The sequence below is a fragment of the Mya arenaria genome, chromosome 9 (assembly GCF_026914265.1).
Source record: "Mya arenaria isolate MELC-2E11 chromosome 9, ASM2691426v1".
NCBI classification, from domain to species: Eukaryota; Metazoa; Mollusca; class Bivalvia; order Myida; family Myidae; genus Mya; species Mya arenaria.
Genome location: NC_069130.1, coordinates 15859475 through 15931563, shown reverse-complemented (window position 1 = coordinate 15931563; position 72089 = coordinate 15859475). Strand labels below are relative to the sequence as shown.

Sequence of the window (72089 nt, the reverse complement as noted above, 5' to 3'; positions counted from 1 at the left end):
TATATATATATATATATATATATATATATATATATATATATATATATATATATATATATATACGTATACAATCTACTATTACAAATGAGCACAAAAACATAAGTTTGTGTCAATAAACTATCTGAACCTCTGAATAACCCGTCACAGTATATCTACAATGAGAAATTAGGATTTAATTTCCCTTCCACACATATAATTGTTTGCTCTTATGTCAAAGCTATTAGATACTGCGTACTTTGATGCCGTGTACATGCCTTGCTATAACAATGTTTATATGTTTATGCAATTAACGGAGTTGAGATGAGTTGCATAATCAGGAGGTTGTGTTAGATTTTAGACTACAGGTAATGTCCTAGTAGTTTCTACTAATTTCTTGCCATGATTTGGTTTAAACAATATTTATTTCATAAAGTACATTTTGAGGAATACACAAGGTTAGAGCATAATCAATAATAAAAGGTTTTCTAACACAGTAGTACAGGCAAAGTGAGCAAGTGATATATGCACATAACAAAATATTCACGACAAAATTGAGAAGGAAGCTTATAAGCTTATACTGTGCCTCGTTTCTGTCACACTTTAAAGCTGCTTGTTGTTTATATTTTCGGTACCGTTATAATTTGATAGATAAGATGAAAGGTGAATGACAAATGAAGGAATCAGCAAAATGCGTTGGTAGTTGGATAGAAGAAAGAGAGAGAGCGAGAAGCGTCAAGAAGCGGGAAGACGGGACAGTGCATGTACAGGTCAGATCAGTTGTAGACATGATTTGCAACGAAGTCTAATTTTAATAATAATATATTAAAAAGACCGATATTTTTCTATCACTTCATAAACATACACTTATCGGCGTAGTATTTAATCGTTATTTTTCACTTGCTTATTTTAAGACTATCAAATTACTCCGGTACAGAAACTGGGCATGTGAAACAGTTTACGTTTTGTTTACTCGCGGTAAAATTGATACACGTGACGAATAAAGACATTTTGATTTATACTCTATCATAATTTGTATGGATTTGTTGATACATTAATATACAAACACTATGTAAAGTAAATTCAACTTTCTGTTGATAAGCAGCAATATCAACACGTAAGACCCATATATATATAAATAAATAATACTACATGTATTAAAGGTCAAAAAAGCAAAAAAAAAAAAAGTTTTATTTTTTTTCAAATAGGAAAATCTAATTTACTGTTCATTTACACGTACATATCGAAAGGATTTTAAATTTAAAAATATCGATGATGTGTGTCTTAACCCTGTATTGATTGTAACAATACTGCCAGTGCGTTTAATAACTAATGACTAATATAACCGAGTCAATGCTTATCTCCTGCGCATCAGCCAGTTTATAATTAATATTCGATCAGTGCTTTTATAGCATGATATATTGTCTTTGTTAAAAATTACTGTATTTCTAACTAAAAAAATCAATTTATGATATAGTGTCTTTATAATCATGTTGTGCATAAAAGTCCCTGTTTTTTGATATGCATAGAATGGTACAAAACGACTTGCTTCACTGGTGTTGTGATGAGGAATATCTTGGCGTACTCACTGACGTTAGACGCTTACACTTACGCGGTATTTGATGGGAGGTTTATTTTCAGGCACTCGATTTAAGTGCTGAAACTTTTTGAGCATCCACTCACTATGGCAATTAATCGACCTTAAAATGCCAAACAATTTCTGGCACTATTGATATGTGTTTTTTTCTGTCATTAATTACCGTTCAGAGCACACTGTGTATAGTTTAAGGCAATGCGTGAACACTTCATTGTGAAACATCAGAAACGATGCGTTAACAGCACATTGTGTATTGTGTGAGGCAATGCGTGAACGCTTCATTTTGAAACATCAGAAGCGATGCGTTAACAACACATTGTGTTTTGTTTGAGGCAATGCGTGAACGCTTTATTGTGAAACATCAGAAGCGATGCGTTAACAACACATTCTATGTCTATACAGTAAATTACACTTCATTTATGAAATTGCTGAATATTGTAATCCAGCATTTTCCTTCAGTTAAGGAATTATGGCTGTGAGTACGATGTATTTTAGTTGTTTAAAGTGAATTGTATGCTTGGTTTACTTTGTTTATCTTTCAAAATTAACTTCCGCTCAGTTTCACACTTTGAAAATAAAACGTTGATGATAAACATAGAGCAGTATTTATATTTGCAATAGTTCTGAATATAACAAAGAAACGAAACATTTCCATTGAAAATGCATGGAATTAAAAGTATTCTGGTCGGTTTTATGACCTTCAGCATGATTGGTTTCTCAGGTTTGTTTATGATTTCATAATTGTTTAACCTTGTTTAACTTTCAATTTAAAGTTATTTTATTATGTTTAGCTTTACGTTTTAACAATCAGATGATCCAGACATACAAAGCTATATAAAAACCTTTTTATTAATCATTTCTTAAAGTTAACATTGTTAAGTTTAAGGAATCAAAATGTATCATCGTTATCTTTATATTTCTTTCTTGTTTCATATTTTCTGAAAACGGTGTATTAAGGTCGTTATTTGATATGTTGAATCACTTGTTGTTTATTTACTGTAACCTTTAAGTATCACCATTGTGTAAAAGGCATGATCTAACAGGTAATACCCTAGACAATTAAAGGTTTCAGCCTGGTTCAATTTAAATCTAAAGCATAGGAACAAAGTACAAAATAAAAATAAAATGATAAAAGGACATCGTACACAAGTAAAAAAAATCGGGCAAAAGTACGTTAACCTTAAATACAAAGTAATAAAATATACACGGCATAATAACATAGGGAGATTGTACACAGACACATAGTTGAAAAGTACACATGACATTAATACATAAGTACACAATGCACAAACACATAGGGACAAAATACACAAGGCATCACACATAGGTACAAAATACACACTACACAAACACATAGGAACAAAATACAAAAGGTATAACACAAAGGGACAAATAACACATGGAACAAAAACATAGGGACAAAGTACACATGGAACAAACACATATGGACAAAATACACAAGGCATAACAAATAGGGACAAAGTAAACAAGACACAACATATAAGGACAAAGTACACAAAGCACAATAGATAGGGACAAAATACACATATCACAACACATAGGGACAACGTACACAAGGCGCAACACGTAGGGTCAAAGTACACATGGAACAAATACATAAGGACTAAAAAATCAAGACATTAACACATAGGGACAAACTACACAGTCAAGACATTACCACATAGAGGCACAGTACACAAGGCATAATACATAGGGACAAAGTACACAAGACATTAACGTATAGGGACAAAGTACACAAGACACAAATACATAGGGACAAAGTACACATGACGCAAATTCATAGGGACAAAGTACACATGGCACAACTACATAGGAACACGGTACACATGGCACAAATACATAGGGACAAAGTACCCAAGACATAAATACATAAGGACAAAGTACACAAGACACAAATACATAGGGACAAATTACACACGACGTAAATACATATGGACAAAGTACACATGGCACAAATACATAGGGACAAACTACACAATACACACTTACATAGGAACATAATACACAAGGACCAAATACAAGGGGACAAAGTACACTAGGATCAAAGACAAAAGAACATAGAACACAAGGCAAAACACACAAAGTACCTAAGACACAAATACATAGGAACAGTGTTCACAAGGCACAAATACATAGGAACAATGTACTCAAGGATCAAGGACAAGGGGACAAAAACACACAAGGAACAATAACATTGAGACAAAGTACACACGGCACAACATATAGGGACAATTTCCGCAAGGCACAACATATAGGGACAAAGTACACAAGACACAGACACATAGGGACAAAGAACACACGACGCAAATACAAGGTACAAAGTACACATAGGAATATGATTGTGATGTTCATATGCAAGTAATGAAAGTTCACATGCATACATATTTGGTAAAGTGTGTGAATGTATGTGCACATAATTTTGTATGTGTATGTATGTTTGTATGTATGTTTGTATGGGTGTATGTATGTATCTGTGTATGTTGGTGTATGTGTGTGTGTGTGATTGTATGCGTACGTGCGTGCATTGGTGTGTGCGTGAGTGCGTGCATTAGTTCATGTATGTATGTATGTGTGTTTGTGTGTGTGTGTGTGTGTGTGTGTGTGCGTGTGTGCGTGTGTGTTTCTTTAACATATTTAATGGAAAAATTGCCAATACACACAATAACATTCCGGACGACATTTCGTGAAAACATGTATTGAGTGAAATTTAATAATAAAATAAATATGGAATTGAAAATACCACATTCTGTTTTTAACCCCTAAAGCACACGTTTTACTTGTTACATAGCAATATATAAAACATCTGTTTGTAATATTTGCAAAATCTAAAATAGTTTGTATGTTTCACTTGCAATATTAAATGGCATACTTTTTTAATCGGCAACAAGATATTTTTAAAAAGTAATTGGCGATAAAAAGCAAACAGCAGTTAGCAAATACGAGTCAGCGAACAGAATGTCCCGTACGTCTTTCCATATATATCATACTTAGTTCGTCTCTACCTTATTAACAAACGTACTCTACTCATTAATTGTTCAATATTTGTCCCTTTGTATTTGTTCCATGTGTTCACAATTCTTTGTTGAGCAGATGAGATAAGTTGTGTGAATAAAACATTCATAAATAACTCGATTAGAAATGCATGGAGTTAAAATGTTTCTTTTATGTTTAATGGCCATGAGTATGATTAATTTTTCAGGTATGTTCAACGTTTCTATGATTTGTTAAACTTTATTCTTCTTTTAAGATAAAATATATTTGGTTCTGTTTAGTTTAACAGATTTGCAAACAACGTTTAAACCCTGTTTATGCTTTTTGATAGCACGGGGTATATCGCCTTTTGTTCATGTTTAAGATAAGCAAGCAGTTTATCGAGCATACGAATGCTCACTGTAGTGGAAGGACTATTGACTATTGTATACATGTATGCATACAACTTCATTTGTAGTTTAAAGCTGCACTTTCAAAGATATAACATTTTTACAACTTTTTTATTTTTTGTCTTTAAAAGAGCAAATGTTAGCATAAATTTCTACAAACCAATGATCGTAGATTTTAATATGTCCGTTCGAAAGTTAATGCTTTATGGCTTAAACCGTTACTAACGGGTTGAGAAATATGCATAAAACATTATTTTTTGAACTTAAATATAAAAATCTGCGATCTAATTCTTTGTCAGCAGTCTTATATGATTGATTTCCATGAATTGTTGCAAATATTGGCTCGGTCAAAGACAAAAAATAACAAAAAAGGTTGTCAAAATGTTCAATCTGTGAGAGTGCAGCTTTAAGTAATGTATTCACTGTCAAATGGTTAAAAGTGTAAACTTTCGATTGCTGTATTACGTGGCAATAAAGCATCGCTATTTATGATTTGATTTCTTTTCTAAAGTTGTAAGCGGGTAGTAAATGGATACATTTTAGACAAATGTTAAGTTCGAAAGCCATGACAAAGTGAACCCCTGTGTGTTTGTTTGTTTGTTGTGCTGACCGTTCCATGGCGGTGACCCGAGAGGCTGTGGTTGAATATGTATTAATGTGTGTGTGTTTTGTGTTGTTAGTTCATTGTGTGTTTCTTGTTTAGTGTCTTCCACAGTACAAAAGGAGTACAGGACTTTAAGGACGAAAACACGAAATCACCAAAAAGCCAAATTCTTTATCTTTTGAAAATACAATTGTTAACTAGCACGATATATGTGAAGGTATTTTGAAATCCAAGCAATTAATAAACACTTTTTTATCTGATTTTGGCCCAAACTATATATGTGTTTTTTTCTACGAAAACTTGTAACAAATTTAGAATTGCTTTTCCTACCAAACTACTCATGTTGCGTTTTGTTGATTGATTCAATTGGAAGACAGATATTTGCCCTTAATATTGTGAAAAGAAAATGAATTCAAGTCACCATTTTGCACTATTCTTTTGAATAAATTTCTCATTTTAAACCAATAGGTAGTCACAAAATATTGTGATGACAAAAAAACTGTCATAAAGACTTTTCGTAAATTTGAAACACCATTTCAAAAAATAACGTATATAAAGTTTATGTGTAAAAATGGTCTTACCCCATAAACACCAAAACATATTGGAAATCATTTTTCTCTCGAGCTAAGGTGTATCAAAACAAAATGTAAAACAAATCATTAATATTTGCCTTTTTCACACACTTTTGCACTATGGAATTCCTTAAACATTTTTGAAAGAACATCATGATACAATGTTTGTCAGTTATTCAGTCAGATTGTTATGCGTTTAAGTTAACATAAAAGCGACACTGAATGCTTCATAATTATATAATTATAGGAAGCCTAGCGCCTGATTATATTTGTTCCGATGTGTGTGAAATCGAAGATGCTTTTCAGAGGTCAGGCTGCGAGCCCATCGGATACATCAGAACGATTACAAACGACTCATGCACGTAAGTTGACGTCTTTCAAGAAATATTATTAATCAAGGTGTCCGGTTAGCACACTGGTTAGTGCTATCGCTTCTCACCTAGGCGGCCCGGGCTAGATTCTTGGCCTGGGTCATCATTCCGGACAAGTGGGTTTCCTCCGGTTCCCCCACAACACAAGAACACACTCCCTCACACCATTGTGCTTACGCCTGAGACTATGTTTAAGTAACCAATTTTTTCTTACAATCGTTGTTAAATATATACTGTTAAAATTAATCTCAGTCAATCCTTCAATCATTTCTAAGGAACTTTAAAGTTATCAAATGACTTACCACAGAGGTTAAGGATAGACTTACAAATATATTTTGGAATGTTGCATGTTGTGTATTCCGTAGTGGAATATGTTGTTAAAATTTAGTTATATACTTACAACTCTATTACCTTACCCAATGTTTTAAATACAGAATAATGGCATTGTACGATTTTCGTATTTTCCAGAACCGTAAACGAGTTGCTGCATTGCATTGCTGAATCCATTTATGGCTACAGAGAGCGAGAACATAGAGAGGCTTGTGTTCTGCACATGCGCACTGCCATCCAGGACAGACACATAGACTCTATGTTTCCAGCATGGCCTTTTAAATGGAAATTCTGTAGCAGTAAGCTTCTTATTGTCAGGGTGCCAATTTCTTATAAATGTTAATGTTATCTTTCAAGTCAATAGTCGTTTACAAATATACACATGTATTTCCGATTGTTCGATAACTGTTTTTATGCCCCCGAAGGTGGGCATATTAAAATCGCACCGTCCGTCCGTCCGTGTGCCCGGCTCAATAACTCGTGTCCGGGCTGTAACTTTCCCTTGTATAAACAGATTTTTAAATAACTTGCCACATGTGTTCCACATACCTAGACGAGGTGTCGCGTGCAAGACCCGTGTCCCTACCTCTTAGGTCAAGGTCACACTTAGTGTTTATTCACAATGGAGTGCTGCATATAAGGATATAGAGTATAGGTTGTCGTGTCCAGGCTTTAACTTTCCCTTGTATGGACATATTTTAAAATAACTTGCCACATGTGTTCCACATACAAAGACAACGTGTCGCGTGCAAGACCCGTGTCCCTACCTCTAAGGTCAAGGTCACACTTAGGTGTTTATTCATAATGAAGTGCTGCATATAATGACATAGATTATAGGTTGTCGTGTCCGGGCTGTAAGTTTCCCTTGTATGGACTAATTTTAAAATAACATGCCACATGTGTTCGACATACCAAGACGACGTGTCGCGTGAAAGACCCGTGTCCCTACCTCTTATGTCAAGGTCACACTTACGTGTTTATTCACAATGGAGTGCTGCATATAAGGACATAGAGTATAGGTTGTCGTGTCCGGGCTTTAACTCCCTCTTGTATGGACAGATTTTTAAATAACTTGCCACATGTGTTCGACATACCAAGACGACGTGTCGCGTGCAAGACCCGTGTCCCTACCTCTTAGGTCAAGGTCACAATTGTTTATTCACAATGGAGTGCTGCTTATAAGGACATAGAGTAAAGGTTGTCGTGTCCGGGCTGTAACTTCCCCTTGTATTGACATATCTTAAAATAACTTGCCACATGTGTTTGACATACCAAGAAGACGTGTCCCGAGCAAGACCCGTGTCCCTACCTTTAAGGTCAAGGTCACACTTGGGTTTTTATTCACAATGGAATGCTGCATATATCGACATAAAGTATAGGTTGTCATGTCCGGGCTGTAACTTTCTCTTGTATTGACAGCTTTTAAAATGAATTGCCACATGTGTTTGACATACGAAGACGACGTGGTGCATGCAAGGCCCGTGTCCTTACCTCTAAGGTCAAGGTCACACTTAGTGTTTATTCACAATGAAATACTGCATATAAGGACATAGACATAGGTTTCCGTGTCGGGCTGTTAACTTTTCTTGTATGGACAGATTTTAAAATAACATGAGTTCGATATACCAAGACGACGTGTCGCGTGCAAGACCCATGTCCCTACCTCTAAGGTGAAAGATACACTTAGTGTTTATTCACAATGGAATGCTGAATATAAGGACATATGAGTGTAGGTTGTCAAGTATAGGAAGTATTAATTGTTCAGAGGCAATTTAAAATAACTTGCTATATGTATTTGACACGTAAAGGCAAGATCAACTTTTTATGTACTGACCATGTTCATAGGTCAATGTCACATTCGGGGGCATTCGTCACATACTGTGACAGCTCTTGTTTATTATATATTTTGGGAAAAGGGGGCTATAAATTAGTTGCTTTCGTTGCATCGCGTCTCGATCTACCTCGTCCCATACATGTAAATATTGTTGCGTATTTAGCGCAATAAACATTAAACATCAACTAATGAAGCTTCAAAGGAATGATGGGCAGCATGAGTTTTTTGCACCTTCCATAGCGTCCCGTGCTGTTTCGTCCATATATATTTTGGCGTATATTACATTAAACATTCACTAATGAAGCTTCAAAGGAAATAATGGCAGCATGAGTTTTTTGCACCTTCCATAGCGTCCCGTGCTGTTTCGTCCATATATATTTTGGCGTATATTACATTAAACATTCACTAATGAAGCTTCAAAGGAATGATGGGCAGCATGAGTTTTTTGCACCTTCCATAGCGTCCCGTGCTGTTTCGTCCATATATATTTTGGCGTATATTACATTAAATATTCACTAATGAAGCTTCAAAGGTATGATTGGCAGCATGATCAATTTTGCATATACACTCGGGTATTCATAACGATTTTTGTAGCTATTTATCTTTACCTACAATGACTATTTTTATTCTTCCTCAAGAGCATTATTTACGGAAGACGATCAAGGACAAAACATACTGTTGTTGTAATTGTTCGTGGCGTACGTAATTGTCTTGAAACGTTCCAACGTCAGCTTAATTAATTAATATTACAATGGATTTATTTTAAAATATTTCAGGGGTATGGTGTGAAATCAGACACGAGTACACTGATGCTCAATTCAGTTGTATTTTCTGGTGCCTTGGGGGTCCTGCAGCTATAGGATTTACAGGAGTTCTAGCTCTCATAGGCCTTGTTACATTTGGTCTGCCAGCTTTGGGTTTTGGAGCTGCGGGAATAATGGCCAATTCAATTGCCGCCTCCCTCATGGCCTGGTGGGGCGGGGCAGTTCCTGCAGGAGGCATCATCGCCACCATGCAGTCGGTTGCTGTCTTAGGAATCGGCTACCAGGCAATTTTGGCCACGTTGTTCTCAGCAGCTGCTATCTCAAGAGCTGCGATGGATTGTAATTGCTGCGAAAAGTAATCAATAAATATAAAGAACTAAGGCAGTATACTGGCTTAACATCTGTAGCAAATAAATATTTACTCGGAAAGTCGTATTCAAATCATAACATGTAAATTGAATATAAGTTTACCAATTAGTGATAAACTTATAATAACTTTCAGTTTCATGTAGAAAGAAAATGCTTTACAGGAGTTCTAGCTTTTATAGGCCTTGTTACACTTTGTCTGCTAGCTTTGGGTTTTGGAGCTGCGGGGATAATGGCCAATTCCATCGCCGCCTCCCTCATGGCCTGGTGGGGCGGGGCAGTTCCTGCAGGAGGCATCATCGCCACCATGCATTCTTCTTAATATTATTATTATTATTATTATTATTTTTATCACCATCTCTACCGTGTTGTTTTCTGAAAAACGTCGTTTTAGTACATACTTTATAAAACATTAAATATACATGTATGTCCTCTTTTAACTTACGTTATCTTGGTCTCATAATAAAATGTACGAACCACATGATGAGTGTAAACAGTGATTAAAACATTTCGAAAATTATGGAATGCCCGGCTGACACGAAAGATGGCAAAAATACCACTGCGACCACGAAACTGCACTTGATGCGGATCTATTAATGTTTAATTGCGCTACGATAATGAGATTGCAGACTTATAAAACAATGTCATTTGCCCTATTGAATCTGTCGTTGAAACTGTTACACGCTTATTAATCTGTCATCTTGAAACTGAGTACAAGTATTGAGCAATAGTTGGGAATACCTCTGACAGTTAATACACATACATGTTTAAATCGTCCAATTTAATACTTTCTTACAAAATATGATTATATTATTTACCCAATTAAAACTTTTATATTTGTATGCAACAGTGCCTCAGTAATTTGGAGGCTTTCTCGATAAAGAAACAATGATGAACAGTAATAAAATGACGTGTGTACAACACAATTTCAAAATGTTAAATTCATTATCAACAATATTCTATCAATTTATAAAATTGGTTCCGATGAATAACTCTTCACTGATTTATGCGTCGCGTTATGCAGCAGTTTTCTCCCTTCACTACACATGATAAAAGCGTTATATACAACGATTTGTTTATTTTTGATGATATATCTTAAAGACCCAAAACATCATTAACTTTCCTTATATCTCGCTTTTGGCAACTGCACCATTGAGATAAAGTCGCACCTCTTCCAAGGGGAGATCTTGTAAAATGAGCAAATCTTCAAACACTGAGTAAATCATCGTAAAATCAGGTCCCCCTCCCATCGTTTTCCTTAAAAATATATCATGATGGTTAGTTATGATTATTAAAAAATAAAACCATTTGAGAGTCGATTAAAGCAGCTACACTGTGAGTTTGCTTCGTTCATTGACATAAGATTTCGCATATAACTGGAACCTGTTTTTAAACATTGTAAAATGTCTCGCAATAAAAGCAATCCGAATGGGGATATATTTTCCCCATTTTTCAAAAGTAGTTCTTCTTTCAAAAAAATGGCGCTCCCCTAGATCCGCGAATGATACTATTTGAAACAAGTGATATGGAGTTATGGGGAACTGAAATTGTGCATCGGAAATTTTAATATAATCTATTACAGTCGAACCCCGTTGACACTCGCTTTACTCGAATTCCATGTTTGCTCGAATTAGATGTAAAGGACAGATTTCTTTTTACTGAAGGTAAGCATTGTCGTTTGGTCCGAATTTTCCGAGACTCCACGTATTTTCGCCAATCCATTGAAGATCCAGCCAACGGGGTTCGATGTAATATTTCATTAATTTACTGCACTACATTAAGGGCTCATTCGGCTTATTCACGTCTCTCTGTTGAAAGACAGAACACATTTATTCCTGTGAAACGCATACAAAATGCTTGATACAATGGTAAGCATCGCATTTGTATTCTAATTATTTGTTGACATGTTACAAGAAGAAGCTTTCTTTCATGCTTCCCGATGAAATTTGTGGTATTATCAGTAAAAAAAACAACAGTGAAAATATCAATTTGATATTTTCACTGCACAAAAAGGGTTAAAATATCAACTTTCAGAACCACTTTTAAAATCCTTTGTAGTTACGTCCCCTTGAACAAAACAGAACACTTCACTTTGAACCAGAAAATGTTGGCAAAAAATGTTTAAAATTTAAAGAAATGTTTTGTAAATTTAAATAAATATATATTTAAAAATTAACAACTTACCGTTTATTACCGGTTATCCCGTTTTTTAAACGTTTCTTGATCTTGAAGCTATATGTTCGAATATCTGCTTTCATACCAAACAAATTACAGACAAAAACAACCGTTCAAACATAAAAAGAATCTTATATCATCGTTCAAATGAATTTTGAACTGTTTGTCGTTATTATGCTTAAAACGAGCTGCCCAGAAAATTCACACAACAATTTACAGATATTCTTATATTTTTTACCCCACCCACGCCTTAAAATTTGTCAACAAACTAGCGTGGAATTCGCTCTTTACCTGGAAAACAAACCTGTTTTCAAGCGGAACAGACTAGTCTTTGACAGTAAGATGACTGAATATTCGTGTATCATGAAATACAGTCTAAAACTAAGAAAAATGTTTGAAACCCAATGCTTACACATTGACCGTCCAAATTTCCACTCATTAATTGGCGGCACAGTATTTTGGTTATGTATTCTTGCCTCGCTTAAAATAAAAGTGTTTTCGTTATTTTTTGGAACATATGTTCACTTAATAAACTTCATTGATTACTGTTCATAAAAGCTTTACACTAAAGAACGAGCGAATAATAGCTATAAGTATGAATAGCAGAGAACGTTTTCTCAACCAACCGGATATGGAAAAGTGGACAGCTATAATTTTTGCATGAGGGGTGCCCCACGGAAAGGGGGTAATTAAAAAATAAATTAAAAACAACACATTAAAACTCCAAAAACAAGCATAAACGAAACACAAAATTTGTCTATTTCAGTGTAAGATCGAATTTAATTTCACTCGTGATCAGAAAAAAAAACTATATTTTTTATCGTGGCTTCGCCACTCGTGAAAATATGTTTTTCTATGACACACGTGAAATAAAATTCAATCTTTCAATCTGAAATAAACAAATATCATCTATATATTTGATCAATATAGCAATTATTATTAGCTTTGGTTTACGAAAGTATGTTCAAATGAATTTTAGCCAGTTGCAGATTGTGTTTATTCATGTAAGTACTTTGTTAGAAAAACAACTGAATTTTAACAAAAGTCAAGAAAATTAAACATGCACTATGTGTGTGAGTCGCTTTAAAACCGAACATACATTTTGTCTAAGTCGTTTGAATGTAACATTTGCTTAATACACGTAGTTAAATATGTATATATATATGAAATATATTCTTGCGCACGCATAAAACTGCATGTTTATTCGACGGTGAGTAAATACTTTACTGTATCGTTTATAGAATATATTGTTCTTTACCCAAAGAAGACAGTAACCATTTGAAGAAAAATGCATGTTTTGTCGTATTGGAATAAAATAAAATAATGAGTAGAACGAGTATAAAATACCTAAGGCTTAATGTTGCGGCGATTGATATTGGGACGGCATTTTTCTGGTTACGCCTACTCTTGGAGGAAGGATACCATAGCCAATGAATCAATTAAATTACATAAACATCTATCTATAAATGTCTTTATAACATGGTAATCTAAATGGGCTCAAATTGTTAAAAACCTTTAATCTGGTATGGTGTAGTTTAGCAGTGATCAGTATTACTCTGACATCTCATCTTTCTACTTTAACAATACAAGAAATACACACACAAATTGTACAGCACAATATATTTGTACAAACAATTTCTTTTCAAAGGTAAATATATAGGATCAATATTGCAACCAAAATGTACTCTTACCAAAATTTAACTTCATACTCATTTACAAAAATATGCTAGGCCAGAGTAAAAAACAGAGATAAAACTTAAGCCCTATTACGAATTGTAAAAAGCTCAGGAAATGTTTACCCACCACATCTTAGCAACAAGTATGAACACATAATGTAATTATGTTGTGTTTTAACGTTGTTTTGAACTATACCGACACATGGTCACCTTCCTCAGCCAATTTATCTGGTCTCCTACATATTAAAAAACACACATAGTAATGTATATTTATGCCAGTCGCAGTTGTTTTAACGGAACTTCTCCAAATTTGTCTGTAATATGAAAAACAACAACAAACAATTTATACATTATCAAGAAAAAAAACACAACAGTGGAGAGGGGTGGCTGGGAAATGTTGACTCAAAATGATTATTATCGCTGCCAATAAAAACCCCGAGTGGCTAATTACGCCTTGGAGCTTCTTATAATCCACAGCACGAGAACCTCATTAACTTCCACCAATATCCTTCCGCCAATCGTCTCAGTACACAAGCAGACGACAAATCATCATTTTTGAAACGGAAATATTTTATTTTACGCGCTAAGATCATGACACAGTTTGAATAAACAAAATTGTAACAGGTATTTAAATAAAGAAGCATATCAGTGATTAAAAAACTTAACTCGTCCATTGCTAACTCTGATTTTTTTCTTTACATTTTTACAATGTTCAATAAAACATGTATAAACATCCGTAAACAACTAAGTGATTTCACTGTTGTATTTAAAATGTTATTTGTAATAATTGGAATGTTCGAATACATTTAATCTGCAAAGGACTTAATTTCTACCTCAAAAAGGCAGCAATCAGCTGCTTTTCACTTGCAGAGCACAAACCGTGGTATTCCTCCATTTGCAGAGCAAATAACTTGGTATTCCACCAATTAGAGCACAGAAGGTGGTATCCCTCCGCTTGCAAAGCAAATAATGTGGTAGTCCACCTATTAGAGCACAAACGTGGTATCCCATCACTTGCAGAGCAAATAACGTGGTATTTCACCATTTATAGCACAAAACGTTGTACACCCACTCTTGCAGAGCACAAAACGTGATAGTCCACATCTTGCACCCTTGTAGATTCGATTTACACGCCATCATTAGTAAAGCAAGTAAACTATACATATATGATCTTCTTCAATGAGTAAGCAATTATATAAGGTATTGAAATCATAATCTTCAAGGGTTTATTTTACTATCAAAACATTCACGCGTTCCATACCCGATGATTTATGTCTTGTTCATTTTTAACAAAGGATTATCTCAAAGGAGTTTTACCTGTCAAACGTAAAGTTTTCATTACATGTAAAGGTAGCATGAAGTATAAATAAAGCAAGTAAATGGAACTTCTCTACAAGTACCGTACATATATGACAAGTTATTTACTTCAGAAGAGTTCTATTTTATCTACCGAGTCCTATGTTTAATATTATTTTAATGCAATTTAAATAAGCCTTTATTATAAGGTTGGACATTAATACAAATCTAGATAATATTTAAGATACTGATCGTACAAAAACAGGGGAAGATTCTTGACAATTTTTTTTAGCCAACGTGATAAAATCCTACGTATGTAAAAAATTCTTAATACACAATGCCAAATTTTAACTTCGTAGACGTGTTTCAGTATTTCATAACATAGTTATATAAACAACGATATTTGTTTTCTAGTGCATTTGTTACTATTAACCAGAACCTTCCATAATAACTATACCATATGAATATAAATCAACCCTACCAATATGGACGCCTTCGATTTCAATCCTTTTGGGGGTATCCTAGATTACAAATCAATACAATATCATATTCTCCATTAGATAACAGCTCTATTTCATAACCAGCTGTAATATTTGAAAAATTATTTAACGAATGCCTATTTATCTAAATTACCTGTTTTGCCTATTCAGACAGTGTTGTTTTTACTTACACAAACACCTGTCGTAAATTCTACTCAGAAATACGGTAAATTGCGAACTAAATTAATAAAATTACCATCATACCTGAGGTGCTTAAGATAAAACATGATATGAACACAATCGATTTTGTAATGAAAAAGTAACGAATTGTACAGTTAAAGCATAACAGACTTGCTTTATAAACATAACGACCTATGATGCGCTCAATGATGTGTTGGTTAATAAACGAATGCAACACAACTGGATGGCATTATGCAATAAATGTTGTTTTCTAGGGTGAGTTGGACTTTTGTTGTCCGTCTCTTATCCAATATTTGGGATTTGAGTCCTTTTGGACATCAACTTTTAGTCTAAACAAAAAATGAACTATATATGATAATAGTTTTCTTCACAATCGAGTTGAAACTGATTTGTTGCAGTAATCCCGTTTTAACGTTTATTTCCAGTTCCTTTGAAGTTCTAAGCAAATAACCATCATTTCTCGAATCGGTGGACGACCTTTTATTGCCGTACTGTGTTCATTTAAATATCTTTCAATATGTGTTTGTTCCTCTAACGACGTTCCATTGTTAGATTTAATTTATGTGGCTCCTCTACATAACAATATGTTCTCTTTCACCGTTAAAGCATCAATGTTTTCGACTATATTACTTTCAACGAACTGGTGAAGCTCTCCACGAATTATAGAAAGCAGAATATTTTCGCCTAATTGTGCATGTAAATTTGTCCGCCCCACTTCCTCTTCTTACTAGAAAATCATTTTTCTTTATTGTTTGAAATTTTGTGAATTCAAGTTTTCCGTCTATTGTCAATTTTCTAACCCATCCCTTGTTTGTAAATAGCGTGTACACATGGCCACTGTCGAGACATGGACATATGTATGGCAACACTATTGTGACTTTCTTGTTGACAAATTCATCCGGCTGGATAATTGTTACGTTAAGATTTGATCCATCATCCGTAAAATTTACGTCGTCAAGAAAAAGGTCCATCTCTGTAAGAACAATAAAACACATGTTGGAATATGTTTACCATTCTTATTCGTCTCAAATAACTCGACTTTAAATATCTTATAAAATGAAATATAACTGTGAACATTTCTTGAATATTGAAATGGAAAATCCGAGACAAACAATCACATTTCATTTCTCATAATTTAATTATTTAACTGAACTCAAGATCCCGATTTTATACCGATTTTACATCGTTTAATTTGTTCCATACCAAAAAACTTTTTGCAAGTTGAACGTTGTTTCTGTTCCCTATCAAAACATTCTGTGAACGGACATTCTTCTAATGGGCTTCTCTCTGTAGTTTCACTTTCTGCGATTTGATTCCCTCCCGACCTTCTTCCTGTTTTTGTCGGATTGTTACGCAATGTTTTTCTTATATGTGTCAAAAGACACTCCTGTAATGAAAATAGTTTTTTGTTTAAAACATACAGTATGAAAAAACCATTACTGTTAAACTTTATAAATAACCCCAGCAACCAAGAACTTACTATTACTAACATTTCAAACGGTTGCATACTTACATTAGACAACTAAATCACATAAACGAAGAAATAAAACAGTTCCTTTCAAGAAACATTTTTCTGCAAAACATGTGCCACTTAAACAATGGCAAACAATAGGTTTGTTGTGTATTGATGAAGCTGGGAACCCACAAACAATCTGTCTCTTAAATGTCTTAGTTATATATTTGGTTGCTCCATGTCGGCTTGTCTGTCATTTCCATTGTATTAATAATCCGTTCGATCAGTTGATCATCGGATATTTTTAATAACACAAACGGTGAAACGACTAGATAAAGGAGTTGGGTATTTAAATTTTACTGCAAGCTTCCATTAAATTTCACTTACTTTAGGAGGATCAAACTCGTTGTAGGTTGTCCATGCACGGTTAATGTTGCAACATCTGTAGTGGGAAGGATGCGTCTTCGTCACAATATTGTTTTTGCAACACAGCTCCTTGGATCTGTTGATGACCTTGTTTTCACAACATTCTTCGGCCTTCAGAATGTAAGATGTATCTGAAAGCATTCAATTTTTAAACGCGATGCAATTTATATACCTGTTATCTTGTTGTTTGCGTGGGGTTATAAGTTTAATAATGCATACCATTGTGTAATCTTCCGCTTAAACGACCGATATATTCAACTTTTCTACGGATCCTTAATTCGAGGACTTGTGACGACCGACCCTAAATCTAAGTCGCTTTTATTGCCCTCTCTTTTAACATCGTTTTTTTTTTACAAATCTTGACGACTAGAGTGAAAACAAATCGCCCATTTGTTTCGCTTTCCTTTATGTTCAAATATACGTGGAACGAATGCGATGAATACTTGTTACAGTACTTATAGTAGTTATAGCGATGAATATAGAAATATACGTAAAGTGCATTCGCGATTGGATATAAACAAAGATCCAAATTGATGATAAACATTATTTAATTTTACAGACAAAAGTCAAGCCTTCCCACCTACATGATATTTTTCTGAAGTTTTCTGTCCCTTTTTCTTTTTATGTCTACTGTACTGTAATGACCGAGACAAAAAGCCCAAAACGTACTATTACTAAGAGGATACTCAGGCTTTGTGCTATCTAAGGCGGCGATAAAATCGTGTACATGTTTTGATGAAGTCATGTAGATGCATGTATGGTGTATTTGTGGTCAGTTTACGCTTTTGTCGTTTGGACCAATAGCTTATGCCTCTAAATAGGGTTTATTTATTATTGTTTTTTTACGGAGCTTGTTCATTTTCGTTGTATATTTGTGACTGGATAGCACTTGACACAGACCCTATGTACAAGTATTACAAATGAATATATAACGTCAATAATTCTTAAATATGAATAGGGGATACTTGCTTGATTTCATTACACAATATTTGAAAAAAACGTGGAAATGACGTCGTAGAAATTGGGTCCAAATCCGCTGTGCGCTGATGTTTGACGTTGAACTGAGAGCGGGCTCTAACATTATCAAATTGATATTTTCACTGTAGTTACATCAATGATAATTCTCTATAAACCATCAGAAAGCATAAAATAAACTTTATTAATATGAAATTGAAATAAAGCAACACTACGTTATTCTTACGTCCTTGACAACATCCCTGATCACCGTTAAGAGTAGTGTTGTTGCAGCATGTTTGGCTTGTGTAGTTATACATCTTTGTCCCACAACATTCCATAGTATTCCATTTGCTCTTTTCTAATTGATGAACAACACCGTCACAGCAGTAGATGTCATAAAATGGACTTCGCTTTGTGATAAAAGCTGCAATCAGATGGAATGCTAATCATTAAATATTGTTTTAAGAATATAGGCAGACAAAGGAAATAAAGTTCACAACAAGTACGAGTATCTTTTGGCTTAACATTTGAAAATAAAACCTTATTGATATATTTGTTTTTATTAAATTACAAAATACACAAAACCATTTATGACATACTCCAGTGATCCCTATTGGAACATTTTTGTGAATAAAATTATTCGATAATTGAAGTTGAAATACATTTATAACGCACTCTGACGTTATAGTTTTTCAGAAGAAGTGAACTTAAGTTATCCATGAGAATCACAAATCATCTGATGTAAATATCAGTTTGTCACTAAAGTCATCTGCGTTTTTATGTTAATGTTAAATACCTTGAGCAAATATTTTGCAATACGAGCTACCCGACACAATGTATATACAAATTTTCAGTTTTCAGTGGTTTGAATAACCCATTAAGATGTTAACTTCATAACACAGTTAACAGCGAGCATTCAGCTTGTTTTGTTATAAGGTGAATGAGTTGACTTATATTTCAGGATACTTGTTACATGTACTGGAGCGGCAGTAAATGCGACTGGTGAGGATATTTTGTTAATATTAATTTTATGTTGCAGTAAATTGTCAAAAAACGACTGAAAATTATTCAATACGATTTGTTTTTACTAACTTCATTGCGTTTAATATTTAAAGATGATACTATGACGAACATGCTAAAATGGTCATATTTTTTTAACTTTCTTTTTAAGTTTGTGTTCAAACACAAATAAATTCAAATACAAAAATCTGCTGCGGAAGCCTTCCTCATGCAAGGTTCATAGGCGGACACGAGTTTGGATGTTTTCAAGGTAAGGTTTAAAAAGTGTTATTTTCGTAGCTCAACCACATGATTTTGTCCTAGCAGTGTTATTTCATTTATATTACGCTGTTATTATGCTCCCCCTTCGAAGAAGAGGGGTATATTGCTTTGCACATGTCGGTCGGTCGGTCGGTCGGTCAGTCCGTCGGTAAACCAAAGTTTGTCCGAGTGATAACTCAACAATTCCTAGACGTATGGCCATCCAACTTGACATGAAGGTTGGGCCTGACTAGTTGATGACCACTATTGATTTTAGGACTTATCAGGTCAAAGATCAAGGTCACAGTGACCTTTAATGGTAAAATAATATTAAAGTTTGTCCGAGTGATAACTCAACAATGCTTACACCTATGGCCCTCATGCCTTACAAATTGGGCATAACCAGTAGATGGACCCTATTGTCTTTGGGGTCATCGGGCAAAAGGTCAAGGTCACAGTGACCTTTAATGGTAAAAGTTTGTCCGAGTGATAATTCCACAATACCTGCACCCATGTCCCTCATACTTGACTTGGAGGTTGGGCCTGACCAGTAGATGACCTCTATTGTTTATGGGGGTCATCAACCCTGAGGTCAAGGTCACAGTGACCTTGAATGGTAAATGTTTGTCCAAGTGATAACTCCACAATGCCTGCACCCATGGTCCTCATAATTGACTTGGGCCTGACCAGTAGAAGACTCCTATTTTTTGTGGGGTCATCGGACCAAAGGTCAAGGTCACAGTGACCTTGAATGGTAAAAAGTTGTCCGAGTGTTAAATCGACAATGCCTGCACCCATGGCCCAAAAACCTGACATGGAGGTTTGGCCTGACCAGTAGATGGCTCCTTTTGATTTTAGGGGTCATTGGGCCAAAGGTCATGGTCACAGTGACCATTAATGGTAGAAGGTCGTCCGAGTGATAACTCCACAATGCCTGCACCCATGGTCCTCATACTTGACTTGGAGGTTGGGCCTGACCAGCAGATGACACCTATTGTTTTTGTGGGTCATCAGGCCAAAGGTCAAGGTCACAGTGACCATGAATGGTAAAATGTTGTCCGAGTGATAAATCGACAATGCCTCCACCCATGGCCCTCAAACTTGACTTAGAGGTATGGCCTGACCAGTAGATGACACCTTTTGATTTTAGGATCAAAGGTCAAGGTCACAGTGACCTTGCAAGCAAACTCGACAATTCTTGGACCTATGGTCATCAAACTTGAGATGAAGGTTGGGCTTGACCAGTAGATGACCCCTATTGACTTTAGGGGTCATCGGGCCAAGGTCAGGGACAAAGTAACTTTAAACGCAAAACAGTTAACAACTCTTCTTCCAGTGATATATCAACAATGCCTTGACCAATAATCATCAAACTTGACATGGAGGTTTGGCCTGACCAGTAGATGACCCTTATTGATTTTAGGAGTCATCGAGTCAAAGGTCAAGTTCACAATGACCTTGAATGCGAAAATGTTTCGAGTGACAACTTGACAATGCATGCGCCCATGGCCCTCAAACTTTATTTAGAGTTGCATATGACCTGTAGATGACCCCTTATGATTTAAGTTTTTTTTTAAACGAAAACAGCTTGTCTGTGTGATAACTTGAAAATGCCTGCACCCATGGCCCTCAAACTTGAAATTTAGGTTTTTGGGGACCAGCTGATGACTCCTATGGATTTTGAGGTCATAGAGTCAAAGGTCATGGTCATAACACACGCTATCCTCACACTTTTAATGGTCATAATCTTAAAACGGGCCGAGGTCAAGGTCATAGTAACCTTAAACGCAAAACAGTTAACAAATCTTCTCCCAGTAATATCTCAACAATGCCTTAACCAATGATCATAAAACTTGACATGGAAGTTTGGCCTGCCCAGTAGATGACCCTTATTGATTTTAGGAGTAATCGGGTCAAAGGTCAAGTTCACAGTGACCTTGAATGCGAAAATGTTTCGAGTGATAACTTGACAATGCGTGCACCCATGGCCCTCAAACTTGATTTGGAGTTGCGTCTGACCTGTAGATGACCCCTTATGATTTTAGTTTTTTTTTAACGAAAACAGCTTGTCTGTGTGATAACTTGACAATGTCTGCACCCATGGCCCTCAAACTTGACATTTAGATTTTTTTTGGGACCAGCTGTTGACTCCTATGGATTTTGAGGTCATAGAGTCAAAGGTCATGGTCATAACACACTCTATCCTCACGTTTTGAATGGTCATAATCATAAAACTGCCTCAACGGCATCATATGTCAGTGACAAATCAGCTTTCATTTCGGTCCATGCATATTTCATTCAATTGTTCATATAATCCTGACAACATGGCGCTCTGGGGGGCATAATGTTTGACAAACATTTCTTGTTATTAATCATATTCTTATTGATGTTCACGATGATGAATATGAATAGGAATATGAATATGATTATGATGATGATGATGATGATGATGATGATGATGATGATGATGATGATGATGATGATGATGATGATGATGATGATGATGATGAAGATGATAATGATGACGTCGACGACGACGACGACGATGATGATCAATAATGATGATAGTAATGAATCAGGATGAGGATTATTACTATTATTATTATTATTATTATTATTATTATTATTATTATTATTATTATAATTATTATTATTGTTCTTATTATTATTATTATTATGGTAATGGTGATTTTTTTTTCACAGACAAAGTTTTCAACAAAACTGAAAAAGTTGCTTGTGGCGATGGACTGGAACTCAGAACCAGTGTGGAAGAGATATACACGAAAGACTTCATCTGTTGTCTTGGCCAGTTTCATATAAAGGAGAATGATGACAGTAAGAATTATTCCGCTTTCACTACTACACTCAAGATGATTACAAAATCAAAATAATTGACTAGTCTTCTTTCCAAGAGATATAGCACGAATCCCTACATCAAAATTTATAATTTGCAATACCTTTTATAAAGGAATTAAACTTAAACGACTATTCGGACTTCTCCCGATGCAATATTAGAAAAATGTTATGTTAAATAAATATATATACACGCATTTTGGCTTACTTAAGACGTGATTTTAATTGCAACTAATAGGATGCTGTCGTGGTGATAAGGAGCGGTTGTACAAACGCAGATTGCAAGAGTGTTGCAATGGTGTCGTGGTCGATCGCAAGGTTGGTACGGTTCAGGTGTGCCGCGGAACAGAACTGGTGGATAGAAATTCGGGAATACATAGATTACGTCAATGCACAAGACCCAACGGGCAAAATACCTTATATGACTCAAGCAGTTATGTTTGCTGCACACACACCGGTAGGCTGTAATATCAATTTCCTGTTAGTATTCCAGTTAAATGCAATTACCTGAATATTTATTAATACCGCTTATTTTGATGTATGTGCGTTATATTTATATGACGTTTGTGGTATTGTGTGTCTCTCATAAAGTTTGTGTTACGTCTTTGTAGTCCCTGTAATTGCCGTTGTATTATTAATAGCTGTATCACCATCACAGTTACTCTTGTTTTCAACCAAATGGCAAAATAAATCAAATGAAGTGTCTTATTGTTATTGAAGGGATTACACAATTATCTTCTTACTGTTCATTTCAGGTCTTATAATAGCAAAACCGGGACCAGGGCAATACTTCTGTCACGATAATGGCGTATATAATTCATATCTAATGCAGCTGATACGTCTAAAGAATGGCTCTAACGTTGTTATTCAGAAAGACATCAAATTATGTGGGAGTGGTAAGCATTATTAAACGTAGGGCTGAGGCAAGAGTTTTGTATCTGAGGGATGAAACTTCTCAGGAAGGGGAGGCAACTTTGAACGTTGTTCTAAAATGAAATTTATGTGGATAAAGTGTAGTTAGGGGAATTTGATGATCCACCTACAACTAAGCATGAAGTTTGAAATGGAACAGTTTGGTGTTTTATTTTCATCTTTTACTCCGCTTTTGAAAATGACAATTTAGTATGTGGGTGGGGCTAGGCATAGAGTGGTGCGTTATAAATGTATTTCAACTTCAATTATCGAATAGTTTTATTCACAAAAATGTTCCAATAGGGATCACTGGAGTATGTCATAAATGGTTTTGTGTATTTTGTAATTTAATAAAAACAAATATATCAATAAGGTTTTATTTTCAAATGTTAAGCCAAAAGATACTCGTACTTGTTGTGAACTTTATTTCCTTTATCTGCCTATATTCTTAAAACAATATTTAATGATTAGCATTCCATCTGATTGCAGCTTTTATCACAACGCAAAGTCCATTTTATGACATCTACTGCTGTGACGGTGTTGTTCATCAATTGGAAAAGAGCGAATGGAATACGATGGAATGTTGTGGCACAAAAATGTATAACTACACAAGCCAAACATGCTGCAACAACACTACTCTTAACGGTGATCAGGGATGTTGTCAAGGACGTAAGAATAACGTAGTGTTGCTTTATTTCAATTTCATATTAATAAAGTTTATTTTATGCTTTCTGATGGTTTATAGAGAATTATCAATGATGTAACTACAGTGAAAATATCAATTTGATAATGTTAGAGCCCGCTCTCAGTTCAAAGTCAAACATCAGCGCACAGCGGATTTGGACCCAATTTCTACGACGTCATTTCCACGTTTTTTTCAAATATTGTGTAATGAAATGTCTTTTAAATCCAATTTTAGACATAATTATGATAAAAAAAAATTGTTTGTGTCAGTGTAAGATAGCAATATATCTAACCTCGTGAACACCAACATTAAGTACGTCAGTGGCTACGTCACTCGTGAACTATATATTTTGATGCTCACTCGGTGGAATATGTCACGATATTACACTGAAACAAGCAAGTATCCCCTATTCATATTTAAGAATTATTGACGTTATATATTCATTTGTAATACTTGTACATAGGGTCTGTGTCAAGTGCTATCCAGTCACAAATATACAACGAAAATGAACAAGCTCCGTAAAAAAACAATAATAAATAAACCCTATTTAGAGGCATAAGCTATTGGTCCAAACGACAAAAGCGTAAACTGACCACAAATACACCATACATGCATCTACATGACTTCATCAAAACATGTACACGATTTTATCGCCGCCTTAGATAGCACAAAGCCTGAGTATCCTCTTAGTAATAGTACGTTTTGGGCTTTTTGTCTCGGTCATTACAGTACAGTAGACATAAAAAGAAAAAGGGACAGAAAACTTCAGAAAAATATCATGTAGGTGGGAAGGCTTGACTTTTGTCTGTAAAATTAAATAATGTTTATCATCAATTTGGATCTTTGTTTATATCCAATCGCGAATGCACTTTACGTATATTTCTATATTCATCGCTATAACTACTATAAGTACTATAACAAGTATTCATCGCATTTGTTCCACGTATATTTGAACATAAAGGAAAGCGAAACAAATGGGCGATTTGTTTTCACTCTAGTCGTCAAGATTTGTAAAAAAAAAAACGATGTTAAAAGAGAGGGCAATAAAAGCGACTTAGATTTAGGGTCGGTCGTCACAAGTCCTCGAATTAAGGATCCGTAGAAAAGTTGAATATATCGGTCGTTTAAGCGGAAGATTACACAATGGTATGCATTATTAAACTTATAACCCCACACAAACAACAAGATAACAGGTATATAAATTGCATCGCGTTTAAAAATTGAATGCTTTCAGATACATCTTACATTCTGAAGGCCGAAGAATGTTGTGAAAACAAGGTCATCAACAGATCCAAGGAGCTGTGTTGCAAAAACAATATTGTGACGAAGACGCATCCTTCCCACTACAGATGTTGCAACATTAACCGTGCATGGACAACCTACAACGAGTTTGATCCTCCTAAAGTAAGTGAAATTTAATGGAAGCTTGCAGTAAAATTTAAATACCCAACTCCATTATCTAGTCGTTTTACCGTTTGTGTTTTAAAAATATCCGATGATCAACTGATCGAACGGATTATTAATACAATGGAAATGACAGACAAGCCGACATGGAGCAACCAAATATATAACTAAGACATTTAAGAGACAGATTGTTTGTGGGTTCCCAGCTTCATCAATACACAACAAACCTATTGTTTGCCATTGTTTAAGTGGCACATGTTTTGCAGAAAAATGTTTCTTGAAAGGAACTGTTTTATTTCTTCGTTTATGTGATTTAGTTGTCTAATGTAAGTATGCAACCGTTTGAAATGTTAGTAATAGTAAGTTCTTGGTTGCTGGGGTTATTTATAAAGTTTAACAGTAATGGTTTTTTCATACTGTATGTTTTAAACAAAAAACTATTTTCATTACAGGAGTGTCTTTTGACACATATAAGAAAAACATTGCGTAACAATCCGACAAAAACAGGAAGAAGGTCGGGAGGGAATCAAATCGCAGAAAGTGAAACTACAGAGAGAAGCCCATTAGAAGAATGTCCGTTCACAGAATGTTTTGATAGGGAACAGAAACAACGTTCAACTTGCAAAAAGTTTTTTGGTATGGAACAAATTAAACGATGTAAAATCGGTATAAAATCGGGATCTTGAGTTCAGTTAAATAATTAAATTATGAGAAATGAAATGTGATTGTTTGTCTCGGATTTTCCATTTCAATATTCAAGAAATGTTCACAGTTATATTTCATTTTATAAGATATTTAAAGTCGAGTTATTTGAGACGAATAAGAATGGTAAACATATTCCAACATGTGTTTTATTGTTCTTACAGAGATGGACCTTTTTCTTGACGACGTAAATTTTACGGATGATGGATCAAATCTTAACGTAACAATTATCCAGCCGGATGAATTTGTCAACAAGAAAGTCACAATAGTGTTGCCATACATATGTCCATGTCTCGACAGTGGCCATGTGTACACGCTATTTACAAACAAGGGATGGGTTAGAAAATTGACAATAGACGGAAAACTTGAATTCACAAAATTTCAAACAATAAAGAAAAATGATTTTCTAGTAAGAAGAGGAAGTGGGGCGGACAAATTTACATGCACAATTAGGCGAAAATATTCTGCTTTCTATAATTCGTGGAGAGTGTCACCAGTTCGTTGAAAGTAATATAGTCGAAAACATTGATGCTTTAACGGTGGAAGAGAACATATTGTTATGTAGAGGAGCCACATAAATTAAATCTAACAATGGAACGTCGTTAGAGGAACAAACACATATTGAAAGATATTTAAATGAACACAGTACGGCAATAAAAGGTCGTCCACCGATTCGGGAAATGATGGTTATTTGCTTAGAACTTCAAAGGAACTGGAAATAAACGTTAAAACGGGATTACTGCAACAAATCAGTTTCAACTCGATTGTGAAGAAAACTATTATCATATATAGTTCATTTTTTGTTTAGACTAAAAGTTGATGTCCAAAAGGACTCAAATCCCAAATATTGGATAAGAGACGGACAACAAAAGTCCAACTCACCCTAGAAAACAACATTTATTGCATAATGCCATCCAGTTGTGTTGCATTCGTTTATTAACCAACACATCATTGAGCGCATCATAGGTCGTTATGTTTATAAAGCAAGTCTGTTATGCTTTAACTGTACAATTCGTTACTTTTTCATTACAAAATCGATTGTGTTCATATCATGTTTAATCCTAAGCACCTCAGGTATGATGGTAATTTTATTAATTTAGTTCGCAATTTACCGTATTTCTGAGTAGAATTTACGACAGGTGTTTGTGTAAGTAAAAACAACACTGTCTGAATAGGCAAAACAGGTAATTTAGATAAATAGGCATTCGTTAAATAAATTTTCAAATATTACAGCTGGTTATGAAATAGAGCTGTTATCTAATGGAGAATATGATATTGTATTGATTTGTAATCACTCGGGGGTTTTATTGGCAGCGATAATAATCATTTTGAGTCAACATTTCCCAGCCACCCCTCTCCACTGTTGTGTTTTTTTTCTTGATAATGTATAAATTGTTTGTTGTTGTTCTTCATATTACAGACAAATTTGGAGAAGTTCCGTTAAAACAACTGCGACTGGCATAAATATACATTACTATGTGTGTTTTTGAAATTTGCTGGTCTCCTACATATTAAAAAAACACAAACAATTTATACATTATCAAGAAAAAAAAACACAACAGTGGAGAGGGGTGGCTGGGAAATGTTGACTCAAAATGATTATTATCGCTGCCAATAAAAACCCCGAGTGGCTAATTACGCCTTGGAGCTTCTTATAATCCACAGCACGAGAACCTCATTAACTTCCACCAATATCCTTCCGCCAATCGTCTCAGTACACAAGCAGACGACAAATCATCATTTTTGAAACGGAAATATTTTATTTTACGCGCTAAGATCATGACACAGTTTGAATAAACAAAATTGTAACAGGTATTTAAATAAAGAAGCATATCAGTGATTAAAAAACTTAACTCGTCCATTGCTAACTCTGATTTTTTTCTTTACATTTTTACAATGTTCAATAAAACATGTATAAACATCCGTAAACAACTAACACTGTTGTATTTTAAATGTTATTTGTAATAATTGGAATGTTCGAATACATTTAATATGCAAAGGACTTAATTTCTACCTCAAAAAGGCAGCAACCAGCTGCTTTCCACTTGCAAAGCACAAACCGTGGTATTCCTCCATTTGCAGAGCTAATAACTTGGTATTCCACCAATTAGAGCACAGAAGGTGGTATCCCTCCGCTTGCAAAGCAAAGAATGTGGTAGTCCACCTATTAGAGCACAAACGTGGTATCCCTCCGCTTGCAGAGCAAATAATGTGGTATTCCACCAATTAGAGCACAAAATGTGGTATCCCATCACTTCCTGTGCAAATAACGTGGTATTCCACCAATTATAGCACAAAACGTTGTACACCCACTCTTGCAGAGCACAAAACGTGATAGTCCACATCTTGCACCCTTGTAGATTCGATTTACACGCCATCATTAGTAAAGCAAGTAAACTATACATATATGATCTTCTTCAATGAGTAAGCAATTATATAAGGTATTGAAATCATAATCTTCAAGGGTTTATTTTACTATCAAAACATTCACGCGTTCCATACCCGATGATTTATGTCTTGTTCATTTTTAACAAAGGATTATCTCAAAGGAGTTTTACCTGTCAAACGTAAAGTTTTCATTACATGTAAAGGTAGCATGAAGTATAAATAAAGCAAGTAAATGGAACTTCTCTACAAGTACCGTACATATATGACAAGTTATTTACTTCAGAAGAGTTCTATTTTATCTACCGAGTCCTATGTTTAATATTATTTTAATGCAATTTAAATAAGCCTTTATTATAAGGTTGGACATTAATACAAATCTAGATAATATTTAAGATACTGATCGTACAAAAACAGGGGAAGATTCTTGACAATTTTTTTTAGCCAACGTGATAAAATCCTACGTATGTAAAAAATTCTTAATACACAATGCCAAATTTTAACTTCGTAGACGTGTTTCAGTATTTCATAACATAGTTTTATAAACAACGATATTTGTTTTCTAGTGCATTTGTTACTATTAACCAGAACCTTCCATAATAACTATACCATATGAATATAAATCAACCCTACCAATATGGACGCCTTCGATTTCAATCCTTTTGGGGGTATCCTAGATTACAAATCAATACAATATCATATTCTCCATTAGATAACAGCTCTATTTCATAACCAGCTGTAATATTTGAAAATTTATTTAACGAATGCCTATTTATCTAAATTACCTGTTTTGCCTATTCAGACAGTGTTGTTTTTACTTACACAAACACCTGTCGTAAATTCTACTCAGAAATACGGTAAATTGCGAACTAAATTAATAAAATTACCATCATACCTGAGGTGCTTAGGATAAAACATGATATGAACACAATCGATTTTGTAATGAAAAAGTAACGAATTGTACAGTTAAAGCATAACAGACTTGCTTTATAAACATAACGACCTATGATGCGCTCAATGATGTGTTGGTTAATAAACGAATGCAACACAACTGGATGGCATTATGCAATAAATGTTGTTTTCTAGGGTGAGTTGGACTTTTGTTGTCCGTCTCTTATCCAATATTTGGGATTTGAGTCCTTTTGGACATCAACTTTTAGTCTAAACAAAAAATGAACTATATATGATAATAGTTTTCTTCACAATCGAGTTGAAACTGATTTGTTGCAGTAATCCCGTTTTAACGTTTATTTCCAGTTCCTTTGAAGTTCTAAGCAAATAACCATCATTTCCCGAATCGGTGGACGACCTTTTATTGCCGTACTGTGTTCATTTAAATATCTTTCAATATGTGTTTGTTCCTCTAACGACGTTCCATTGTTAGATTTAATTTATGTGGCTCCTCTACATAACAATATGTTCTCTTCCACCGTTTTTCTTCTGCTTTGGAACACTCAGTTGATATACAAATAATTATTAAGTCAGCCAACATCTCAGCTGGGACGAAAGCTGTTTCAGCTTCTATCTTTGTACAAAATGACAATCAAGTTCCTTTTAATAAATCATAGTTTAGAAATCTTAAATTTAATTTACAGTTAGTAGTTACAGTTACAGTTAAGTATAATGTACTCTGCGAGTGACGAGTATTATCAATAAGTACCCAAAGTTCCAAATGAACTTATCAATTCTTCTAACTAAACACGTGGTGTTTACTTACGAAGTCACTTTGTACAATTGCATCAGAAACTTAGCATTTTAGACTTTTAGAATAAGAAGAAGAATAAGAATAAGAGCCAAATGTAAACAGTCATGTATTTGAAAAATATTATTGTCTTTTATACTTCATAAAAACCAAGCCGAGACGCTTGAGAACCATAGCATATATTAATAATCAAATAAATAAAGCTTGCATCATTAATTTAAAAAAAAATCAATTAATTAGTTAAAGAAATATAAGCCAACAAAGGCCACTATGTTACAATGTGCTTTCAATACTAAAAGACGTGTCGTTTTAGAAGAAAAATTAGATGTGTGTTTTAATCAAAAATCATTCCACTGCTTTTAGTTCAATACATATATTAAGATAATTCCAGATATTTGGCGTTTCTAGTTTGGACGAATTGAAATGTAAGGCTTTTTAAATGGACACGATTTTAAAAACACATACATTTGGAACTTTTTCGGTATCGATAGTCGAGTGGTCAAAGGAAATAATATCCGATTCAGACTGTCCGTTGTTAGCAATTCTAACAATTGATATAAAATATTAAAAGACGTGTCTTGGCATACATATTAAAAATCATACGACTTGCATAGTTGTTGACATATCATTCAAACAAGTTCAAAACGTTGATGTGTAATTTACAAGCGTCTCTTACACTGAATGGTCAAACTGTGTTCTCGACGTTAAGTGTTTAAGTCTTGTATCTCGGTACAATAGTTATGCGAAAAACTACAGAAACAAGCTCAGTAGCAAACGTTTAAATATAAACCCGGTTTATTGAAACTGGTCAAACGCCAAAGACATAAAACATAAAAACCAAAAGATCACAAACAAGAATCATGGAAGAACAGCACAAAACTACACAAAGAGCACATTGCATACATACTTTATATAAAAAAACTAGGTATGTTTATCAAGGATTGTTTGGTACCGCCTTGGAACAGTCAGTAAAATGTAAATGTACTGGGAAGTTAAACCAGTATAAGTGCACAAACCTTACCCTTATCCCAATTATCCTAAATAAAGAAAAAAAAACGCTAAAGGTAAATCTTATCAAAGTATGAATTAACTTGAGGAAACTTAACAATAAAACAAATAATAATAAACTAACAGGTAAACCCTTAGTGCTTTTATGAGTAGAGATCCAAACTCTATTTGCAGACGGAGGAATACAATTCAAAGCACCTAATACAAAAACTTTTCAAAGATACCATGCAGTCATTGTTTGAAACTATAAGCATCACACACAGTCTGCCTTATAAAATAAAAGGTTTAAAACTGTGTGATCATAGAGTTTCATAATAAAAAGCATCATTGAACTAAAACTGGGAACAAATAAAGAAAACATTATTAAAAATTAAAGCGACATATATTAGCTTATTTTTTCTTCCAAATGATCACCTATGTAAAATATTTGAAGAAAATGACTTCACATGCCAAAACACTCCGGTCAACCAAAAACGGTTTTAAAGATAACATGAATTAGCAAACTTTTCATAAAATCAAGGAACTGAAAGCTTAGTTATGTAAGGATGCAATATTCAACCCTATAATTTGTTTTAGGAATTCATCTTCAAAAACTAGAAGGCAAGTACTTTTCAAAATGTTGCCTTTATATCCAGGGTTTAAATAAAATCCAAGTAATTCATTGAGTCTACCTCAATAACAAGTTTGTTTCAGTAGAGAATTTAGCAATATGCTAAACAATGTAAATTATACAATGTATGTAACAATCTTATGCCCAAAACCCCAAATCAAAACAGTAAAAATATATAATGTATACATCAAGGAGAAAATGTATATTATAAATATCATTATATATGTGTCTTCTAACACAATCACAAGATGTTTAAGTGTTGAAAAAGTAGAGTAGTTACATCTGTATGATGATTGGTATTAATTGTATAATTGTTTTTTTTTTTTTTTTGCAGTAGATGATATTTGGAGTACGGCGTTAAGAGTCCGAAAACGACCAGGATTCCTTCCTGTTTTAGCCGGCCGTACACAAGGTGGATAGTGTCGCAGGCCTCTTACCAAAATACCAGTTTGCAATGATTGCTGCGCGAGAACTTTCAACTGACAGTTTAAACTATTCAAATGTTTTCCTTCAATTTAAAAAGTACAATCCTGTAGTAAATCTATTAGGCATACTGTTTATAAACTTGATGCCAATTATCTTTTTTTATAGTTGAACAAGAGCATACCATCAGTTGAGCACTGGAACTTTTTGTAGTTTTCACACAATGTTTGGTAACACAACATCTTCGTATCCAAGCTTCATACAACGATTTGAATCATATACAATGACTACAATATTACAATCAAATTATCACACTAATTATACTACGCTATCTTATCCACTGAAAGGAAATGTGTATTATAGCCAATCAAAAAAGGCTTCCACTGATTTACTTCCATTCGGCCCATTTACGACTGCGGAAACGGTCATCTGTGTACCTCCAAACTTCATGTCTACTCTGACAGTCGTTACATCAAAGTCACTATCGGGAACAGTAAAACACACAAGCCCGACTTTCTGACATTCTGTAACAAACTTTGGTGGTTCGTCTTCCTCTGACTTATAAACTTCAATAGTTTGATTCTCTCTAGTAAGCGGAGAGGGGTTGAACTCGTGAGTAGCCGTTGTTTGTCCAGGGATCACTTCCTCACCTTTCTTAACAAAGACCTTGAATATGTCTTCACATTGGTTGGACCCATCTCTTTGCACCCTATGTGACAACGGATGAAGTTCTTCAACAAACGGAGCCGATGTACTAATTCCTGAAATAAAACAAAAAGTATTTTATTTACTGTATATAGTTACTGCCAAGAATGATACCTGTTTAAAGCGGAAAATATTGTGATATGTTATCTTATAAACAAATTATGATATGCGTTTGCTATTTGTACTCCATTATCTCGAAGTATGCTCTTCTTTCTCTTTTTATTTTAAAAATAACTTAAAATCTTAAGTTCTCATCAAATAATTAACATCATTTGAATTCCTTCACATGTTTTTAATACAGTAAAACTGCCGACGTTCGAGAACCTGCGTTCCCTCGAGGTTGGAGCTTGCTCTCTAATATTTTTCCTTCTATTTTCATATAAAATATACCAACGCTGCATCGAAACCGAATTATGTCGAAGAGTCGAGCAATATGCTCGGTCCCAAGTACACAACTCAAGCACAAAACCTTATGGCTACCTCGAGGTCATAATTTCACACTTTTCCCGAACACAAACAATTGTTAACGCATGACCGATATTAGTTGACATGGGCATTTTAGAAGATAATTATGAGAGGTAAATGACGAGAAGTCAATTGTGAGAAATGTAAAGGAGTAATAAAAATATGAATAAACCTTTCCATATCGATCCAACATCGGAATCTCTAAAAAGAATGTCTTTTTGTCACTTTGCTTTTCATAATGACCATTTTGTAAAAATAAAATCGATTAATTGATATAATTATATTTCTTTTACATTTCTATACTTAGTCTACATATAGTATACGACAGCCTTTGAACACATGGGCGTTTTCCACAATGCAACACATAATCGGTGTCTTAGTTTACAGACTACTTCTTACTTCATACTTGAAATACACATAAATATATTTCATTACAGACTGGAGAAAATTGAAATCGGGTCGTTCGAAACATCGGTTCCCTCGAGGAGTAGGCTCGGTTCCCGGCAACCTCGAGCGATCGCAATTTTACTGTAATTAACACAAGGATTTTTCAATATGACGTGATAACCTAAACCTACCATAAGAGTATTTTGATTTCCGGGTTGATATGACTGATGGGTTGAATCCATATAAGACAGCTCCTGAAAGAACACAACCAAAGATATGGAGCTATTGATACGCAACAAAAAAGCAACATCGCATTAATTAATAAATTGATAGTTTGATGTATATTTTGAAGTAACAGTTGTTCGGGCATGATGGGGATTTAATACAGTGATTGATTCATGGGAAGCGGAGTAATATCAGGAAAGGCGAAAGCCGAGACCAGAACAAAAACGCATGCTTGAGCACATGGCATCGGATCTGCTATGTCATTATATTGCATAATTACCGTGAACAATAGCTGAAGCGCTGTTCTCTGGTATTATCAAGTCTACATTCGGGTAATTCTCTAGAACGTCTTTGATTGCTTCCTGAACTACTTTCGAGTCTGAAAATCCACCCACCATAACAACAGCATCCAATCGTTCCAACTCGGTCTTTCCCAGCAGAAAGTTAAGATGTTCTACGATTTTCGAAACTGAATTTTCGAAGGCCGATAACAAAATTGAATTGTCAATTAGGAGTTTACCTTGTATGAGTTCATATATTCCGCTTTCTAAAGCACTTTCAAACTGAGCAGACTTTGTTCCTTCAAGCAATGCGAATGGTAATTTAATCGAAATAACGTTATTAGCCTTGGCATTACTTTTACCAACAATTGTTCTCTTCTTCATTTCAATTTCGGCATCAAGCTCGCGTTTAGATTCGGCTTGTTCAATGTCGCTTTTTAGGCCAGTCATGAAATCAGCTCCAAAGAGACCTTCAAATATTTCTAAAAAACCGTCATCGACAAGAGTCCCTCCCCATTTTCCACCTGAAGGCTCTCTAAGTGCTTTTAGAGAGCCGTCGTCTTGCACTTGATGTGCGGAAATGTCGACAGTTCCACCTAACAAGACAGAAAACTGAAACATCAAACCCCTATTGATGTTTAAACTTAAGTAATAAAATGATAATAAATTACAAGCAGCGCATACGATTTTGCCTTTTCGAGTATGTGTGTGTCTTGCCTAAGATATCCCAACACTGACGACAAGGGCAACATATGTCAAAATATAGTGCCAATCATTATTTAAATACAAATAGCCAAAATACATGACTGATAAGTATGTGTGACATTCTTAAATTCGGTCATAAAATACACTGCAATGTCAAATTAAATGTATTCAAGCTAGACTCACCTCCAAGATCAAGAACAAGAAACTTTAGTCCCGTAGGAAACGGTTGAATTGTTGCATCTTTTCCTGGCTCTCTAAGCTTTGCAAGTCTCATATGTTTGCAGTAGATAGCCGCAGCTTCTGGTTCGTATGCAAGTGATAATTTATCTTCTTTTATTCCAGCCTTAGAAAAGCAAATATTTGTATTTGTATCTGACACTTCAATGTTTTTCAATACTTATATTCAAACTTTATGTCACACAGACCCAACTTAATGATACTGAAGGAGGCCCACATTTTCTATCAAAACCATATTTTCATAATCAAATGCATTAACGATAGTATTATGATACAGTCCAAATGAAAACAAATGCCGTGTTGTCACAGCAGGATGTCAAATTTTCGGTGTGACGTTCATGTTCTTAATGCCAAAATAAGGCTGAAATTAAAAAAAATCAAAAAACATTTTACTTGGAATTTTAATTATGACCTTAGGCGTATATGCAAGTTATGATGGTTTAAATAACCATGAAAACGCCTTGTATCGACGAATTATATGGTTGCATTTTAAACGAAGTATGACGACAAACCATTTCTGCCGCCACAACCATGAATTCTTTGGCATCATCACTCCAGATAGCAGGGACGGTGATCACCCAACGAACTTCATTCTCCTGGATATTTACCCTCAGCTTAGCCTGCTCCATAAAATGATTCTTCAAATGTCTAATGGCAGCGGCAAAAACTTCCACCGCAGGCATATTTCTCCCTTGTGCATCTTTTATAGTCATTTTCCGTGTGAGTTTCTAAAAAGTGGTTAATTAGACATCAAAGAAAATTATTTTTACGTTTCAAACAGATAATTGTTTAGAAAATAGACAGTTAAACAGTTATGTAAGTTTTAAAAGTGGTACTACATGGATGTTATGCTTATATCAACTATAAAAGTACACAAGTAAAAAACCACTTACTGTAACTAAATAACGGTATGCATTATTCAATTTTCAAAACACATATAAGTAACAACATACTTTCTCTCTGTGAAGATCCATTTTGAACCTTCGAAAATATCGCCAGTCTTTATGTTCTTTTCTTTTTATTAGTCCATCGTATTTCTCTTCCGCCTTTAAGTGAATACATATCAGCAATGTACGACATATTTCGATGTAGATCACTGTCCGAAAGCTAATATACTTATCGGCCTACGTTGGTGAAAGATTCCAACACCTGGACTGTCAAACTATTATTCTTTTAACTGTTGCTATATGACTAGTCCCCGACCATTGTTAATATCCTCTTTGGTTGCCAATAAAATTAAAAGTAAAGATAACAATAGTAATCCGGAATACAATCAATATTTTTCGAACAAACCTCAAATCCGAAGTAAGATTCCGTCTTTTCACTGTTGAACAGTAGCACAGTAGGGGCTTGCGGAAGAATCTGGCCATCCCAGCGATTTGAATATATCTGTATGTAGATAACGTAGGTCCATTTTCTATTTGCACAGCGTATGTGATAATACGACTTGTAATACTACAATTATTAGTTTAATTTAAACCCATTCATTCTGATTCAACTGAAAACGGCTAAAAGTAGCTCGCTCATTTTTCTTACCAAAAGTTTGTCCGGTTATGCATCTGAAAACACTTATTCTAGTATCATTATTTTACTCTTTTATACGAAAATTGCAGAAGAAAACACAAAGTTTAAAAAACGGTCGTAGTAGGGTGCGAACCCGCACCAGTTAGGTAGAAATATGAAAAAAAAACAAGTCTGCTACCTGTAGGCCACAAGGTCTTATACCAAAGAAATGGGAATTTCGACCTTTTTTAGAAAACAGTGATAACATTACGTGATAATGTCAAACAACCAATTATGCTACAACGTATCGCTGAATCCCGTAAGAAACTGAATGCAAAAATCTGGTCTTCAGGAGAAAATATCACCATTTTCTGAAGAGTTCCAGCTGCCAGTAACTTAGTTTGAATACTTATATGATTTGCAACCATTACCTTTTGTGTTTGTACAAAGTGCATTTTAGAAACCATGATCCAGTCCCTTTAAAGACATGTCCGACTTGTAAAGTCATGATATTGATATTATGTCTATTTCCCTGTGGGTAGTGGCAGGGTGCCAAATAATCAGCGAATTGATAATGTTATCAGTGCAAACTTTATAGGTTAGCCTATTGATTAAAAATACATTGAACAGCGAATAAATACCTCTTGGCACACAGGTATTAAATCAATACTTGATCAAACAGGTTATATTCATATGTTAGGCTTAACCAAACTATAATGAATACGCGGAACATTTCTTCAATTGTAAAATCCACTCTTGTGGACGAATTCTATTAAACCTGATTCGAACAGATCAATAGCTCATCTAAAATATATTCGTTAATTATATATGATAAAGAAATTGAAGAGTATTTCAATATATTGCAAAACTGTCGAAGCTTAAATCTTATACATTTTCGTACAAGTAATCACAACTTCCATATCATAATTGGTAGATGGGGACAACAAACTGTACCTAAATCTAAAATAAAGTTTTCTCTTTACCCTTTAAACGATGTTTTCGACGGAACGGATTACTTTTACACTGTCATTTTTTACATTTCCTTGAATGAAATATTTTAAAATTCATTAAATATATTTGACCAAAAGCGTTGACCTTAAGAGACTTTTTAAATGTTTGGGACCTGATATTCTTAGAAATACTACAATTACATGCTTACAAGTTTATCAATTTAAACGAAATTGGCAAAAACAATGTTTTCAAATATGTTATTATATCTGTTGTTTCAGTTTATCAAATGTGTTATGCCATGTTTAATCCCATATTATAAGTTACTAGCCACATTCCACAAATAAGTATATGTGAATATTACCAAACGTCTTAACTGAAATAGACGGCATGTACCCACAACCCTAACTTAAATGTCTATGTTAAACTTTGTATTTTGTTTGCAAGTTAATGTGCTTAACTGTAAACTGATGCAAATAACAAATATTTACATATTTGAGTTAATTACCTAATTAACAATTAAGACAGGGATCAAAGAAAAGGGGATGCAGAGTAAACTGCCGATTAATCAATGCACATTTACATAACAACAAAATACGACCAATAAAAAAACTGCAATTATCAAAATATGAATTAGGAGATTACTAAAAGGCTTAAATAGCCCTTTTACCATTGTAAAGATAAGTTATTATGTTTATTTTAAGGAACCATGTATCCACGACATTTTAGATGCGGAATGAAACCTATATACAATAACTATACTTTAATAACGCTTTTCAAGAAATATTTGATTGAGATTACACACATCTTAACGGAATAAAAAGGCTCGAAGTAAATTAAAATTACTAAAAATATGATACTTAGAAATACAAAAGCATTGTAATATGTCATCAAGTACAACGGTTAATTGGCACAAAAATACTATGAGTCCTGTATGTAATGCAAGTAACATACTTGTTGCATTTCATGGTGGTATTGTTTCAACAGATAAATAGTAACGTAAAATAGACAACTTCTAAACTAGAAATTGGATATAAGTTTGATTAAAGAAGTTAAAAAGCAGTTTTGACAAAAATAGATAATGCCGCAGGTGATCTACAGATATTTAAAAAACGACATGATTAAGTATTGCAGCTGTAAAAGTAGTAGTTTGTAATTTAGGCTTTACGCCATAAATTACTTTTCCTCGTTTTTAAGCAATTCAGTAACAATATAAAATGCATTGCTTCCCAGCGGCCTAAACGACATTCGTTATTATTGAAGGCTTATAAAAATATTCATAGAAAGATGATTTGTTGAAAGTTTCATTGAGCTGACACAACTGATTAGTTTTTAAGAGCATTTGTATCCATTTAATCGAAAGGAGGAAAATTCAACAACGAAGTTATTTAATTGAACTTTGAACTACACCATTTGGAACTCCTCAGTCATTTTTATCAAAAAGAACCTGATGTATTTGGACAGGCTTTTATTTTTAATAATGTTTTCCTTATTTGTTCCCAGTTTTAGTATAATGATGATTTTTATTATGAAACTTTATGAACACACAGTTTTAAATCTTTTATTTTATAAGGCAGACTGTGTGGGATGTTTATAGTTTCTAACGATGACCGCATCGTATCTTTGAAAAGTTTTTGCATTAGGTGCTCTGAATTGTTTCCCTCCGTCTGCAGACAGAGTTGGGATCTCTAATCATAGAAGTACTTGGGGTTTACCTATACGTTTATTATTATTTGTTTTATTGATAAGTTTCCTCAAGTTAATGCATACTTTGATAAGATTTACCTTTTGCGTTTTATCTTTATTAATGATTGTTGGGATAAGAGTGAGGTTTGTGCACATTAACTGGTTTAACCGCCCCCCCCCCCCAGTAAATTTACATTTTACGGACCTTCCAAGGCGGTACCTAACAATTTTTGATAAATATACCTATCTTTTTATATATAGTATGTATGCACTTGCTGTTTCCTGAGTTTTGTACTGTTCTTCTATGTTTTTTGTTTGTGATTGTGTGTTTTATGTCTCTGGCGTTTACCCAGTGCCACTAAACCGGGTTTATGTTCAAACATTTTGCTACTGAGCTTGTTTCTCCACCTTTTTGCATAAATATTTACATACTCAGAAATCGGTATGTTTAAAGGGGCAACATTCGCTGCCTCGGCAGCGAGTAAATGGGGAGTGACTTATTGTAAATTCCCTCAGCTATGTACCTGTCTGTTAAACTCAGTGTTCTATCTTTAGTACACACAAGAGGAATGTAAACAAACAGGGCTGATCAGAGCAGACGATGTATTTCTCCACACTACAATCTTCTATATGAAATAAAGATGACCAAGCCAACTTTTCCAGATGTTTTCTTTGAAATGATTGCTTTCCTGTTCCTAACTGGCATTTTGTAAGCTCGACTAGATCTTTTTTCTATATGGGACATCCCTCTCAAGTGTTTAGAATCAACATTCTAATTCCAGTCCAAAGTAGCAAGGTTTATTCTCAGTCTGGAATCCAAAACTAATTATTACGTCAACAAACAATAATAATGCTTTATTGAATGCATCCACAACCCTAGTACATATTAACCTTATTGTAAACGAGTTCAGGAAGGAAACAATTCAGATAGTGTTGACACCTTTAATTGGTAATTAAATGTCACTGGCTGGAATCTGGTTTGTGTATTGATAACTGGAAATCAAACGCACATTTTGAGTCAAAAAGGAGAGAACTCAAACACAGTTATACATGAACATTTGCATGACATGGAACTAGGTACTGCCTTCCATTAAAATAATAACTTTGGGCAGAATAAGAAGACTCAAAATATGGAACAAAATAATCAGGACAAAGATATACATGACTGAAGAACAATAGGAGATATTCACTTTACCTGGCTAGGATATAAACATTTGTAATGATGACAAAGCTTTTGATAGAAAAGCGAAGGAGCAACTAATATTTAAGCAACGAGGCTCATAAATATTATTTTTTTAAAACGACAAATATGAAAACAAAGTTACATATTTCAACCTGGGGATGATTCACCAGACTTGTTAATTACGTAACGCTTCAAAAGAAAAAGTGTTAATATCATAGAAAACAATTAGACTAAAATGAAGCATATGAAGCTGATGATATTTATCAATAATTTTGGGAAAATCAGGTGGAATAAAAACTTTTCAAGGTTTGTTCACTTTTGTTACTACAGTATTTGATAGTAAGGCATGCCGTCTGCTACAAGCAAGCTGCTAGGGATATAAACACCAGCACGTGGTAATGTTTACAACAGAGATTTCATAACCCCCAGAACACCAAAAAGCAACTCCCCCGGAAAATTTAAATTTTCAATCTGACAGTTGGATTTTTTTCTCAAAGTCATGTTTCTAGTAATGTTTTAAAATCAAATTAAGGATTTTTAATTTGTTTAACCTTCATGCTACATGCCTGCAAAGTTTCATGTCTCAACTTTTTGTAAGCATTGCATAAATTTGGAATAAGGGTCCCTGATGTAAAACGTGCATAAAATTATACAAAAGCTTGCCCCAGCGCCACCTGGAGGTTTATATAGTCCTGTTGCCCCTTTAAGTCCGATGCAAGTAGATCGCGTAGTAATTTAATTTGCAGTTAAAGTTAATGACTTATCTCTTGGGAATCTTAATTATGTGTGCAATAAAACACTTCACTGGCAATCAATTTAAACTTAGATCAACAAATATAAGCCAAACTATTTCATATAATTAATGATATAATTCGATATTTTACGAACTGTTTCTACTGATGTACAGGCATACATCCGAGGTTGTTTTAGATAACAATGGCCGAGGAGTTCTGAATGTGAACTGCACCCGTCGTTCAAAATGTTACCTAGTTTTGGAGAAACGAAATGGTATACTTTTGGTATTTGAGTGCAGAAAACATTGCACATTTCAGAGGAAATAATAATTAAAATAAACAAAAAATGTGTTTTTTGGTACAGTAGAAATAATAACTAAAAAAATAGGTTTGTTATAAAAAGGCATGTCATCTCCTTCATTATGTTCAAACGATTTCCTATATATAGAATCATTTTAAATAGAAAAGGAGATATCTTTACCTCTTGCTGTTAAAGTTCATTCATTACAGCCCTACCGTAATTAGGTAGTGAAAACCCGTTTTTATCCAATTTAACCATTAAGAGTGATGATTAGGAGTATTTCAATATAATGGATTCTAAAAACAGACTCAAGTATTTCGAAAAAAATATTTAGAGCATGCTTTATATATAAGCTTCGCACAAATAGTATATATGCATATGGAAAGCGAAAGTACGAACCTGAAGTGGATCTCGTAAGTACTCCTCCCTATAAGAGTAGGCGTAACCAGAAAATGTCGTTCCAAAATCTATCGCCGCAACAATTATTTCATTTATTCTCGTTTCACTCATCTTTTTTCCGTTTAATTGTGTATTGAATACACACTTTTTCTTTGCTCAAAATCAAACTCAGTGCAATATCCTTCATTTTCTTATACGGGTAGGTGTGTAATATTCATCCTCTCGATATCTATGAAATTTAAATGTAAATTTACATTGTGAAGCGTTTATCTATTGGGTACTGTTAAACATGATATCTTGAAAGGCTATTGCGAGCTCTTAAAAGATATCAAATGTCTTAAAGTGTTTCGTTCACGGAGTGAGTGTTAGCAAACATCTTTATTTTAAACTTGAGAGGTACTATTTACCTTAATACGCGAAACCGAAAAAAACAACTGACGGATACTCATTTTTGTCAAACCAGTCATAACAAGAAATAATTTTCAACTGATTTATTAAAGCTTTTCGGCAAAACAGTAAATTTTCTGACCAAATTCTAAATAATCATTGACTCTCCTCTGAACATTAAATAATGCTTTATTATTGAGACCGGCGTTTTGATCACGCTTCAAACGAAACTATTATTTAAGAGGTCTAATCTTAAAGATCTAGAACGAGTCCCTTTCACCAGTATATAAATGAATATTTAATACATTTTACTTACAAATGTTTTGCATGTGTATCATCGTTCAAGCTTATATATTCATTATGCTTAAACTGCTGACTTATGTCAAGACTAATCTAAGGTAATATAAATTATTTGAACCAAACACTGATGTCCACATTTCGCTGAGCGTTCAAAGGCGGTAATACAGATCCATATTAACAGAACAATGTATATGTTGATATCTCTGTTGTATGTCTGGAGTTTTGTCACGAACAAAGCGAATTATTGGATTATTCATATAATATGATGCTATAGAATGTTTAAAAATTTGGTACAATTTACATTATGATGATTTCACCAAAACATTGTGGGCGTTATGGCTGAGAAACTCGAAGCGGAAGATACAAAGTTGAAGTTTAGCTGACAAAAATGCAGCATTTTATAAATGGACAAGTTCAACAGAAAGAGAAATATCTTGAGCGACAAACAAGGAAGTATATTTCGAAGTGCATATTATCAAAACTAGATCTGAAATACTCTTATGCTGATAAATTGAAATGGAGTGAACTTTGGACTCTTTTGAGTGTTCTATTCATTACAATGCAAGCTCACCAGATATCTATAATATTCAATTATCTGCAAACAAAACTTGTCAGTGATACCACGCGATCAATAAGGGACAATCGCTTTCAAATGAAAAGTAAAGTGCATAAATTTATTTTCTTGAAGAACGTTTTGATGAAACAAGAAATTTAATTGACAGTATAATACAATAAATCATTGAAAACAAATTGCAATTGAAGGAATAACTTCAATGACATCAACTAACAAATCTGCAATCCTAGACGCCCACGGACGAATATCATTTTTCATTTTATACTGTAAGGCGCCTTTATGGAGTAGCACATAATTAAGTAATATGGTATATTATAATTAGCCATTGACGCCTAATGCATTTTCTTTTTCGGGGGATTGAGTGACATACTTGATAAATTATTAAAATTATTATTGTCTGGTTCATGATTTAAAACAGATCTGAATTCTTCACCTATTGAATAAATTCATTTCTCTTAAAGAAATAATGATAGTTAAACATTTGACGACTTATAAACTTGTATTGTAAAATATAAAAGATTTGAAATCAATTGAGTAGTTTTTCATTTCATATTTGCTCTTAGTGGGAAGCAAATCATAAGCTTAATTGTATTTAATTGTCCGAATAAAGTCTATCGTAGAACGCAATCTGTGCCTTGTAAAACAAACTGTTTACCTTTTTATCATGTCAACGTTTTCTTCCTAATTTACATATCGCGTTACCTGTGCAAGTTTAAAGGTGGACTCTTATTCCCATATAAGATTAACCACAATTAATAATTTTGTTTGATATTCCAAAAAGTTGAATACATGTCAAAAACAACAGTTCATATGAAGGATACCGAGTTTAATTTGAAAGAAATGAGCATAAAACTCGGTACCTCTATCGCATGAGACTAAAGAAGACCACAGTTAATCTTTTAGCATTCACCAACCATTTAATAAGTGTGTGTGTTCTGCTATTTAATACACGTATACAATTTTGTTATCAATAATTAATATTTTTTCATAAATGCATATTGAGTGAGCAATTAAAGGTTTATCAGTCAAAACTGATGTTTGTTATCAATGTTTATGTATTGATTTTGAATAAGAGTGTCACTTTAAATTTAGGCTTACTGTTTTCAGGTAATAAAGTAATTTTCAGGATTTAGTTGCGTTTTGTGACGCAATTTAATTCAAGAGTTTCAAGAATTTATTGGCGAATCTTGACTTATCTTACATATTTTGTGGTGTTTGTATTTGTTTATGCAGTATTATTAGTTTTCGGTGTTAATATCAGTGTATGAGTTGTTAATATGTTTGTGTCTATGGTTCATAGTCGTTAGGACCCTTGCCTTGAGCTCCTTATTTTTTTAATTTTCTCCTGGGCTTGTTCCTGATTTTTTTCATTGTATTATTACGCGCCAGTGTTTAAACAAACAGCTCAGTTATTTTAAGATTTTATAGATTTAAACTTGAAACATTCTCTAGCTGTATTTTATCATCGTCGGCAACCACTGCACTTTCTCCCGTTACACGTCATACATGGCGTGGGACAATTTGCTGACAAAATCTCGTTTTACTGAATATGCATGAGACAGGAGATACAACTTTTCTTCAAATGAATTCGCATTTTACACTCAAATAATTTTCAATATTTTAACAGTGACAGAATCCTCCGTGACACTCCATCTTGACTACTGCATTATATTACTGTACTGCGAAGACGGTCCCGGTTCCTTTCCGGCAATCGGTAGAATATTTTTTTTTTAATCGTAAAGCATCTGGTACTTCGAGGAACCAATGAAACTGCCTCATTAATTTTCATTGTGGATCGGGGGTATTCGCCGATGGTTATTTATATGAGGTTAAAAAGCCAGAGCTAAAGTTGTATATATATATATATATATATATATATATATATATATAGGATGTGCCTGTCATCAAAAAACGAATTTTGAAAAAAAAATTGGTTATACATTTCAACTTAACCTATTGTTGGTTTTTGTATGCTTCAAATATTAACACTGTTAATCGGTAATCATTCGTAGTTTTGTTGAATTAAATAAAACAAATACAATAAAAAGCCGTTATCTCATTGTACACATATCTGCAAAAACCAAAGATATTGCATGACGCATTCATTTAGGTTTAGGGCCGTCAACAGTGCAAAAGTCGTTTGAAGAACCAAAACTAAAACTGATTAAAAAAGATGTAACGTGCCGGCTGTATGTTCAATCGGCGCCGTAGAGCTTATATGGATCGCTTTTATATAAATTTTCCTTAGGCTACTTTGCCTTATGATTGAAACAAATGATTCGGAAATGATTGGTAAGTTAAAACATGATCAACCAAATAATATGGGTTCAACGATTATGCATTGGTTTATATAAAGTTCAATCACTTTAGTGATGAATGGATTTCTCTTACGGGAGCTTGTTTATTGGCGATGCTAAATACCTGAACCTTTGTCTGCGCACAGATCGCAATGCCCTGTGGCCAACGCAGATGCCAGGTATGAGGCTTACTAGAGATTCTAGCCACCAGTTCCGTTAACTAGACTAGATTGCAATGCTCTATGTATCTTGCTACTTGAACTGGAACGCCAGATTATTCTATAGATGTCAAGGTTCTGGTGTCTTTTTATCCCACTGATTGCAATTCTCTGTGTTCAATACTAAACAGCCTGAAGGTCAGGATTCTAATTATTTGCCTTCAAAAGACGATTTCCGTTTAGTGCTTGATGTTACCTCGTGATACCACATAGATAAACACTTGCTCTTACGGCACTAGGAGTTTTTTGTCCACAAATACCGCAATGTGGTGGGACGTATTGGAGAAAAAATATTATGCTTAGTGAAAACGTGTCAGATATGCGACTTGAGGCATGCGAGTTTCACATGATATATTTTGGAATAAACAAACATGGTAAGAGCATGTTTTTGCTTAGAAATATGCTCTGATACATTGTAACATGTCTATAAGCATACAAACATGTTCTTATTATGTTTGTTTATGCCAAAACATATCATCTATGTATTTGTCTGTGTGACCACAGTCCTAGGCTAATTTCTGCATAATAAGGTAGAATGGAGATCTAGCCTGACTTTGCCTGTTATATCACCCCATGGTTTCATGTCTCAACGTCTACCGGTACATGGAATAGGCTATTGTTTCACAAGAATGAGTTCATTCATGTCGAGCACAATCGTATGCACAGCCAGATTTGTGCTCATTGGATTGGGTTCCATGTCAGTGTATCTTCCACTAGTTAATCAGACACTCGATCCGGCATTTGTGTGATTCTTTTAAGTCGGGATATATATGTTCACCTGCTATTCGCGTCTCTTGCGTCTCTGTTCCAGACCAGAAATGTGTTCAATGATTCTATGGGACGTCACTCGCTTCTCACATACGACAGCCCCAAATGCAAGAACCTTGTGCTCTCCCCGGATTCTTGCCTGAATACCAACAGTCGCCAACTTAAAGGTAATTCTTAAATTGTTTTCCTTTTTGGTTCGTATTTAGTTTAAGTGAAATATAATAAACATTTTTATTTGTGTTTTTGCAACAAATGTTGATGCCTTCCAAAAATGTCATACGTTGGACAACACAGCAAAACAAGAAATTACACAGACATCCGTAATGTGTTTATTATGCAATATATTTATATGCACATTTTATTATTTGGATAGAGATTGCATATATTATATTTTTGTTCAAATATGGCTTTACAATCTAACATCAATATTGTTAACTAGCATTTACATTTGAACACCAAATGATTAAGAGAGCAAGTTCAATGGCAATAATACATTCTAGATGCCTAACAATTAACCAACATTAAGTTTAGAACACAACTTGTAAGGTAAAACAGGCACTAAATGAAGGTCCTTCCGCCTTACACAGTCACAAGTTAATGAAAGTTTGCTTTCTCTATAATTATTATTTATAAATAAGAATGCAATGATTCGTTTAGGCATAGATGTGCAGGTGTTATTTTTAAATCACTTACAAATTTTGTAGAAGGCCCAAACCATAATAAAAACTGCTCATCCTTTTACACCAATTTACTTTTGAACATGACAGCGGTATTGTTAAAGGTATTTTTTGGCCCATAAGATTATCTCTTAATATTTTCACCGGGGTCGCCTTGATGAGAATCGAGTACGCTAACCACTGCGCTATGTGGACAAAAAACTCCTAGTGCCGTAAGAGCAAGTGTTTATCTATGTGGTATCACGATTTGCTCGCCATTAAGGCACAGGTAGCTAGTGCATCCGTCAACAAGTTTCATGAGTGATCCTCTTCTAGAAGCAAAGCCATAGGGACAACAAAACGCTGCGGGCACTGGAGTCGATGGTAGCTGAGGACTGCGACATTTTGCAGTTGATAGTTGAATGAGACCCTCGGGCTTGTGTAAATATATCTGTTAATATTGCTTTTATCCTAATGACGAGAACGAACTACTAAAATAGAAGTCACACAGTCACCTTACAGCCACCCTGTATAATACTAAGAGCCTAGGGTTTGTCAGCTTCACTATTTATACCTTCCTACGACGTGACAAAAGGCGTTGATACGAAACATTTGGAAGGTCATCGCATTACGAGGGTTGATAACAGCATGGTGACCTCGATACGAACTGTTCACTATGTTTGCAACAGAGATGATATAATTTAGTTGTTTGTGTTTGAATAATTAAAGAGATAATGAATTTTCACTCCTATACCTGTAAAAATATTCTTTTATGTGATTATCATTTACCAGATTTCGTAAGAAACAGATTTCTTTAATGACATTTCTCTGGCATGTATTCCTGAAAATATCATTACTTAAGATGTATATAGTATGGCAAATATGTGTTGCGTTAATTATACTTATTCTAAGTCAATCAGTCCAGTTACTTTATTCACAACTTGAATATGAGTTTCTCTGTACATAATGCCCTGTATCTCTGTAAGTAGCAGTCTGCTAATGAATTTCCACCTGACCTCATCTCTTTAACTGTCAGAGTCAAATCAACATACAACTTTACAAAACTTTTAATATTTTGGCAACCTAAACAACTAAACAAAAAATAACAAGAATATCAATTAATTCGAAGACCCGAAGAAGAAGAAATCTTTACTAGAAGAAGAGGATAACCTATCTAAACGAAGATCAGTCCACCTGTGAACTTGGATTACAATACACAAAATATGAATGTGTAGAGATTCCTAACCAAATACCGACAACAATCTACGATTAGTATTTTGCGTTATGTTAAAACATATGATAATCTAGAAGAATGTACTTTAGATATTTTCAATATCATTTTGTCTTGATAGACTTGTGACCATAAAACTTGTGTCTAGTTATATTTTTTTTTCCAAAGGTAGTTTATTGGTTCGTTAAATGTAAGTTCTGTGAAAGTAAGATTTATAATTGGTTATGGTATCTGATTCTTATAAAGTTTATTGTAATCCTTAAAGTAAAATAATTGTTTATTATAAATAAACGTATATGTTGCGTATAACTCGAAACTGACTTTTGTGGTGTAACTTATAGCTACACTGTCCATTTACTTAAGCAATTTATTTGACATGCACGGCCCAATTCAACCATTTAAAAGAACAATGTCTACGGATGGCGATCAACAACAAAAAGAGCATAGCAGCTGTCACCGTTCGTGTTGGACGTTTGTAGTCTTTTTCGTATTAAATCGCTCAACTTGTACTTAAAGATACAAATGTTGCAACGAATATTTGTGTGATGCTTGCTAAATATTGAACCTCAAAACAATATTATTGTAGCGTAACCGCATATCGCACGATTACCGCTCTTTGTTATAAATTGGCCCTTTGTCTGGTGGTGTTTTTCAAAGGTTAATTTTATATTTCAGACTTACTTATTCCATACAGATATTTTATTAGCGACAATAATAATTATGAATCATGTTAAACATTATTTATTAACCGGGAGTTGTTTTCATAAAGAGTATTAGGAAAAAAAGAGCCCTTCAAGTTTTCGCAAAGAGGAATGAACCCGTTTTACACATAATTGAATAATGAACTCGTCCGCCCGGGGAGTATATAAGCGCGTCGTCCAGCTGAAAGTTTCATTATGTGTTTGACCGCCGTCGAGGTAACATCAAGCAATAAACGGAAATCGTCTTTTGAAGGCAAAATAATTAGAATCCTGACCTTCAGGCTGTTTAGTATTGAACACAGAGCATTGCAATCAGTGGGATAAAAAGACACCAGAACCTTGACATCTATAGAATAATCTGGCGTTCCAGTTCAAGTAGCAAGATACATAGAGCATTGCAATCTAGTCTAGTTAACGGAACTGGTGGCTAGAATCTCTAGTAAGCCTCATACCTGGCATCTGCGTTGGCCACAGGGCATTGCGATCTGTGCGCAGACAAAGGTTCAGGTATTTAGCATCGCCAATAAACAAGCTCCCGTAAGAGAAATCCATTCATCACTAAAGTGATTGAACTTTATATAAACCAATGCATAATCGTTGAACCCTTATTATTTGGTTGATTATGTTTTAACTTACCAATCATTTCCGAATCATTTGTTTCAATCATAAGGCAAAGTAGCCTAAGGAAAATTTATATAAAAGCGATCCATATAAGCTCTACGGCGCCGATTGAACATACAGCCGGCACGTTACATCTTTTTTAATCAGTTTTAGTTTTGGTTCTTCAAACGACTTTTGCACTGTTGACGGCCCTAAACCTAAATGAATGCGTCATGCAATATCTTTGGTTTTTGCAGATATGTGTACAATGAGATAACGGCTTTTTATTGTATTTGTTTTATTTAATTCAACAAAACTACGAATGATTACCGATTAACAGTGTTAATATTTGAAGCATACAAAAACCAACAATAGGTTAAGTTGAAATGTATAACCAATTTTTTTTTCAAAATTCGTTTTTTGATGACAGGCACATCCTATATATATATATATATATATATATATATATACAACTTTAGCTCTGGCTGTTTAACCTCATATAAATAACCATCGGCGAATACCCCCGATCCACAATGAAAATTAATGAGGCAGTTTCATTGGTTCCTCGAAGTACCAGATGCTTTACGATTAAAAAAAAAATATTCTACCGATTGCCGGAAAGGAACCGGGACCGTCTTCGCAGTACAGTAATATAATGCAGTAGTCAAGATGGAGTGTCACGGAGGATTCTGTCACTGTTAAAATATTGAAAATTATTTGAGTGTAAAATGCGAATTCATTTGAAGAAAAGTTGTATCTCCTGTCTCATGCATATTCAGTAAAACGAGATTTTGTCAGCAAATTGTCCCACGCCATGTATGACGTGTAACGGGAGAAAGTGCAGTGGTTGCCGACGATGATAAAATACAGCTAGAGAATGTTTCAAGTTTAAATCTATAAAATCTTAAAATAACTGAGCTGTTTGTTTAAACACTGGCGCGTAATAATACAATGAAAAAAATCAGGAACAAGCCCAGGAGAAAATTAAAAAAATAAGGAGCTCAAGGCAAGGGTCCGAACGACTATGAACCATAGACACAAACATATTAACAACTCATACACTGATATAAACACCGAAAACTAATAATACTGCATAAACAAATACAAACACCACAAAATATGTAAGATAAGTCAAGATTCGCCAATAAATTCTTGAAACTCTTATATTAAATTGCGTCACAAAACGCAACTAAATCCTGAAAATTACTTTATTACCTGAAAACAGTAAGCCTAAATTTAAAGTGACACTCTTATTCAAAATCAATACATAAACATTGATAACAAACATCAGTTTTGACTGATAAACCTTTAATTGCTCACTCAATATGCATTTATGAAAAAATATTAATTATTGATAACAAAATTGTATACGTGTATTAAATAGCAGAACACACACACTTATTAAATGGTTGGTGAATGCTAAAAGATTAACTGTGGTCTTCTTTAGTCTCATGCGATAGAGGTACCGAGTTTTATGCTCATTTCTTTCAAATTAAACTCGGTATCCTTCATATGAACTGTTGTTTTTGACATGTATTCAACTTTTTGGAATATCAAACAAAATTATTAATTGTGGTTAATCTTATATGGGAATAAGAGTCCACCTTTAAACTTGCACAGGTAACGCGATATGTAAATTAGGAAGAAAACGTTGACATGATAAAAAGGTAAACAGTTTGTTTTACAAGGCACAGATTGCGTTCTACGATAGACTTTATTCGGACAATTAAATACAATTAAGCTTATGATTTGCTTCCCACTAAGAGCAAATATGAAATGAAAAACTACTCAATTGATTTCAAATCTTTTATATTTTACAATACAAGTTTATAAGTCGTCAAATGTTTAACTATCATTATTTCTTTAAGAGAAATGAATTTATTCAATAGGTAAAGAATTCAGATCTGTTTTAAATCATGAACCAGACAATAATAATTTTAATAATTTATCAAGTATGTCACTCAATCCCCCGAAAAAGAAAATGCATTAGGCGTCAATGGCTAATTATAATATACCATATTACTTAATTATGTGCTACTCCATAAAGGCGCCTTACAGTATAAAATGAAAAATGATATTCGTCCATGGGCGTCTAGGATTGCAGATTTGTTAGTTGATGTCATTGAAGTTATTCCTTCAATTGCAATTTGTTTTCAATGATTTATTGTATTATACTGTCAATTAAATTTCTTGTTTCATCAAAACGTTCTTCAAGAAAATAAATTTATGCACTTTACTTTTCATTTGAATGCGATTGTCCCTTATTGATCGCGTGGTATCACTGACAAGTTTTGTTTGCAGAAAATTGAATATTATAGATATCTGGTGAGCTTGCATTGTAATGAATAGAACACTCAAAAGAGTCCAAAGTTCACTCCATTTCAATTTATCAGCATAAGAGTATTTCAGATCTAGTTTTGATAATATGCACTTCGAAATATACTTCCTTGTTTGTCGCTCAAGATATTTCTCTTTCTGTTGAACTTGTCCATTTATAAAATGCTGCATTTTTGTCAGCTAAACTTCAACTTTGTATCTTCCGCTTCGAGTTTCTCAGCCATAACGCCCACAATGTTTTTGTGAAATCATCATAATGTAAATTGTACCAAATTTTTAAACATTCTATAGCATCATATTATATGAATAATCCAATAATTCGCTTTGTTCGTGACAAAACTCCAGACATACAACAGAGATATCAACATATACATTGTTCTGTTAATATGGATCTGTATTACCGCCTTTGAACGCTCAGCGAAATGTGGACATCAGTGTTTGGTTCAAATAATTTATATTACCTTAGATTAGTCTTGACATAAGTCAGCAGTTTAAGCATAATGAATATATAAGCTTGAATGATGATACACATGCAAAACATTTGTAAGTAAAATGTATTAAATATTCATTTATATACTGGTGAAAGGGACTCGTTCTAGATCTTTAAGATTAGACCTCTTAAATAATAGTTTCGTTTGAAGCGTGATCAAAACGCCGGTCTCAATAATAAAGCATTATTTAATGTTCAGAGGAGAGTCAATGATTATTTAGAATTTGGTCAGAAAATTTACTGTTTTGCCGAAAAGCTTTAATAAATCAGTTGAAAATTATTTCTTGTTATGACTGGTTTGACAAAAATGAGTATCCGTCAGTTGTTTTTTTCGGTTTCGCGTATTAAGGTAAATAGTACCTCTCAAGTTTAAAATAAAGATGTTTGCTAACACTCACTCCGTGAACGAAACACTTTAAGACATTTGATATCTTTTAAGAGCTCGCAATAGCCTTTCAAGATATCATGTTTAACAGTACCCAATAGATAAACGCTTCACAATGTAAATTTACATTTAAATTTCATAGATATCGAGAGGATGAATATTACACACCTACCCGTATAAGAAAATGAAGGATATTGCACTGAGTTTGATTTTGAGCAAAGAAAAAGTGTGTATTCAATACACAATTAAACGGAAAAAAGATGAGTGAAACGAGAATAAATGAAATAATTGTTGCGGCGATAGATTTTGGAACGACATTTTCTGGTTACGCCTACTCTTATAGGGAGGAGTACTTACGAGATCCACTTCAGGTTCGTACTTTCGCTTTCCATATGCATATATACTTTTTGTGCGAAGCTTATATATAAAGCATGCTCTAAATATTTTTTTCGAAATACTTGAGTCTGTTTTTAGAATCCATTATATTGAAATACTCCTAATCATCACTCTTAATGGTTAAATTGGATAAAAACGGGTTTTCACTACCTAATTACGGTAGGGCTGTAATGAATGAATTTTAACAGCAAGAGGTAAAGATATCTCCTTTTCTATTTAAAATGATTCTATATATAGGAAATCGTTTGAACATAATGAAGGAGATGACATGCCTTTTTATAACAAACCTATTTTTTTAGTTATTATTTCTACTGTACCAAAAAACACATTTTTTGTTTATTTTAATTATTATTTCCTCTGAAATGTGCAATGTTTTCTGCACTCAAATACCAAAAGTATACCATTTCGTTTCTCCAAAACTAGGTAACATTTTGAACGACGGGTGCAGTTCACATTCAGAACACCTCGGCCATTGTTATCTAAAACAACCTCGGATGTATGCCTGTACATCAGTAGAAACAGTTCGTAAAATATCGAATTATATCATTAATTATATGAAATAGTTTGGCTTATATTTGTTGATCTAAGTTTAAATTGATTGCCAGTGAAGTGTTTTATTGCACACATAATTAAGATTCCCAAGAGATAAGTCATTAACTTTAACTGCAAATTAAATGACTACGCGATCTACTTGCATCGGACTTAAAGGGGCAACAGGACTATATAAACCTCCAGGTGGCGCTGGGGCAAGCTTTTGTATAATTTTATGCACGTTTTACATCAGGGACCCTTATTCCAAATTTATGCAATGCTTACAAAAAGTTGAGACATGAAACTTTGCAGGCATGTATCATGAAGGTTAAACAAATTAAAAATCCTTAATTTGATTTTAAAACATTACTAGAAACATGACTTTGAGAAAAAAATCCAACTGTCAGATTGAAAATTTGAATTTTCCGGGGGAGTTGCTTTTTGGTGTTCTGGGGGTTATGAAATCTCTGTTGTAAACATTACCACGTGCTGGTGTTTATATCCCTAGCAGCTTGCTTGTAGCAGACGGCATGCCTTACTATCAAATACTGTAGTAACAAAAGTGAACAAACCTTGAAAAGTTTTTATTCCACCTGATTTTCCCAAAATTATTGATAAATATCATCAGCTTCATATGCTTCATTTTAGTCTAATTGTTTTCTATGATATTAACACTTTTTCTTTTGAAGCGTTACGTAATTAACAAGTCTGGTGAATCATCCCCAGGTTGAAATATGTAACTTTGTTTTCATATTTGTCGTTTTAAAAAAATAATATTTATGAGCCTCGTTGCTTAAATGTTAGTTGCTCCTTCGCTTTTCTATCAAAAGCTTTGTCATCATTACAAATGTTTATATCCTAGCCAGGTAAAGTGAAAATCTCCTATTGTTCTTCAGTCATGTATATCTTTGTCCTGATTATTTTGTTCCATATTTTGAGTCTTCTTATTCTGCCCAAAGTTATTATTTTAATGGAAGGCAGTACCTAGTTCCATGTCATGCAAATGTTCATGAATAACTGTGTTTGAGTTCTCTCCTTTTTGACTCAAAATGTGCGTTTGATTTCCAGTTATCAATACACAAACCAGATTCCAGCCAGTGACATTTAATTACCAATTAAAGGTGTCAACACTATCTGAATTGTTTCCTTCCTGAACTCGTTTACAATAAGGTTAATATGTACTAGGGTTGTGGATGCATTCAATAAAGCATTATTATTGTTTGTTGACGTAATAATTAGTTTTGGATTCCAGACTGAGAATAAACCTTGCTACTTTGGACTGGAATGAGAATGTTGATTCTAAACACTTGAGAGGGATGTCCCATATAGAAAAAGATCTAGTCGAGCTTACAAAATGCCAGTTAGGAACAGGAAAGCAATCATTTCAAAGAAAACATCTGGAAAAGTTGGCTTGGTCATCTTTATTTCATATAGAAGATTGTAGTGTGGAGAAATACATCGTCTGCTCTGATCAGCCCTGTTTGTTTACATTCCTCTTGTGTGTACTAAAGATAGAACACTGAGTTTAACAGACAGGTACATAGCTGAGGGAATTTACAATAAGTCACTCCCCATTTACTCGCTGCCGAGGCAGCGAATGTTGCCCCTTTAAACATACCGATTTCTGAGTATGTAAATATTTATGCAAAAAGGTGGAGAAACAAGCTCAGTAGCAAAATGTTTGAACATAAACCCGGTTTAGTGGCACTGGGTAAACGCCAGAGACATAAAACACACAATCACAAACAAAAAACATAGAAGAACAGTACAAAACTCAGGAAACAGCAAGTGCATACATACTATATATAAAAAGATAGGTATATTTATCAAAAATTGTTAGGTACCGCCTTGGAAGGTCCGTAAAATGTAAATTTACTGGGGGGGGGGCGGTTAAACCAGTTAATGTGCACAAACCTCACTCTTATCCCAACAATCATTAATAAAGATAAAACGCAAAAGGTAAATCTTATCAAAGTATGCATTAACTTGAGGAAACTTATCAATAAAACAAATAATAATAAACGTATAGGTAAACCCCAAGTACTTCTATGATTAGAGATCCCAACTCTGTCTGCAGACGGAGGGAAACAATTCAGAGCACCTAATGCAAAAACTTTTCAAAGATACGATGCGGTCATCGTTAGAAACTATAAACATCCCACACAGTCTGCCTTATAAAATAAAAGATTTAAAACTGTGTGTTCATAAAGTTTCATAATAAAAATCATCATTATACTAAAACTGGGAACAAATAAGGAAAACATTATTAAAAATAAAAGCCTGTCCAAATACATCAGGTTCTTTTTGATAAAAATGACTGAGGAGTTCCAAATGGTGTAGTTCAAAGTTCAATTAAATAACTTCGTTGTTGAATTTTCCTCCTTTCGATTAAATGGATACAAATGCTCTTAAAAACTAATCAGTTGTGTCAGCTCAATGAAACTTTCATCAAATCATCTTTCTATGAATATTTTTATAAGCCTTCAATAATAACGAATGTCGTTTAGGCCGCTGGGAAGCAATGCATTTTATATTGTTACTGAATTGCTTAAAAACGAGGAAAAGTAATTTATGGCGTAAAGCCTAAATTACAAACTACTACTTTTACAGCTGCAATACTTAATCATGTCGTTTTTTAAATATCTGTAGATCACCTGCGGCATTATCTATTTTTGTCAAAACTGCTTTTTAACTTCTTTAATCAAACTTATATCCAATTTCTAGTTTAGAAGTTGTCTATTTTACGTTACTATTTATCTGTTGAAACAATACCACCATGAAATGCAACAAGTATGTTACTTGCATTACATACAGGACTCATAGTATTTTTGTGCCAATTAACCGTTGTACTTGATGACATATTACAATGCTTTTGTATTTCTAAGTATCATATTTTTAGTAATTTTAATTTACTTCGAGCCTTTTTATTCCGTTAAGATGTGTGTAATCTCAATCAAATATTTCTTGAAAAGCGTTATTAAAGTATAGTTATTGTATATAGGTTTCATTTCGCATCTAAAATGTCGTGGATACATGGTTCCTTAAAATAAACATAATAACTTATCTTTACAATGGTAAAAGGGCTATTTAAGCCTTTTAGTAATCTCCTAATTCATATTTTGATAATTGCAGTTTTTTTATTGGTCGTATTTTGTTGTTATGTAAATGTGCATTGATTAATCGGCAGTTTACTCTGCATCCCCTTTTCTTTGATCCCTGTCTTAATTGTTAATTAGGTAATTAACTCAAATATGTAAATATTTGTTTTTTGCATCAGTTTACAGTTAAGCACATTAACTTGCAAACAAAATACAAAGTTTAACATAGACATTTAAGTTAGGGTTGTGGGTACATGCCGTCTATTTCAGTTAAGACGTTTGGTAATATTCACATATACTTATTTGTGGAATGTGGCTAGTAACTTATAATATGGGATTAAACATGGCATAACACATTTGATAAACTGAAACAACAGATATAATAACATATTTGAAAACATTGTTTTTGCCAATTTCGTTTAAATTGATAAACTTGTAAGCATGTAATTGTAGTATTTCTAAGAATATCAGGTCCCAAACATTTAAAAAGTCTCTTAAGGTCAACGCTTTTGGTCAAATATATTTAATGAATTTTAAAATATTTCATTCAAGGAAATGTAAAAAATGACAGTGTAAAAGTAATCCGTTCCGTCGAAAACATCGTTTAAAGGGCAAAGAGAAAACTTTATTTTAGATTTAGGTACAGTTTGTTGTCCCCATCTACCAATTATGATATGGAAGTTGTGATTACTTGTACGAAAATGTATAAGATTTAAGCTTCGACAGTTTTGCAATATATTGAAATACTCTTCAATTTCTTTATCATATATAATTAACGAATATATTTTAGATGAGCTATTGATCTGTTCGAATCAGGTTTAATAGAATTCGTCCACAAGAGTGGATTTTACAATTGAAGAAATGTTCCGCGTATTCATTATAGTTTGGTTAAGCCTAACATATGAATATAACCTGTTTGATCAAGTATTGATTTAATACCTGTGTGCCAAGAGGTATTTATTCGCTGTTCAATGTATTTTTAATCAATAGGCTAACCTATAAAGTTTGCACTGATAACATTATCAATTCGCTGATTATTTGGCACCCTGCCACTACCCACAGGGAAATAGACATAATATCAATATCATGACTTTACAAGTCGGACATGTCTTTAAAGGGACTGGATCATGGTTTCTAAAATGCACTTTGTACAAACACAAAAGGTAATGGTTGCAAATCATATAAGTATTCAAACTAAGTTACTGGCAGCTGGAACTCTTCAGAAAATGGTGATATTTTCTCCTGAATACCAGATTTTTGCATTCAGTTTCTTACGGGATTCAGCGATTCGTTGTAGCATAATTGGTTGTTTGACATTATCACGTAATGTTATCACTGTTTTCTAAAAAAGGTCGAAATTCCCATTTCTTTGGTATAAGACCTTGTGGCCTACAGGTAGCAGACTTGTTTTTTTTCATATTTCTACCTAACTGGTGCGGGTTCGCACCCTACTACGACCGTTTTTTAAACTTTGTGTTTTCTTCTGCAATTTTCGTATGAAAGAGTAAAATAATGATACTAGAATAAGTGTTTTCAGATGCATAACCGGACAAACTTTTGGTAAGAAAAATGAGCGAGCTACTTTTAGCCGTTTTCAGTTGAATCAGAATGAATGGGTTTAAATTAAACTAATAATTGTAGTATTACAAGTCGTATTATCACATACGCTGTGCAAATAGAAAATGGACCTACGTTATCTACATACAGATATATTCAAATCGCTGGGATGGCCAGATTCTTCCGCAAGCCCCTACTGTGCTACTGTTCAACAGTGAAAAGACGGAATCTTACTTCGGATTTGAGGTTTGTTCGAAAAATATTGATTGTATTCCGGATTACTATTGTTATCTTTACTTTTAATTTTATTGGCAACCAAAGAGGATATTAACAATGGTCGGGGACTAGTCATATAGCAACAGTTAAAAGAATAATAGTTTGACAGTCCAGGTGTTGGAATCTTTCACCAACGTAGGCCGATAAGTATATTAGCTTTCGGACAGTGATCTACATCGAAATATGTCGTACATTGCTGATATGTATTCACTTAAAGGCGGAAGAGAAATACGATGGACTAATAAAAAGAAAAGAACATAAAGACTGGCGATATTTTCGAAGGTTCAAAATGGATCTTCACAGAGAGAAAGTATGTTGTTACTTATATGTGTTTTGAAAATTGAATAATGCATACCGTTATTTAGTTACAGTAAGTGGTTTTTTACTTGTGTACTTTTATAGTTGATATAAGCATAACATCCATGTAGTACCACTTTTAAAACTTACATAACTATTTAACTGTCTATTTTCTAAACAATTATCTGTTTGAAACGTAAAAATAATTTTCTTTGATGTCTAATTAACCACTTTTTAGAAAATCACACGGAAAATGACTATAAAAGATGCACAAGGGAGAAATATGCCTGCGGTGGAAGTTTTTGCCGCTGCCATTAGACATTTGAAGAATCATTTTATGGAGCAGGCTAAGCTGAGGGTAAAAATCCAGGAGAATGAAGTTCGTTGGGTGATCACCGTCCCTGCTATCTGGAGTGATGATGCCAAAGAATTCATGGTTGTGGCGGCAGAAATGGTTTGTCGTCATACTTCGTTTAAAATGCAACCATATAATTCGTCGATACGAGGCTTTTTCATGGTTATTTAAACCATCATAACTTGCATATACGCCTAAGGTCATAATTAAAATTCCAAGTAAAATGTTTTTTGTTTTTTTTTAATTTCAGCCTTATTTTGGCATTAAGAACATGAACGTCACACCGAAAATTTGACATCCTGCTGTGACAACACGGCATTTGTTTTCATTTGGACTGTATCATAATACTATCGTTAATGCATTTGATTATGAAAATATGGTTTTGATAGAAAATATGGGCCTCCTTCAGTATCATTAAGTTGGGTCTGTGTGACATAATGTTTGAATATAAGTATTGAAAAACATTGAAGTGTCAGATACAAATACAAATATTTGCTTTTCTAAGGCTGGAATAAAAGAAGATAAATTATCACTTGCATACGAACCAGAAGCTGCGGCTATTTACTGCAAACATATGAGACTTGCAAAGCTAAGAGAGCCAGGAAAAGATGCAACAATTCAACCGTTTCCTACGGGACTAAAGTTTCTTGTTCTTGATCTTGGAGGTGAGTCTAGCTTGAATACATTTAATTTGACATTGCAGTGTATTTTATGACCGAATTTAAGAATGTCACACATACTTATCAGTCATGTATTTTGGCTATTTGTATTTAAATAATGATTGGCACTATATTTTGACATATGTTGGCCTTGTCGTCAGTGTTGGGATATCTTAGGCAAGACACACACATACTCGAAAAGGCAAAATCGTATGCGCTGCTTGTAATTTATTATCATTTTATTACTTAAGGTTAAACATCAATAGGGGTTTGATGTTTCAGTTTTCTGTCTTGTTAGGTGGAACTGTCGACATTTCCGCACATCAAGTGCAAGACGACGGCTCTCTAAAAGCACTTAGAGAGCCTTCAGGTGGAAAATTGGGAGGGACTCTTGTCGATGACGGTTTTTTAGAAATATTTGAAGGTCTCTTTGGAGCTGATTTCATGACTGGCCTAAAAAGCGACATTGAACAAGCCGAATCTAAACGCGAGCTTGATGCCGAAATTGAAATGAAGAAGAGAACAATTGTTGGTAAAAGTAATGCCAAGGCTTTAAATCAGTTACTATTTGCGGTGAAATCAAAGTGATGTATTTTCTACACAGTCGGAAATATTGTGTTAACGCTGTTGTAAAGGAGCATTTGCTTATTTAACTATTTTTGACAATTTAAAGTCAATGTGATAGCTTAATATGGAAGGTAATGTAAATGATTCAATCGGAACCTTTTTAATGCTATTTTCAATCATTAATAGTTGAAGGTGTTATCTGACATAAAACGTACTCAGCTACTTAATTGGAAGAGTATTGGTTATACATAATATTGAAAACTCTCAGTAGCTTTGCATATAAATTATTTGTACGAGCTTTGAAACAATCAGTTAGATATTTTATAAAAAACATTGTTACTGGCAAAATAAAAAAACGATCAGTGTTTTTTTCGGAGAGAGTATGTCCAAGTTAATTTGTTTGAAAAGCTAGTCACGGATGCAAGTTTATATTGAACAGATCAGTGAGTTTGCTTTTGTCAGGACGATAGCTGTGCTACCTTTTATTTTGGAACGTCTTCAGTAAGACCCAAAGGAGAGCGTTAGTGACAGAAAACATAAAAAAGTCAGCCTGTTATTACATGTTGACCGTGCAAGCTAACATTTGATAAATATGTTGTCTTGGGTAACACTGTACGTTGCCTTTGCTTCCTTGGAAATTTTAACTGGAAAGCCTTACCAGCATGTAAGTTGCTTGATCAAACAGATGCACGTTGTAAATACCCTTTTTAGTCCTTTTTATTTCTGCTTTGTTTCAGATGTTCTACGGAAAGCGATGTGCTTGTTAATTTCTATTCTACAGTATATCTGATTTTGATATTGTCATGTAAATTTCATTGCTGTTCAAGTTCCATGAAGATTTTGGAAGTCAGGAAACACAGGTCAAATATTTCATTATACAACTCTTATTTCTCCAAGGCTCTTTAAGTAGAAAATGATTTATATTCACCAGCATATATTTAGGTGATTTATCTGCATTATTAGGCAGTGTAGAACAGGTAGACTACACTTCTTGAACAATAATTGCAAAGAGCATACCAAAGAACGGTATGGCTATTAATTTTGGCCGACACAATTGTCAACATACACTTCCCCGATGGTACTATAAGTAGTCAGACACCAAGCTCACAACTGCGTCTGCTTCCCTCCCCGGCAACTCAGTCCATCCGAGGATTTAACACTTGCGTCCTTTTACATTTGATATACATTTTTATTTCATACTACATTGTTAAATTTGCGTCTAAAGCATAACACATCGAAATATATTGACTCAAAACTAATAAAATGTTCTGTATTATACAACGTTTTTCTAATTCGGTATCACAAGGCAGTCTAGTGTGCAACCACAAATCTATTTCACTTGCGTGGTAAGGACTGTCAATTAACAACCGACGAATAATGCATTAACTCAAGCTATACCCAACTACAATGTACTCCAAAGACATTTCATTTCCGTGGAGATTCGAAATATATTGGACCAATCTGTTGAACGTGATCATGAGGAAAACAGACTTGAAGGCCTAAGTCCAGGTGGGCTGACAAGGGACATAAATACTGCCCTTAAATAAGATAGAAAGATAAAATATGATGAATATTAATATGCAGTGCACTGTGTTAGGAAGTCAATTCATTATCATCGTTACTAAAACTCTTACACAAATAAAACATATCTGTAGGTTTCGGTCAGGTTGACTGTTTCTAGAAAGAAATGGGTCATCTTAGTTTTAAAAAGTGTAGTAGTGTGCATATACTATTACTGCAACTGAATACATATGCAATAAAACAACATAAAACACATAATTTACATTTTAATTACTGCGATCCTTTGTAAAATATGAAGGAGGACAACCAAGAGAGAAATCTTGATTAAACACATTTTATTAAATCATTTTCAACTACAAACTGCAGACGACATATAGCAAACGACCACTTTCAGTATTTTTCACTTTAAATTACTTTCTTCGCTTACAAGCTTTCGATAATCTTCAAAGTTCGCAAACTTGTGAATGGGTGTCTCTTGAGGTTGCGGTTTAATAATTCAAAAGAATCTTCCACTTGTTTTAGAGACCGTAGTCTCTGATTACTGGAAGCATCCGGTACGACACCCTTAATTACATATCATGACAGTTCAGCATGGTCCTAATAACAATTTTATCAGCAATGCAGAACTCGTTATAAAATAATAATTGTAAAGATAATATTCCCATTGCAATGATTTAAACGTTATTGGGAAGTTATTAGTCTTAATCGCAAGGCTGTAAGGATATGCTCTCTCTATATTTTTTTATAGTCAAACCCCGGGAATGGTTTGGTTTTCAAAAAGGCATTATCAATGGATACGCTTTTGTCGCCTCATGTAGTTTCAAATCCATCATCAGTGCTCTAATTCTCGAAAAAAAAAGCGTTGGCCTAATGCCTATCCTTAACGACAACTTTCAAGGAACAACATAGTACCTATTTTGTCATACAAGCATTGCACTACTAATATATATATATATATATATATATATATATATACAAATTCAACCTTTGGGATATTTTGCCAATTAGAACAACCTTTGGAAGACATTATCATTAAATGCTATATATCCTATAATAATATATCCTTTGCATTTTCCTTCATAAAATATGCATATATAAATGTAGTAAAGCATTATTAATGATGCTTTTTTTCAAAAATACTAGCCATCGAGAATATACAATTTTTGACTGTCGCCTAAAGGTTAAGCGCCGAATGTTCATGAAAAAGTACAACCTTTGGGTTAAGTACCCCAAAGGTTGTACTGTATATGTCGGTAAAAGGTTCAATTATATATAATGTAACTTAACTACTTAACTCAGTCCGTAGAGAGGTCTGAATGTCTCGCGGCAGACCCTGTTCGAATTAAAGCGGTAAATATCGGTTAACCTAATACTTTAGTCCTACTGACAACGTTAAGATGCCAGTTCGGTAACCATGATTTATGTAGCCATCTCCTCAATCCTTTCAATATATTATCAAATTATTATTCCTTGCATTTTGTTTGCTGTGTTCATGACAATATTTGAAGTTAATTTTAATTCAAAGTCGGGCTAGGTTGTGATCTTATCCTCACACTAAGACAAAGGTTTATGAACCTTAATAAACAATAACAACAAAATCTATGTCATTATTATTAAACCAAATACATGTTGCTTGTCCAATGACATACTCTATTGCCGTTTTCATCATTGCATTACTCTTGTAAAAAAGCAGCATTGTTTGCAATAATGACGGGGTTGCTTAATTGCTTCAACCACCCGTTGGTGTGTCAGCTTCTTTACACTCGCACTCGGGCCTTGCTCATTCGACGAGTGCTCTGGTAAGAGTATTAGTTATTTAAAATATTCCGAGAATGGTGCACAGACACAATACAGCCCTGGTTTGAGCCAATCCAATTCTTTGACGTGCCGCAAAGTACAGGAATGTCACACGGGACCCCGATTAACGTCCATCCCTGAAGATGATAAATATATTAATGTTGCGGTTGGGAATCGAAACTGCTGTCCCTGGATTGACTAGTGTGACCACGGAACCACCCGGAAAACGTTGACAAGCTAGTAACCGTGTATTTCGGTATTTTCTCCCTATATATGGCGATACCGGTGAGCAATGATATGGTTGTCGGAATACATCCTCCGGCGGGATTATGTATGTCAAAAACGTGTCCCCTGTATCCAAAAGCGTAGTTAGCAGCTAGCCTTTTTTATTTTCGTGTGCTGGAAGAACATCAATAATGATGAAACGGTTATTATGACTATATGTACATTGCAGCATGAATGACTCATTTAAGTAATAGTTTAATACGAAAAGTTGAAATTGTTGTGTATGATGCCTTAATCCTGTTATGCCAATGCCAAAACGAAATTGTCTGATGGAGGCGCAGACATCGACGACCCTATACTTGGAGGAAGAATTGGCGATTGGATTATATATATATGTCTCTGGTGTAATGTCGTCTGCAATTTCATACATTTTCTTTTCGACTTAAACAGACGTGTCGTTACAAACCAACTGTTCCTGTACTTTCAATAACAAATAGAAACTACTCTTTGCTAATATCTACCGTTATGGCATTCCTCAAAGTACAAGGGACACACGTAGTGCACGTGCATTTTTCAAAATAATTTCAGAACTGAAATAAGAGTGAAATCTATATACAATGTAAACTTATTACGATTTTAATTTTAAAAGCTGAAATGCTATGAAAATATGTACATATTCATTTTGATTAAGTTTCACTCGTATCTGTTCGATTGTTAAACCATTCGAATTAATTATATGACGCTTTTTCTAAGAAGATAATGACAAAACAAATCAGTAACGTATTATTTCAATTGAGAAACAACCACCAGAAACCATACATTATAATTCCACTTAGAAAAACGATTTGTTTTAATGAATGTAGTGCAGTTAATCTCTCCAAAACAAATTTAAAGGTGCACTTGACAATTATAATTGAATATTTGATACTGTATAAAAGCGGTAACATCAGGGGAAAAAATGCACAATAAACGATAAGAAGGTACAACATTCGCTCTAGGCGGTAGGTCCCGGCGCGAGCCCAAGACTGTCTGCACATCATCTTTCCGCGTTTCTATAGCCCATTTAAACAAAGCGACACACGAACCTTCCCTAGATTGAATAGCAAACTGATATTGCCACTAACCGTTGTTTTCTTGATTCCATCGTGTATGCGGTGGAACAACTTCTTCCATGTGTCGATCTCTTTGTTATATATAAAGGAGATAGGTTGCCCCTCTTTTCCATTTCTAACCTACGCCCCTTAAAAGGGGTTTACATACTTAATTACTATACGGCTCCAGTTATTAAGTAGAGTCCGAAAAATTAAACCGTGGTGTATTAAACAGCAAACCGTTTTAAAACAGTGTTGTTGTATTTTAAACTTTGGCATAACACATGTAAATGTGGGGTAGACAATGTATAACAAATATAAGATATTTTGAACATTACGTTTAAGATTCAAAGATTCGTTTAAATATGTATCAAAATGAATCTAGGAACATTTTAATTCATTCAAAAATGGTTCTTATATAGTTTTCCCATCAATTTATAAAAAGCATTTCAATTACAAATCGAACTTCAGTTTTTCAGACATACTCATTCGTTTTACGATGTCTCTCCCAGAGGAGTCCGACTGCAAATATTAATTGTTCAGATATAAAAAATGTGTTCATTGGTAGCACGACACCTAGTTTAGTTTCAAATATATTTACCATTTGTGGGATTATATTGTTATAAAGTGTGGGTTGATGTTTTCACTTAAACCCAGGTTATGGTTACACGATAGAAGTCGAGACAACCGTTGGAGTATAAAAAAACAAAAAGGAATGAGGTCACAGAAGCGGAATTTTTAACGGGATAATGAGGCTTAAATTGAAATTGATTCGATTGACATAATATTTTGTTTAATTTTGACTGACGAAGAGGTATATCACTGTTATATTATTAAAAGGCATTTACTGCATGTTTTAAAGACAAATTAACACATAACAAACACTTTGCAAACACATCCTAGCAGTAAATGCACAGTTGTTTTTATGTAAGGTTTCTTCGTGTTTCTTAACATGACTTTTACCTCAAATATACACCAATGATATATCTGAATCAATACGTTGAATAAATAACTGAGTCGGAAATAAAAACGTATGTTTTATAATTATCAAGGTTTAAACAAAATCCTTATTGAGTTTACATGGAAAAGAGCTTTCATATGAAATAAGTTTAAGCGACATGCAATATACATTGATTTTTATTACTTCTTCAGGAAGGAACGCTTAAGATCATATCGTTATTTACATGAAGCTTACAAAAGACATTTTTCCTGCAAAATAATAGAGGGAAGAACAAAACAATAACACTAACATAATTTTACGAATATTTGAATTTGTTTAAATTTTATTCATAATCTACACTGAGCAGAGATTATCGATTGAAAATTAAAAAAAAATGCACTTTTGGGACATATAAATTTGCATAGTTCCTTAAGTACGAATGTCCTGAAAATCTTGTGGCAAGCATATCATCAACTTTTATGTATTTACTTCAATCTTTGATTTCGCATAACTTGACGTAAGAACGTGAATGATTCTGTATTTAAGACACAACCGTTTCATTCATTGGCAGGTATATTGTCCTTAAGTCTATAATAAATTCATATAGTGTACTAGATGCCATTTTTTCTAAATCGAACAACTTATAGAATATTCAGTGTTTCACATATATTTTACTGTTTGAAATTATGGAATAACACGAAAAGGACTTTATGGACTTATGCATGGCATAAAGAACGATATATTAATCAACTTTTAACCCTACCGAGCCCGGTAAACAAACACTTACTATTACAAATATTTTGATGATGTATTATCCACGTTGTGGTGACAAAACTTTTCTTTTTCTTTTTTGATTTCGTTTTTACATGAAAGAATGAGGTATTTCAGAGTATGATTTTACATATCGGTCTAACCATAAACTTTTAAATACATGTCACCACAAAAACATAACGTCAAACGAACGAACGCATCAAGAAAGAAAATATCGGAAAAAATGTATATGTTATAAGCAATGTTTCAATTCTTCTCATTTAAAGCTTGTACACAACCATTGTACTAATAGAAGTCCAGAATGCTACGTGGTGTATGCTATGCAAGTTGATGGTGTTATTTTGATAAAGCTTCGGGTCCAAGTACATTGTAGGTTTTTGACCCACACCTAATTCATTCAATAACAAATATTCAAATATAGAAAATAAATTATATTCAGTGAAAAAGAGCATACACTGGACTAGGGGCGACATGTTTATGTCTAGATAGTCCAGTATGGGTAATAATTATCTCGTTCTTGAATACTAAATTGGAAAACAATCGAACGCGGGCCGTTTGAAAAAGAAAAACAAACAAAAACAACATAAATATGTAGATAAACATTTGAAAAAACAATCAGAAAAATAAATCAATAAGAAATGTCAACATATTCTTTGGTATTGAAGAAGTTTTAGAATTCAGATAGTAGTGATTCAACTGGGAATTCAACAACAAAGAGGTCAGTTCACATTATTATATATGTATACACAGTGGACGAAACATCCTGATCTCAGAACACTCTCTTGCCAATGAACTGTCCACGAGTCTTACTCATCCTTTAAAAATATCAAAGTTACAGTACTCTAGCTTTTAGATTTTTAAGACACGCATGCTATCCAATTTCTAAATTACAACAAGTCAAGACCAATGAAAAAAAACATATCCAAAAGTCAGAGCTGTGGGACCACATATTTCATTTATAGTAGAGCCCGCAGTTACTCATTTGGCAAATTTCCCACAAACAAATGGGATTAACCCTCGGCCTCAGAAAAATGTTTCAGTCTCACTTGGGGCTGTGACGGAGTCAAGCCATAACGCAGCCTCTATAGAGTGCGGGCAGACCTTCATAAACTCAACAACGGCAATAATAGACGCCAAGTGGCGACATGTCAAGCCTGCTAAATAAGCTTCAGACACAGTCAGACTATTTTCCATGTTATTGCAACACAGGCTTACATGGAGTTCAATAGTAAGACGAAAACTATTTATATTTCGTATGATATATAATTTGGTAACGATCAACTTTAAAATTTAACAAACTCGAACATCTCAATTTATTGTGTACTCAATTAATTAATGTTTCAATAGAACTGTTTCAAATGTTGACCTCTCAGTGTTACCTTAAGGTCTGGCTGATGTGTGTGCTACGGCGCCTTATAATTGTGAAAACGTTTTGAAAATCCTACTATGAATGATCAATACAGCCAGGACAGTGTTTTCTCAGGATCAGTTGAAGTACTTTGTGTACTTACGTTTTGTTGAAAATACTAGTATACATGGTAAAGTTTCAACCCGGACTAAGTTTAGTCAAAATAAGTTCCATTTACAGTATTCATTTTGATATTTAACTTGTATTGTGTCCTTGACATTTGACGTACAAATCATTGCTGTGCGTTCATACCGCTTGTAGGCTCGTACTTAGGCGGGATGCCGATCGTCCAAACTTCATAAACAGACAGAATAAAGGTACATACATTATCACTACGAAATCGTGGCTTAATAAAATCAATCTTTATTAACAGAACAGAATTTACCATTCCAAAACAACAGTTTTTCTTAAGATCCGCTTTTCTACGATCATCATAATTATCAAATCACTATTGAACCCTCGGACAAACCCCGCCAAATATGAGATTCTGCGATGACCGTGATAGTATGCAACTGACTGGTATGTTTTGCTTATTAAGCGAAAACAGTAATCTAAAACCTACAGCGTGCTTAAAAGATGAAAGAGTCATTTAGAAACGTTTAAAATTATAATCATATACATATATATGTTATAGCACCATAACTGATGATAACATTTTACTGAAAATAATGTATATATGCCATATTCTAACATGGCACATACTACTCTTACTGACAATATATTTTCTGATCCCTAAACTTTACTGTTAGGCAGAGATAATATATAAATGTCATACGTAGGCAATTAAAAAGGCAATTTACTTCTATGTCCTTTTATATTAAAATGTGTTTACACCTCAGAGAAATAATGAGCCCACAAAAACAAAAACAACCAAAAGTAAATAAAAAGCAAAACAATAACATAATTGTTGCGATGTTACCCAAAGGTCGGATTGTGTTAAACGTTTCGGACACTATATAAAATCATTTTCTTGCTCGACATATGTTGCGGGTAACAAATGTCGCATGTGTCAGGTTCAAACATGCAATTTGCATTTTTGTAACGTTATATGAAGTTACAAGAATGTGACCTCACCCTTCAGTTTGTGGACCAAGTAGGCTTATAACAGGTCAGGTCAAAACAAGTCCTGAATTGTGCACAAAGTGACCCCGGTTTCTGGTTGATGCCCTTATAAATACATATTAGGGACATAATATGCACGAAGTGAACCGATAAGGATGATGCATAATTTGTCGCCCTAGTGAACGTATCAGCTAGAATTGCTAGTCCTTAGCTGAATTTATAGCTATCTCCGCCTACTGGTTATTGTCCTAATAGGCACATGAGAGGGAAATTCCAGTCCGAGCTGAACATTTACTGCTTCCGTCCACTGGTTGTCGCCCTAATAGGCACATCAGAGGAAAATTCCAGTCCTAGACGAAAACTTATATCATTTGGTTACGATCAACTTTGAAAAGCAAACAAATCGAACCTCTTAATTTATTATGTACTTAGTTAATGAATGTATCAACTGTACTATTTAACACTTGACCTCTGAGTGTTACCTTAAGGCCTGGCTGATGTGTGCACCACGTCGCCTCATAATGATGAACCTTCATGGCAAAGCCGTTTTGAAAATCCTATTATGAATTATCAAAATACAGCCAGGACAATGGTCGGTCAGGATGGATGGATGTACTCACGTTTTGTTGAAACTCATAGAATGCATTGTTCATCCCGGACTAGCTTCAGTCTAAATCAGTATGATCAACAGTGTTCATTTTGATATTTAACCTGTATGTGTGTCCTAGACATTTGATGAACACATCTGTGTTTATGCTCTAACGGCTTTACGGCGTTATACTTGGTTAAGATACAGTTCGGGTGAAAGCACTTACAAACTTTTACCCACTCAGGGATTTTTTCAATATCATTATTTAACATAACACAAACGCTGAGGTACCAGTCATTCAATATGTATGCGTTTCAAGCCTTTGGATATACGGTTACAATCCTGTTATCAGTCATTACAGTCATTAATATTTTCCATAAATGCATTAATTAGTGAGTTGTTAAATATTATTCTCTCAATATTCGTCTTTGTTATACATATGTATGGATTGAATTTGAATGAGAGTGTCACTTTAAGGAAAAAGAACTATTACTGTGCGTTCATACGGTATGTAGGCTCGTACGTAGGCGCGCGCGCCCGATCGTCCAAACTACATAAACCGACAGAAAAAAGGTACATACATTATCACTAAGAAATTGTTGCGTAATAAAACCTATCTGTATTAATTAGACCATTCAAAAGCAACAGTCTTTTTTCAAATCCGCTATTCTACGATCATCGTTATTATCAAATCACTATTGAACTCTCAGACGAACCCGCCAAATATGAGATTCGGCGATGACCGTGATAGTATGCAACTGACTGGTATGTTTTGCCTATTAACCGGAAACATTAATCTTAAGTCTACAGCGCGCTTAAAAGACGAGAGAGACATTTAGAAACGTTTAAAATTATAAACATAAGTATGCGTTGTGGCATCATTATTGATAATAACATTTTACTGAAAATAATTCATTTATGCCATATTCAAGCATGGCACATACTACTCTTGCTGACCATAACTTTTCTAAACCCTAAATAATACTTGTCTTTAAGGCCCAGGTAAAAAGGTTTATGTCATTTCTATGCAGCTAAAAAGTAAATATACATCTATGTCCTTTTATATCAAAATTGTGTTTACACTCATCAGAACATTGGATCTACAAAAATAATAAATTGGATAACATGAAATTCAAAAACAAACATTTGGAAAAACAAATAATTATTAAATATAATACCGTTTGGATTATAACCGATTAAACCGTCTGGTACATACTTTTTTGTCTTCAAAATGTTGCAACGATGTTACCCAAAGGTCGGATTGCCAAACCATTTCGGACACCTTTTTAAAGCATTTTCTAGAAAGATTATTGTTGTTCTTCACATTTTACTGACCAAAAATGTCGCGTATGTCATGCTCAGAGTACTTGTTGGGCTGGGGGGAAGGGAAGGGTGACTTTGAACATGTGATATATGCCTTTCTAGTTAGAATGTTCATTATTCAGTTATAGAATTCACATTGTATACTCATACATAATAGCCTTACTCGGTAACTCGATTTTATCTAAAGTGACAACAGAGTGACCTCATCCAACTGTTTGTGGTACAAGTACCCATAATAGGGACACACTAGTCCTGAACATAAAGTGACATCCGCATTATGGTATTAAGAATCATGATATAGACATGCTTGTTCTGAATTAAACATATAGTGTCTATTGGCATGTCATGGCGGGATAGTAGGCATAAGGGGGCTACACTGGTACTCAATTGTACATTACGTGTCATCTCCTTAGTAAGCACACAAATGAAAATACCAGACATGAACTGAAACTATATTGACCTCATCCTACATTTGTTCGCTCGGTTATACATACTTAAGCG

The 72089-nt window shown here is 34.0% G+C and overlaps 5 protein-coding genes across 8 annotated transcripts; 3 read left to right on the top strand and 2 right to left on the bottom strand.

Annotated features, from left to right (window-relative positions):
- Positions 1-4703: 4703 nt before the first annotated feature.
- On the top strand, positions 4704-10247 carry LOC128246775 (uncharacterized). Its single transcript, XM_052965211.1, has 4 exons — positions 4704-4793; positions 6398-6512; positions 6990-7150; positions 9462-10247. Exons 1-4 carry the CDS (start codon positions 4733-4735, stop codon positions 9806-9808), a joined length of 684 nt encoding a protein of 227 aa, XP_052821171.1. The 5' UTR covers positions 4704-4732; the 3' UTR covers positions 9809-10247.
- Positions 10248-16274: 6027 nt separating this feature from the next.
- On the bottom strand, positions 16275-18837 carry LOC128245797 (uncharacterized). Its single transcript, XM_052964024.1, has 4 exons — positions 18723-18837; positions 17483-17652; positions 16846-17029; positions 16275-16615 (listed from the first exon to the last, which is right to left on the bottom strand). Exons 1-4 carry the CDS (start codon positions 18814-18816, stop codon positions 16275-16277), a joined length of 789 nt encoding a protein of 262 aa, XP_052819984.1. The 5' UTR covers positions 18817-18837.
- A 5169-nt stretch (positions 18838-24006) lies between these two features.
- On the top strand, positions 24007-26987 carry LOC128246431 (uncharacterized). Its single transcript, XM_052964624.1, has 4 exons — positions 24007-24172; positions 25423-25592; positions 26045-26228; positions 26459-26987. The coding sequence occupies exons 1-4, from the start codon at positions 24079-24081 to the stop codon at positions 26797-26799; spliced, it is 789 nt and encodes a 262-aa protein (XP_052820584.1). The 5' UTR covers positions 24007-24078; the 3' UTR covers positions 26800-26987.
- A 3761-nt stretch (positions 26988-30748) lies between these two features.
- LOC128246484 (heat shock 70 kDa protein 12B-like) lies at positions 30749-42398 on the bottom strand. Of its 4 annotated transcripts, none has more exons than XM_052964707.1 (8): positions 42182-42398; positions 36721-36816; positions 36381-36473; positions 35940-36155; positions 35374-35533; positions 34485-35081; positions 34171-34233; positions 30750-33183 (listed from the first exon to the last, which is right to left on the bottom strand). In XM_052964707.1, exons 1-8 carry the CDS (start codon positions 42290-42292, stop codon positions 32780-32782), a joined length of 1740 nt encoding a protein of 579 aa, XP_052820667.1. In that variant the 5' UTR covers positions 42293-42398; the 3' UTR covers positions 30750-32779. The 4 variants fall into 4 exon arrangements, with proteins under 4 accessions (XP_052820670.1, XP_052820668.1, XP_052820667.1 ...); XM_052964709.1 differs by having other exon boundaries at positions 36036-36155; XM_052964710.1 differs by lacking the exon at positions 34485-35081 and having other exon boundaries at positions 30749-33183.
- Positions 42399-53279: 10881 nt separating this feature from the next.
- On the top strand, positions 53280-60882 carry LOC128245795 (heat shock 70 kDa protein 12B-like). Its single transcript, XM_052964023.1, has 6 exons — positions 53280-53496; positions 58858-58953; positions 59201-59293; positions 59519-59734; positions 60141-60300; positions 60593-60882. The coding sequence occupies exons 1-6, from the start codon at positions 53386-53388 to the stop codon at positions 60880-60882; spliced, it is 966 nt and encodes a 321-aa protein (XP_052819983.1). The 5' UTR covers positions 53280-53385.
- Positions 60883-72089: the final 11207 nt, after the last annotated feature.

What these genes read in the sequence shown, in the direction of transcription:
- LOC128246484 (XM_052964707.1), bottom strand. Translation starts at nt 42,292, where the DNA reads ATGAGTGAAACGAGAATAAATGAAATAATTGTTGCGGCGATAGATTTT. An exon ending in TGGATCTTCACAGAGAGAAA is followed by an intron (nt 36,156 to 36,380) that starts GTATGTTGTTAC and finishes ACCACTTTTTAG; the next exon opens with AAACTCACACGGAAAATGAC. An exon ending in GAAATCAAAATACTCTTATG is followed by an intron (nt 33,184 to 34,170) that starts GTAGGTTTAGGT and finishes GTTTTATTTCAG; the next exon opens with GAATTAGTACATCGGCTCCG.
- LOC128246431 (XM_052964624.1), top strand. Translation starts at nt 24,079, where the DNA reads ATGGAATGTTGTGGCACAAAAATGTATAACTACACAAGCCAAACATGC. An exon ending in TCAGGGATGTTGTCAAGGAC is followed by an intron (nt 24,173 to 25,422) that starts GTAAGAATAACG and finishes GAATGCTTTCAG; the next exon opens with ATACATCTTACATTCTGAAG. An exon ending in AACTTGCAAAAAGTTTTTTG is followed by an intron (nt 26,229 to 26,458) that starts GTATGGAACAAA and finishes TTGTTCTTACAG; the next exon opens with AGATGGACCTTTTTCTTGAC.
- LOC128245797 (XM_052964024.1), bottom strand. Translation starts at nt 18,816, where the DNA reads ATGGAATGTTGTGGGACAAAGATGTATAACTACACAAGCCAAACATGC. An exon ending in TCAGGGATGTTGTCAAGGAC is followed by an intron (nt 17,653 to 18,722) that starts GTAAGAATAACG and finishes GAATGCTTTCAG; the next exon opens with ATACATCTTACATTCTGAAG. An exon ending in AACTTGCAAAAAGTTTTTTG is followed by an intron (nt 16,616 to 16,845) that starts GTATGGAACAAA and finishes TTGTTCTTACAG; the next exon opens with AGATGGACCTTTTTCTTGAC.
- LOC128246775 (XM_052965211.1), top strand. Translation starts at nt 4,733, where the DNA reads ATGCATGGAGTTAAAATGTTTCTTTTATGTTTAATGGCCATGAGTATG. An exon ending in ATTACAAACGACTCATGCAC is followed by an intron (nt 6,513 to 6,989) that starts GTAAGTTGACGT and finishes CGTATTTTCCAG; the next exon opens with AACCGTAAACGAGTTGCTGC. An exon ending in TAAATGGAAATTCTGTAGCA is followed by an intron (nt 7,151 to 9,461) that starts GTAAGCTTCTTA and finishes AAAATATTTCAG; the next exon opens with GGGTATGGTGTGAAATCAGA.
- LOC128245795 (XM_052964023.1), top strand. Translation starts at nt 53,386, where the DNA reads ATGAGTGAAACGAGAATAAATGAAATAATTGTTGCGGCGATAGATTTT. An exon ending in AATCTTACTTCGGATTTGAG is followed by an intron (nt 58,954 to 59,200) that starts GTTTGTTCGAAA and finishes ATTCACTTAAAG; the next exon opens with GCGGAAGAGAAATACGATGG. An exon ending in TCTTGTTCTTGATCTTGGAG is followed by an intron (nt 60,301 to 60,592) that starts GTGAGTCTAGCT and finishes CTGTCTTGTTAG; the next exon opens with GTGGAACTGTCGACATTTCC.